This window comes from Hevea brasiliensis, chromosome 11 (genome assembly GCF_030052815.1).
Source record: "Hevea brasiliensis isolate MT/VB/25A 57/8 chromosome 11, ASM3005281v1, whole genome shotgun sequence".
NCBI lineage: Eukaryota > Viridiplantae > Streptophyta > Magnoliopsida > Malpighiales > Euphorbiaceae > Hevea > Hevea brasiliensis.
Genome location: NC_079503.1, coordinates 8,971,818 through 9,043,906, shown reverse-complemented (window position 1 = coordinate 9,043,906; position 72,089 = coordinate 8,971,818). Strand labels below are relative to the sequence as shown.

Below are 72,089 nucleotides of genomic sequence, written 5' to 3'. Positions count from 1 at the left end.
TGTTCTGACCCATATCCATTAAATTGACCTAACGTATACTGTGATGGCCCAATGCTTGATGGTCTGCCAAATGGAGCAAATAAGCCGCCGAATGGTGTTTGCGGCTGTTGACTCTCAGTAAAGTCGAATGTGCTTCTGTTTTGCATTTGAGTTTGATATGACATCCATGGTGCTGATGGGCCAGGCATTGATGGGGTAGCCATCCAACCAGTGTAATGAGCAGGGTCAGATAGTGCAGGAGCCGAGGGAATAGGATCAGAATGATCAGGCGCTGATGTGATGCAGTAAGGGTGGAATGCGACAGGTGGGGGCAAAGCATCATCTGGAGGAGAGGCTGGACGCACTGGATATTGACGGCTTCGAGCAGGACGTGATCGGCGTCGTGCTGCTCTATGTGAGGGCTCAGGCTGGTTGATGGGTTGGTCCTCTTCTAATTCATCATTAAAGGTTGTTGCTTGAGGTGCGGATTGAGGAGGTGGCATTTAGCAAAGCCGACTTTCTTCCTCTAGAGCAATCATCATTTTTCTTAATGTACGTTTAACTTCAGCCACATTTTTTGTTGATGGGTTCTGTAATTTTAGCAAACAATCCTCAATTGCATCCTCCTGTAAAAATATGAAGTCCATGTATTATGTTACGGTTTGTGTTAAACACTGTAATTAAAAATTATTATTACTAAGTATTTAATAATGAAAAAATATGTATTGTAAATGATTACCACACAACCAATGGCAGCTCCACTTATTGAGATCCAACGTCTTGCAACTCGACGATACCACTCCATATATTCAGAATGATGGTGGAGTGGTTGTGTCATTTCTTGCCCTTGAACAATGTAATGTTCTCGCATATTCCAACGATTAATGTACGTCGCATGGTGGTGCGCCCAATTACTCTCACTAAATCAGAGAGTAATCTCATGTAATTCATCTGTTTGCATCGGTCGTCGTGGAATAGGTTGGGCCAAACCAAACTGCCTCATCACTCTATCAGGCTGGTGCCATTCAATAATATGGAAGCAAATTAATGGCACCACTGCCTTCCATATGGGACGACCCTGTATGCACATGTCGGGCAGCTCATCCAACAATTCCTCATTATATGGTTCCCATGTAATCTGCAAGTGAAAATGAGCAAAACATGAAGTACTAAATTTGCAAAACATAAAGTGATTAATATAGGAAAAAAATATAACACTATTTTAAGTCAGATTTTGCGAATTTTGATTTACATCTTCAGGTCGCATTCGATCAAGATTGTATCGAATTTGTTGTAGTACATGGGTTGTAACTTCAATGATTTGTCAAGCTCTACTCCACCTGCTAGTTGATAAGAAAATTTAAAATATAATGCAATAAAAATCAATTTTTTGATTATTTAATGGAAAAAAATATAAATTTAGTTACATACCTAGCACCTAGGGGTGCATCATGAGGTGCCGATGGATCTCTTATTGATGGAGAGATTATTTTAAATCTCTCCCAAGCCTAGATTTGCAATATGAATAGGGGTCTTGAAATCTCCTTTGCTTCAGTAATTGCAACACAACAAAGCTCACGATAAAGGAAGGCTAAGCAAGCTCCACCCCAACTGTATGTCGCAGCTTGCCTCAAGTCTTCTAATAGGGGTAGGAACATCAAGTTCACACGTGAGTTTGTCTTGTCGGGAAATATCGAACCTATGAGTCGTAATATGAATGCTCTTGCATGCCATAACACTGTTAAATCATCAGCTTCATGTGGAATAGCTCCAAACTCATCAGTTAGCCATGATAGTTTTAATTTATGTCCTCGAATCATTTCTGGAGGTGGTCTAGCTCCCAACAAGAGCTCACAAACTTCTGGCCATTCGGCTCGTGACATTCCAGTTACTGCAGAACCATGTATTGGCAATCCGGTGATAATGCCAACATCTTGAAGACTGATTGTGCACTCCCCAATTGGCATCATAAATGTATGAGTTTCCGGTCGCCATCGCTCTACAAAGGCACTAATAAGGTGCCAGTCAAGGGGAAAAAATCCTAATCTAGCAATTCCAATAAATCCAGAATCGTGGAGATGAGGAATAATTCGGTCATCAATGTCAGCATGCAATATGTTCCCCTGCCTTCTACACGTAAGCACCTCATGCTCCATTGTACCAGTCCAAATCCCTTCAGAACGGTGTTGTGACTGGAGTCGTAGAAGCTCTGGATCAATTGGACCTGGCACAATGTAATCTCTTCTTGTTTGTTGATTAGCCATACCTATTCATTATATTAAATATACATTTTCATTTTGTATTTGTGACAGGTAAAACAATACACATATTTTCCTTATACAGTAAATAAAACATGAATGGTAACAAAAATATTTAATACACGTATAAAATGGTATAAATAAAAATTTCTCATTCAATGCATTAATTAATAAGTCTACATTACATAGTCAATGCAAAGATAAAAGTACATTATTGTTTACTACATCAACATTGTTTACTACATCAACTAATTAGGTCAGTCTGACTATTTGATTTACAGGACATGATCTAATTAGCTCGTCATAAATATCTTTCTCCAATGTGTAGTCGATTTTAGGTAAACAGGGCTTTACTAGAGTATGTTTCTTCCTATGACGCATTTTTATACCACTCGCCCGACACATTGTCCTTGTAGCGACCCAATTAGCATATTCTTTGACAAATCCTTTAAGAAGTAGTAAATATGATGGGGTACGGTTAGCTTCTAATTTTCGCCATACACTGTCAAGTATGCCTTTATCATGGACACAACTAAAAGCTGACTTTAAAGCCAAATATCTAGGTTTATCTGTTAATAGCTCTCCTTCCCATATGATTTGTTGAATTAGCCCATTCACCCTTATCATATGCTTAACAATGCATAGTAGGTAATCTCCTGTAGTTGATGGTGTTACTTCCATAGGTAGATTAATCAAATTCCTAATTAAACCATGTACTCTTGCCCGCTGTTGTTGACTGACAATTCTTTTTGGAGTGCGCATTATACGAGCCATTATTTTATCTAAGTCATAAACAAAAGAGAGCATAAATAAATATATACGAAATAAATCATAATGTAGTAATTATATTAAATAATGCAATAATTTAAGATAAAATTGAAAAGTACGTAACCTAACAACGGGGGGGTAATAATACACATAAAATGAAAACATAATAATGAAAACTATGTCCAACAATTTATGATAATAATACAAAGTATTTGAAAATAGTGTCCTTCAATGGATTTTAGACGGATCCCCTCTCTTTTGAATCACCATCCAATCCATTTCATTCATCTTCCTTAAAGAAGTTGGTCTTCTTTTAGACCTTTTCCGATTTGGGTCAGGTACAAGGATTGGATCATTGTCTGTTGGCCAATCATCAGGATGTCCAAGTGCATGAAACTGCCACTCATAGCACTTAAGCGTTCGTTCCAATGTATAATAATTTGAAACGTATTGCTCATAATTAATTGACATTGATTGGCATGTTGCTATGACATGAGAACATGAAATACGTATCTCTTGAAACTTCTCGCATGTGCATGTCCTCTCATAAAGTTTGACGATGTGGTTGTCCCCAGTTCTATCCTTCCAAACTTCAAATTCACCACAATCGCGATTAAATAATCGAACATTAAGTGAGTTTGCTTCATTCAAATTTTAATTCAAAATTTGACGACATGCCGGTGTTAAGTTGAAGCCCAACTGCAATTGTTCGCGGAAGGTCGTGCGGCGTGTGTCAAAATATTGGACACATTGGAAAAATATTTTCTCTACCATTGTAGTTATTGGTAGTGCACGAATCCCCTTAAGCATTCCATTAACTGACTCAACGGTATTGGTTGTCATGGAGCCATACCTTTTTCCTCCATCATGAGAACGTGTCCATTTCTCCAATGGTATATTTCTGGCCCATTCAAATGTATCTGGATGCTCGCTCTTGATTGTGTCCATGGCATCATAAAATTTCTTTTTCTGAAATTGGTGAGCTGTTAAAAAAAAAATTGACATTTTTTGTATTATATAACATTGAAAATGCAATTAATGTTTGCAAAAATAATATTCTTTGGCAAAAACTAACCTGCCTTTCAGAGAGCTTCTTTCATGTCAGGATTTTTAAACTTCGTGTTATAATTGCTCAGTACGTGTCTTAAGCAGTATCGATGATGTCCATTAGGAGGCTGCCACCAATCTTGCTGCATTGCTTTTTTAATGGCAATATGTCTGTCTGATATAACACAAATATCAAAACGATCAGTCACAAACACCCGTAAACAAGACATGAACCAATCCTAGTTCCTTGTATTTTCACAATCAACTATTGCCCATGCAATAGGAAAAATATGGTTATTGCCGTCCAGTCTCGTAGCACAAAATAAACACCCTTTGTACTTTCCATATAAAAATGTGGAGTCTATAAAAATAACTGGCCGACAGTACTTGAAACCTTCAATTTGTTTGAATGCCCAAAACATCCTATCGAAAACCTGATTCTCAGGTTTTAATTTATTATTAACAAACAGAGGGTCATCTTCAATCAAGAACGAAGAATCGGGGTTGTGTTTGCACAACGCAAGCATGAATTGACGCAATCTTGTAAAAGATTCCTCCCAACCACCAAATATCTTAACAACTGCATCGTGTCTAGCCTTCCACATCTTCCGATAACTCGGCATATATCCAACCTTATCTTTGATTTCTGCTTGTAACTCAGATATCTTCACATTTGGCTGTTCTCGTACAATTGCTAGGATGAAATCAGATAAAAATTTGCTATCCAATTGCCTATGATCTTATGAGATTGATGGATTAACACATGTATGGGGTCCGTTATATCGAGTAATTTTCCATATATCAGATCCTTCCCGACGAGACGCACGCATTCTCCACTTACAATTGTTGTTTCCATATTTGCACCTTATAGCATACGTTTTGCTCTTTGTCTCATCATAAGAAAAGTCATGGTGCCTAAGTAAATGATATTCTTTGGCAGCTCTTTGGACAGCCTCTCTAGACGAAAATGTCATTCCAACTTCAAACTCATTCGATGGATCCCACATTGAACTATATTGCGGTTTTGACCATGGATCAACTGTTAGCAATGAAAAATCTAATTCACAGTAAGGTGGAGGATGGACAATAGGCATTATTGGGTTTGCAACATGAGTGTTATAGTATGAAGGAAAGTTGACTACTACCTCATTATCATGCTCAACATCCTGATTGAAGTCTGCCTCATCACTATCAATCCATTGTTCATCAGAATCCTCTTCATCGACACCATTATTGGGGCAATAATGACTATCAGAAAAGTATGATTCGTTTGATTCGTACACCCATCGACGTTCACAAATATCTTCAGATTCATTGATAACCCCCAAAACTTTATCCTCAAACGTATTACTATCAAGTTCAGACGATTGATAGCGAACAACTACCTCATCAGTAGTACCAACATTTGATGGTCCCGCTTCATCAATAACATTTCTAGATGCATCCGGTCGAAAAATATCAATATATAATTCTATCGATGACATACCTCCAATTTCATCAATAAAATTAAACATAATATTTACATCATCATCGTTAGTCAAACCCATACAGTCCCATTTCACTGAACCATCTCCTTCAATGGGTTGTCTGAAAAAGATATTCGATATAAATTCACACCCAGCTTCAAGATCAATTGCACGTACTATTTTCATACCTAAAGTACCAAAATCCATGCGTCTACCAATGGTAATGACTGTTGATGAACCCCCACAATAGTCGCAGCCTTCACCATCAATAATAATTTCTCCATCCCAATATAAGGTAGCAAACGATGGAATTGACATTTTTCTGATTAAATAAGAATCCTAGTTATTTGAATGACACATAAGAAAAATTATAATTAATAGTATTGCCTAACTTTGTAAAAAAAAAAAAAGGAATTCAAATAAATATGCAGTTTGGTTCTTTATTTCGGCCAAACCTATTAAATTTTTAATTCAAATCTAATTTTTTTTAAAAAAAATCAAACCTAATGCTGCTGCGGTTTGATTCGGTTCACCTAAGAATTCTATAAGTACTTGGATAAACTGTCCGGTTCACCTCATATATTCAACTAAATGTGTTGAAAAAAAATAATAAAATGAATCGAACCACTTTGGTTTCTGGTTCGATTCATTTAATTATTTTTTGATTTTTTGAATTCTCATAATCGATTAGGATAACCATAAATATTCAATTATTTTAATTTCTTTTATTTTTTTATTTTTGTTTGAACTATCAACTTAATAATATTCATTTATATTATATATTCTCTACATTATTTATTATAAAATATTATAAACACTATTTGGCTTGAAATTTTTTCTTCTTTCTATAATTTTAACATTAAATATTTCTAATATACATATTCAACTACTATATTTTAAAAAAAATATATATCTTTTATGTTTTAACTAATATAAACTTTATTTCGGCTATTTATGGTATTTATTAATTTTTTTTAATTATATTAAGAATATAATATTATATTATCTCTTTTATTTTATTCTTTAATATAATATATTATAAACTAAATTTCGTATTATTTTTCTCTTTTTTCACTAACTTTTACAATTTTTCAAAGTATATATATATATATATATATATATATATATTCCTTTCGAATCTTAACCTAGTACTAAATTTTTTTTCAATTAAACCACTATTTAGATTAAATTAACTTTTCCTATTATCCTTAAATTTCTAATTTACATTAAATTTATTTTCTTTCATAATTAAACTTTTTATTAAGAATATACTATTATCTTATCTATTTCATTTCATTCTTTTATATAATATATCATAAAAGAATTTTCCTATTCATTTATTCTTTTATATAAAATTTTATATTTTTAATAAATTTCATCATTTATTAAAATATTATACTATTATTGATATATATATATATATATATATATATATATATATATATATATATATATATATATATATATATATATATATATATATATATATATATATTGTTAAAAATATTTCCTTTAATTTTTAAGATTATCTATAAACTAGTTAAAAATTATAAAAATTAAATATATATTATTCAAAAAAATTCATTTCAAAATATTAATAATAAATCACTCATTTTTCTTCTAATATATGACAATATCACCTAACATTTGTAAAATATTACTCAACAACTACGTATAAATGCATACATATTTAAACAAATATAAACACTCAAATATTTAAATAATGCATGCATATTTAAACAAATATAAACACTCAAATATTTAAAAATAATATATATTTATTTCCTTAAAAAACTAAAATACGTACCAGGATGCAAGCACAACAAAATTTCTTGGTCCACCGAGCACCTCCACCACCTGCTTCAACAAGCAGTTCCGCGAGGAGGGAGAAGCAGCTTGAACATGGGAGAAGAAAGGGAGTAAAAGAGAGGGAAGAATGAGAGAGACGAGAGAGGCAGTGGTGCTTAAATCAGTGGGAGCTTGGGACGCTAGTTTGAGAAGCGTCCACTGTGGTTCTGCCTTGACGGGACACAACGGGACGCCATTGGCACGCGATGCAAGAGACGGGGCTGCACGACGGGGTTGCATGACCAACACGCAGGCGACGGGGCTGGTTGATGCAGAGAATCTCAGCTGGACGCTTGTGTTAGTGGCGTCCCGCATGTGGACGCTTGTGTTACTAGCGTTCTGGACATGAATACTGCTGGACGCTTGTGTTCTGGACGTGAATACTGCTGGACTGGAGTGTTCTGGACGTGAATACTGCTGGACTGGAGTGTTCTGCTGGACTGGAGTTGGACGCTTCTGTTGTTAGCGTGCAGGCAGTGGGACGCTTCTGTTGTTAGCGTGCAGGCAGTGGGACGCTTCTTTGACTAGCGTCCGGGCTTGCTGGCTCTCTACACGCTATTGTTGATAGCATCCCACTCTAAAACGCTATCTTGACTAGCGTCTTTATTTTCTCCCCACCCCGTTTCGGTAAAATTTGGATTATCGACCCTTTTTTCATATTTTCGTTCTCATGGTATACTTCTACGGTAATTTTCTCTTAATGTTGCTTGTAATTCTGGAATTGGTGAATGAATTCTAGAAAGTCTACAAATAAGAAGAGATGTTAGGTTAATGACCTGAATGCGATTACTCCAATACTCAAATCAGTAAATGCTAGAGAGCAAAGAACAACAAGCGAAAAAGAGTGAGAGAAATGAATTATATACCTTAAAAAACGTCAAAGGGTGTATTTATAGGGTGAGAAATATTGCTTTTGCACAATTCTCAAAATTTTACTAATTATAAAAGTGATTTGAAATGTTGTCGTTTTGTCACTCGCATTCCTGTACTCGCTACTCTCTCTCGATCTAGTCATAGTCGAAGGATCTAAATGGCACCTTGGCCCTAAACTCTTTTAAAATTATATATAGGAGATTCTTTTAACTATGAATTCTTTGAAATAATTTATATTATTTTATCATTATATATTTAATATGAAATTTTATAATTATTTATTTCTTATTATATATTTAATAAATTTTATAATATTAATATTATAAAAATGTTTTTAGCCATTCATCCTTCAAAATATATAAAAAATAGTATACAATTAATAATTTTTTAATCAATCTTATATATAATGTTGACCCTTTCAAAAATTTTTTAACACCATCCCTAAATATAGATTTCCCATCTTCCTTATCTCTCCTGAATTCATATTCTAAATTCTCACTTCTCTTTATCATTTGGATACGTTTATCATTGTGTTCGAAAAAAAAAATTAAGAAAAATAGGGGAGAATATGACATAAAAAAATAAATTATAGGTTCAAAATATAATTATGTAGGATTTATTTATTTTATGTGTAAATTTTATTATAAATATTGTGTACAAAAATTTGTTTGGAAAGCGGTGAAAGGGTGGAAAAAGAAATGACGCCCTCATCACAAGTGAAGAAGTAGGATTTTGAAACCGAAGATAAAATTTATGGGCCAAAAGTTAATTTCCATATAAATTATAATTAAACTCTTTACCGTGACCACTAGTCTCTATCTCTAGATAGTCTCCAATTTTATAAGGGCAAAAATTTTGAATTGACTCATACCTACTTAATTATTTGTCTCGTGTCTGTACCAAAATTGACATTATATTTGCGGGACCAAAATAATTCGCAATATTCAAAAAAAAAAAAAAAAAAAAAAAAAAAAAATATATATATATATATATATATATATATATATATATATATATATATATATATATATATATTGTTGCAGGAATTTGGTAAATTATGCAGTGATGTATTATGTATATTAGAAATTTAAAATGCAATTTGATGGACTTTCTATCAGTTTAAAAATACAATGTGAATCATTGATTCTTTATTATTGGAGGCTTTGGATATTCAAGTGTGAGTAAATGATTTTTTTATTAATAGAGCCTACAGGTAGTGCAACTACAGAGATAAAATTCCTGAAAGAACACTATTGCAGAAGGTTTCATTTATTATCCAAAATGAAAATGTATTAGTTACTACCTGAAATATTATTTTCCTCTACCCGAATCATTTTTTAAAAAAGTTTCAATTGTTTATATTTATTTATTTTTTCCTTATGGGAAGATTATGATTATGATGTACTTATAATTGTGATACTAATTAAAGAATTGTCAATTTTCTTTTTTAAATCTAACTTGAATATTTAAATATTCCATCGAGTCGATTCAAACTTTAAAAATTTTAATTTGATTGAGTGAAGTCAAATTTTGACTTTAAGAATTGAGTTTGAATTTAAATTTTGCATTGTAATAACTAGACTTGATTACACCTTTAATAGTACTTGGTTGTTTTGATTATAAATTAAGTGTATTAAAATTATTTTTAAAATATTAATTAATTTTAATTTAATAATATTTAAAAAAAATTAAAAGTATAAAATTTTAAAATTGAATCCATAAAATTTTGAATATGAATTCAAGTTGGTGTCAAATCAATTTAAATGAGAGGTTTTGATAACAGTTATATCAAGTGCACATTTTGCTTGGCCAATTTTAGATTGTGTCAAATGTTTCCAAAATGATAAAATTTATATTTAAATTCGTAACTTTAGTCATAAACAAAGCTTTAATTTTATTAAATTATATATAATTGACCCTAAGAAGTCTTCAGAAGGAAGAGAAATGAAGAAAAGAAAAAAGGTTCTTTTTTTATGTTATAATTAAATCATGTGCAAGGCAGGAAACCTGCCAAAATAAAGAAAGGAAGAAATGTTGAATTAACCATTATCCTCTTGTATAAAGACAAAAAAAAAATTATTTTTTAGTACATCGATGCACCTGATAATTTGACCTGTAAGTCAGGGTGATTATCCTTTGGTATATAGGCTTTGTTTCGTGCATTACTTGTATTAATCAACTTGTATATTTTGAGGAGACAAAAAGTCATTAATTTTTAGTTTTATAGGACTTTCTACAAAATTAGAAAGTTGATTGGTCAAGAATTGGATTGACGAGGACATCATTTAACCATAGGTTATATATATATATATAAACTAATTTAACCATTGGTTAATTGAAACGTCATCATCAGCCAAAGTTTCGCTAGTTGTACGCTTGTAGTTGTTTAATTCTTAACCTTTTCCCAATGTATTAACCATCTTCATTTCCATATATGTTTAGCTATCTAACAGTAAACATTGGTATCTTGTTCCCAACCACTTACACAACAGATTTCTCAAAGCAATCAATCAAAAGCAAGGATCTAAATTAAGTAAATCAGACTACATTGCAACACAAATCATATTCAATTTTCTTAGGTCTTAATTAGACTTGCAATCTCCTCCAGAGGAATGAGAGGTTCTATTCCAGCAAATGAAGGGGATGTGTTTCCTTTGGGCTGTTAGTGTGATGATTCAATGATAGAATGAAGATCCAAACTGCTCTTGGTGTATTGCATTAGCATATATTCAATATAATTTCTATATTACTTAATAATATAATATTATTATAAATAAATTCACTTCTCAATTCTATTTTAATTTTTATTCTTAAGCTAACTTATAATATAGTTTCCACTCCTATTCCAATTCCTATTATGTATTATAATTTTTAAATTTTAACTATAATTGTTTTTAATCTTTACTGATTAAATGTGTTGAATTTACAATTAACCCTTGTGCACAAACCATAGGCACAGTTTCACTAATAAATTGTTTTTCTTAATTCAATTAAATTCCCAATTCTATATATATATATATATATATATATATATATATATATATATATATATATATATATATATATATATGCACACACACACTTAACAAAAAAAAATTATTAATGACATCTAACCCTAAACCTAATTAATTTATTTCTCTATATATTTATATTATTACAATTATTTTACATTTATATTGTTATTATAGAGTTAAGTATTAGATCATCTATCAAATATTGTCCATTTTAATAATAAAAGGTGAATTTTAATATACTAATTAATTAAATGGATACAATAATAATAATAATAATAATAATATAATTATTAATCATATATTTAAATAAAATAATTTAAGTTACTAGTTATTTAATTATGTACTTCAAAAAGATTGTCTGGTATTGTGTTTTGAGAGTTAAAACGCACTTTTAAGAAAAAGCATCAATTTAGATAATACACGCTATCACATTTTGTTGCATTTTTCATCGATGCGAGAGTTGGTATATCTGTTGCTAAGAGACGATTTGGTTCTTGAAAGAGGACGACATGCCTGGAACAGGAGCACAGTACTCTTTTCATTTTATGTTCCTTGGCATTTCTTGCGTCAAGGTTGGTTGTTGGAGCCGTAAAGAGTGAGGCCAAGCCCACACCCAGCAAGCTTTTCCAGCCTTTCAGGAATCTGTCGTCTGTTGGTGGATTGCTCAAGCTTCTCCTACAGCGAGAGCAGGTCGTCGCATGCCTGTCGGGGGACGGGCTAGGAACAGTCCCTCCGAAAGTCTTCCTCAAGCGTTAAACAGTCACTCAGAACTGATATAGAGAAAAGAAATCAAATAGTTTAATTAAAATAAAGCATTGCAATTGAAAATAATAATTTGAAAAAAAATATTTTATTATTTTAATATTTTTATAATTAAAATTTTTTAAATTTAAGTTAATTTTGAATATTTTATAATTAATATATTTTAAAAAAATACTTTTCTAATCAGCAGATCTAACAAGACTCTTTAAACTTCTCATCCAAAAGTTTGACCTAGTTTGGTTTAGAATTCTGGACTAATTAATGATGTTCGAAATTAACAAATGACTGGGCCAGGAATTCTTTGAATCACAATTAATAATAATAATAATAATAATAATAATAATAATAATTAACGATTAAATGAACAAAGGTAGACTTTTTTTTTGTTTGAAATATATTTTCATTATTTGGAGGAGAAATACAGAGGTGAGCTAAGGTGAGAATCAAGCCCAACAACTTAAAAAAGAAACAACTAGAGCCCCGCCCACTAGGGGGAAGGCTCCAATATGGTAGAATGGCTGTTTGTTTACGCTAAATAAAATAATATTAATTAATTAATTAATTAATTAAATACAGTAATAAATTTATTTATTTCAATAATTAATATAATTTTATTTTTTAATTTTAAATATCTTTTATACTCATATTACATTTAAAAGTGAAATTACTTTTAACGTAACCAGTTTTCATTTAAAAATAAAATTATATTTAATATAATCAGTTTTCATAATTATTTAATTTAAAAATTAAAAAACATAATTTCATAATTAATACACTTAATATCTAACACTCCTACATTCAAACTATTTGCCAACCAAATTATTTTTTCAGCAAATACTGTTTTATCTGACGCCCAGTTTTACTGTCCATCGCAAAATGAATTCAAAATTAAGGTTTTTTTTTTTTTTTTTAATCCTTACAACGGGCCAAGATTACCTGCGATGTCTTAGTTGGGACAGCAAGAGCTGGATCAGGGTAGTACTGTAGTGTACTATACCATATGGGCCAAGCATTCAAGAAAATCATAGGCCCAAACTCTTGAACTGGGCACTTTTTTTTTTTTTTTTTGTCAGAAGTGCTCACTAATCTCAGTCTGCTATTAAATGCATTACAAATCGCTGATCCTTTGTTTACATCCCTAATTGTGAAAGAAAAAGAAAGGAGAAATTAAATAAAAAAATATAAAGGAAAGAAATTTAATTTATTTTGTGCTGTTTAGAAAAATTATTAAAATAGAAGAGAATAATTTCTCATCAATCCATTAAAAATAGCTGACCCTTTGTTTACCTCCTTAATTGTGAAAAAAAAAAAGAAATTAAATAAAAAAAAGAAAAAAATTAATTTATTTTGTGTTGTTTAGAAAAATTATTAAAAAAATAGAGTTTCTCACTTAAAAAGAAAAGAAATGAATAATTGTTATAATTTCTCGTCAATGCATTACCCTCAATCCAAAAAAAGGTTGAGATTATTGAAGACCTATATGCCAGCGATTGCTGTGGAAGAATGGCACTATCAAGCTTTTCAATTAACTTCTTTCTGGAGTATGGAAGTGGTGGCACATTGATTCTACACTCCCAATGCCATGTTGCTGAGCATATTTGAGATTCGATTGTGGCAAATAATGAGTATCTGTAACCGTCACTGCTGTTTTTCCAAAAAGGACGCAAGCTTTCATCAATGTTAAAGAATCAAGTGCCTTTCCACCTTTCTTTTTTTCCCCGAATGAATAATTTTACTTGATCTTCTTCTTGCTATCATCATAGTATACTATCAATTGGCAACAAGCCATATCAGAACTACTTTAATGGATGAGTGTTCATTGAAACTTTTCTCTGCAGTTCAATCTATAAAGAAGCAACCAAGAGTCCAAGAAATTCAGCAAGAATTTTGAGCCACAAACCGCAAGACCTGAGTTTTTGTGGGTGGAAGTAATCCTAAGCTAACAATGTTTATAGTAAAGATGATTGAGAAAGAAAATTAATTGTAATAGATAAAAATAAAACTTAAACTAAAGATGAAGGTTACTCAAGAAAAATTTTCTAAGAAAATAATGTTAAATTGATAAAATGTTTCTTAAAATAGGTATTTCCTATCACTTCACTAGATTTTCCATTGATTTTCCTTGATTCTCTTGAAAACACATGAATGTTCTTTTCTTGAATTTGACCAAGAATTCCTACAGTCATCTACATGAATTCTTGGCTCCATAATGGTCGACCTTTCGCTTCAAACCCAAACAAAACAACGATCTATACGAGTTCAAAGTCACTGATAGCCCAAAAACAAAAAAATAAAAAAATAAAAACATTCATATCGAGCAAAAACTAACAAGCTTGAAATCAAATGACTAGAAGAAAGAAATTCAATACCATTTGCCTCTAAAACTCATCTAAAATTTCCAATTTCCTCATCACTATCAATACTTCGATCCTCTTCACCCTTCTCGTCATAATAATCTTCATGGTTTTCTTTCTCTTGTTCATGGCTTCCTCGCTCTACTTTCTCGTTAATAATGCCACCAAATTCCAATCTGGAAGATCCCATATCTGCAATTATCACGTTCCCACTAGAAGGATTTATTGAGGTTGCAATGTCTTTCCCTGCAATGAAGGCTTCTAGAAGCTCTGAATGACCTTGCTTTTCTACCTCAATCTCGTTACTAGAGGAATTGTTGAAAGGAGAGTTAATAAAAGTTCTTGAATAAAGCTGATCCAATTGGTCAAAATAAGAGCACGTTTTGGACTGCTGAGACCTCTTCTTTGTACTTTCTTTGGCTTTTCTAAAGTACTTGTTGATGTTCTCCCACTTCTCTTTGCACCTCTTGGCACTTCTTTGATAACCCATGGAAGCCATTAAAGAGCTTACCTCTTCCCATAGAGGACCCTTTAAGCCAGGTTCCTGAAACTTTGTCTCTACGCTGCTCCTAACTTGGATCAATGCCTCAACTTCAGCTTCAGGCCATCTGCTATGGTTGTCAGTTATTATAGGCGTCAATCGTTTGGTGGGTTCTTCTGGAATTTCTGGTTGCAGCAACAATGGAGTCTTTCTGGCGGGAAGATCGATGCTTTGTCCTGTGATTTTTTCTACGTATGAAACAATTTGAGCCTCTCTTCTTGAAGCTAGAGCCTGCTCGTGTGCTCTAGAAACGGCTTCTCTATTGTACTTTTCAGCTTCTTGGCACCGCCATGCTTCTTCTCTCTTTGTTCTCTCTTTATCCATCCGTTCGATTACTTCCAAGAAATTCCTGTGCAAAATCTCTTGGTGATCCATCACCTGCTTCACCAAGTTCTCAAAGAATTCAGCCATGGTACTCAGTTTCTTTTTCATTTTCCTCTTTCTTATCCTCTTTTGGCTCTTTCTCAAGGCAGCTTCCTCTCCAATAGAGTTCTCTGAACCGTGATCAATTCCATTCCCAGCGTTACCAGCACCAACATTTTGGCCGTGAACAGCATTAAATGGCACTGAAAGACCGGCATTTGTTGGAGAGGTTTCTCCGGTGAGAGCGGACCCAGAACCTGTTTGATTTGCTTCACCGACTTTCGCGAGGCTGTAGATAGCCTCGAGCTCGCCAAAGAGCCTGTATTTGTTCTCCAAATCCTTGCACCTTTCATTTCTTTCATCAATTTGCTGTGTATCCAAGAACTTACAGCGCTCATTTTTTTTTCTCTGAACTTCTTGCTCGCCATTTTCATCCTGCTGCTTATTTTTACTTCTACTGAGCGGTTTCCTGTAACATTTATCATTCCCACTTAAAGAACAACAAAAACAAAATAAATAAATAAATAACCATTTTTTTCTTTTTTTATAGCATTAAATTACCAAAAAGGTTCTTTGATGGACGTAGAATCTTCCTGGGGATGCCAACAATGAGGCATTACTGGGGGCACATGTGGAGGATTATGCTCATTTCCATTAAGAAAATCAGTAGCTTCTCGCTGATTTAAAGCGCACTCTTTGTTGCCACCATTTTGGTCGAGTCCCAACTTGAATTTCACAGAGAAAAAGGGAGGATGTGGTGGTTGGGCTTGGACCTGCTGATGTTGATGCCGTATTTGTGAGTATAATCTCTCTTCCTGTGATTGAAATTGCCTAAAATCTTGCTGTTGGGGTTGATGCTGATGCTGGAACAATTGATGGAGAATGGGAATGGAATTCTGCTGCTGTTGCAAAAATATATATTCTGGTTGTTTTTGTTGTGGTAGGTGGGGTTGATAGGGATGATTTAAATTTTGAGATGGATTGGAAATGGGTAAGACTGATGAGCAACAATCATCATTTTCAATGAACTGCTGGAGGTGGTGGTGGTTTTGTTGCTGACGATGGATGTCCGGTACACCATAACTAGGCTGCATATCTTGAAAGGGGGGTGACTATGTCTATGGCAAGCAGAAAAGGTTCACAAAAAAATTTCAAAGGAAGAAGAGAAGAGCATTGTATTCTCTAGTAAGAGGAGAGGTGGGGCAGAGACAATGCAGGGAAAAGAGCAAGACACGTGTGTGTGAGCTTTTAAGCGTCTGCTGCAATGGCAGACATGAGAGACATCCTTTTGGAAGGATACAATTGAGATGCACGTGAATCCCAGTACAGTACCTTGTCCTCTTGTCTCCGACATTAAATTCTGTGTCTCCTTTCGGATCTCGAGGTTCATCAACGGTTCATTTTATATTTGCTTCCATCACCCTCACTTTATATATCAATCCTACCACCAACCAATACAAGAAAATTAAAAATAAATTTGTCAACTTTTAATTATTTTCTTTATTCACTTAGAGTATCTTTCCTTTCTAAATTTATTGCCTAATTAGTCAAACAATATACATGTTAGGATTTGGGAAAACACCTTCAATGACCTCTCCATCCGAGTTTTACTAGATTCAGATCAGATCGGCAGGTCGATTCAGAGAATCGGTGAACTGAAGGTAAAATTGATTTGGTTCTGCATTTGAACTAACCGATCAAATTACCCTTAACCCGCGTGAATAATTTTTTGCTGCCATTGTTGTCCTTTTCTTTTTTCATCCATCATCATCTGTTGATGCTTCATTGCGGAAGCCATAACCAGAAGTAATCTGCATTTTTGCTGTTCCCTCGATTTGATTCCTTCACAAAAGCAAAGGCTGTCTACTCCGCTATTCCACTGACTATTGAGTTAACAACATCTCCATCTTGCTTGCTCTTTATGTGTTTATCTACTCATATGTGGCCCTTTATTTATCAATATAATTAGGGTTGACAATTTTTGACATAACCCCTTTATATGATACGACACGTAGTTATACAGGTTTGAGTTCGGTATCAATGATTCGGATCGTAAACAGACTAACCTGTTTATAACACGCTAAAATTGTAGGTTTAATTGGGTTGGTCATCTAACCCGATTAAACACATAATGATCCGATTAACATGTTAATATGTATTACTTTAACTTATTTAAACTTGCAATGACTTATTTTATTTTTATAACTAAACTATGTCATTTTATTTTTATATTGTAAAGTGCTAAAGTTAAATCTAAAAATATATTGTGATTGTGTAATTTTAATTAACTTTGTCATTTGAATAATGTTTGGATATTTGGTTGATGTTTGAATATTTTGATGATTTTTAGTTCATTTTTGAATAATCGGATGTTTGGATATTTCAATTTTTTTAAATATTTAGGTGATGCATTTTGATAATGTTTTTTTTTTAATGTGTTTTAGTATATTAAATAGGTTAAATGTGTCAAATGAATTAAACGTGTAGTGTAATGTAAGATTTATAATTACCCATTTATTGAAATATGGTAAACAAATCTTATCGTGTTGTATGACATGTTAATAACCCATTTATTTAAATGAGTTACACAAGTTGTGTCGTATAACCTGTGTCATAAACATATCCGTATTAGGGTTGAGCATTTTGACACAATTAGTTAAATGGGTCTTGTTCCAATTAGCCATTTTCGTGTTATATGTGTAGATTGACACAACCCATTTATTTAATCGGATTAACAGGCTATGTAGCACGGAAATGAAAATCGGGACACTGAAAAACTCAAAAACGGACACTGAAAAATGACATTTCAAAAATATAAAAAATGAAAACGTGGGGAAATGCATAAATATAAAAAAATATAAGAATATATTTATAAATATATATATATATATATATATATATATATATATTATATTCTTTTAATGTTATACGAATAATCTTTCTAAGCAACTGTAAAGTGGATTCAGCTAGATAACCTGTTATTTTATGTATACTTTTATTTTGGATTATGTTTATAAATCTTTAATTAAATTGCAAATTATGTATAGTTGTTTTACATTAATAATATTTATTTAAAATATATTTAATTAATATTTTTATAACTCACCGATTAAATTATTAATCTGCCAATTGAATCAATGACTCACCCATCCGATTCTTTTCCTAATCAATGTCTGAGCGCAGCGTAATAACACTGCTCCATCCTTTCACTGCTTTATTATTATTATTATTATTATTATTATTATTATTATTATTATTATTATTAATTCAACGGGGCCTATGATAGTATGTGTAACTCTTTTCCTTTACACTGTTTAGAAAATTTTTTTAGAAGGAAAAAAATAAAGTGTGAAAAATATAAAATATTTTTATATATATTATTTTTTTCCACTTATTTGGATGAAAGTAAACTAAAAAATAAATTAATGAAAATATTTATTTTTCTTTGTATAAAAGAAAGAGAGAATAAAAAAATTATAATAAATTTATAATTTTATTTTATATATTTTATAAATAACTTAAATGAAAAGGATAATTTTGTAATTTTCTTATAAAAAATAATCTTTCTTCACAATTTTTTTTTATTTTCTTTCTAAATTTGAGAAAAAATAAAAAAAAATTATTATTTTTCATCTTCTCTTTATTTTTCACTACTCTTTTACTAAACGATGAAAAAATACCAATCATCTCTTATATTTTTTTCTCAAATTATTTTTCTTTTCCTCTATTTTTCGAGTAGTTTTATAGTGAACCTGTTATTTCATATAAGCATATTATATGGAATGACAACCTAATTAAAAAATAAAATTAAGTTAAAAAAACTAATTATTTTTAAAGGAAAAACTGTTTTTAACATAGGTACACAACTGCATTTTGTGAAACCCATTATCACTCATTCGGCATCTTATAACTAGTTCGCTATTTCACATATAAAAACCTACATAAAATTACGGGGTTAGGATATAATTTCTCCTATTTTCCATACATCCAAACAGATTGTTAATATAATTTTTATTATTAGGGTTATTAGATTTACTTCTTACAATTATAAAAATAAAATAAAGAGGTCAAATTATTGAATTAATGGGCACTTTTATTAATGGAGAGTTTAGTTCCCTTTAAAAGTTTATTGTGGACTATTTATATAATAGAGAGCTTGTTCAGTTGTTCATGCGACGATAGGCATTATTTTATATGCAACTACGATGTTAGAGGTTAAAGGCATATAATATGGGGCTTTTAATAATTTTTAGATGGTAATTTAAGACACTTTGTTGGGTTTCTCCTTCGCGATTAAAATGCAATTGCTTTCAAATATTATATATAGCATCTCTTATTTAAAAATCTTACATAAAAAAAAAAAAAAATCTGAAGTAGTCTTAGAAATAAAGAGTATATGTGGTTGTATAACTTGGCAGGAAAGGATACCAAACGTCTGTGTGCTAACTTGGAACACACAACCTTTCATTATTTCTGTGGTGGATCACATTGAGTTTGGGCAAATATGGAATAATGGGGTCCTATGTGTTTACCTAATTTTTTTTTTTTACATGTATAATTCTTTTTCTTCGATGGAGATATTTTCTCTGGGAAAATCTTAAGTGGCATTTTGGTTCACTATTAAAAACAACTTTTTTTACATTTTTTTTTTTAAGAAAAAGGAAAGACACGAGTAGAAGAGAAGCAGATTAAACAATACAGGACTTAGGAAAAGTCACACCAATAAGATCTTGGAAAAGCAAGCTCCCCAATCCGTTTGGAGGATTGTCAAAATAATGCACCCCAAGAGGCAGCGAGCAACCCAGATGAGCTAACCTATCAGCTGACAAATTTCTCTCCCTGTAAATATGCATAATAGGAACATTCAAGTCCCTACTTAGTAATTCTCTAATGCTACTCTCCAAATTAAAATTCATGACAGCAGAACTTTTAGCCAAACAATTAACCACGTCCTTGCTATCCGTATCAAACCATAACCTTCCTGAATCCATTATCCCAAGCCATCTGCAATCCCATAAACACACCCCACATCTCACCAGTAAAGATAGAACAACTCCCCAAATTAGCTGCAAAACCACTAGCCCCATTACCAGAATGGAGCCTTATCAAACCCCCAGTAGCTGCCAAATTACCATTTCCACTAAAAGCACCATCAGTGTTGATTGTACACCACCCCTCTGGAGGCGGATTTCAACGAATTAGATAGGTCTCACGACGCCTTTGAGAGATAGAAGAAACATCCAAAACACTAGAAGCATTGACAAATTCCAGGACGAAAGAAAACACAACCTGCTTCCCATCCTTAGGTCTCACAAAATCCGGATAAAAAATAACATCATTACGCCATTTCCACAGATACCAACACACTGTCCCAAAGACAACATTCCAACCCAAGTCAGCATGAATGGTCTCTTCTCTATACAAATTACTCGAAAGCCAAAGCTCTACATCAGAAAAAAAAAAAAAAAAGCCCATAAACCAAGGAGAAATAATTTGAACTAAGGGGTTAGCATTCAGCTAACTAAATCGAACGAAACTAAAATTTTAATTAACAATCGAATTGAAATTGATTAAAAATCGAAATTAACCTTAACCGAAATTGAAATAATTACGTTAGTCATCGGTTATAATCAAAATATATATATAATTATTTAATAAAATATTAATAAAAATATATTTATATTTTTTATTTATAAAAAATAATAAATTTGATTTAATATTAATAAGATAATAATTATAAATTAAATATTATTATAAAATTATAAAAATAATAATTATTATAAATAATATAATATTAATAAAATTATAATTAATGAATAAATTAATTAAAATTTTAATTATTTTGATTAGTGCAGTTATCAAATCAAAAGTGATCGAATGGATAATCAAAATCAAATGTTTTTATTATTACTAATCGAAAATCAAACTAAATAAAATAAAATTTATCCTTATCAAAATAATCAAATTTCATCAGGTAGATTTGATTATTCGGTTAAAACTAATGCACGCCCTATGTGAAACCACAAAGTTCTAGCGATAACGCAATCCCTTAAAACATAAAGAAGAGTCTCCGATGTGGTAAAACAACAGGGGCAACTCACATCACCAGTTAGATGCCTCCGATTCCACTCCACATCGTCAGTGAATAGCCTCTGATGAAAAGCAGGCCACGAGAAAGTGCGAATTCGCTCTGGTCCAGGCCATCTCCAGACTATTTTCTATCTTCTTTCAGTCATTGACCACAAGTGATTAGAAAGAGCAAAGTAAGCTCACTTAATAGAGAAAGAGCCAGGCTGACCCCAAAAACTATTGTCACACATATGACTCAAAGGGGTTTTCATAGCAGCAATTTTCAACACCACAAAATTCGGTCGACAATGACCAAACTGCATCAATCCCAATTCCCATCACGAGTAACAAATTCCGTCTATTTTGAGTGGGTGTTTGACTAATTATAAATTGGTCAAACTTCTTTGTAATTAACAAAGTCTACTTAATGAGTCATAATTTATAAATAAAGTAAATTTTTTTAATTTTTTATAAGCATAATTAAGATAATTTTATTTATAACTTATTTGATTATTTTAAAATTATTCTTTGACTAAATAAAAAAATATATTATCCTAATAAGAAGTGTTTGTTTTGCATAAAATATTTTCTTAAAAATATTTTTTTTTCACATTTTTTTAGTATTTAGACTACTTGAAAAAATAGATTAATTGAAAATATTTTTCTAATTAAAGAAAAAAATAATATATTTTTTTAAAAAATTACTTTATCTTTTAAAAAAAAAATAGAAAGTTGACTTCTAAATTTTGATAATTTTATTAAACAGTTTCTATAGAAAAGATTTTTTATATATAAATTATTTTTCATGAAACAAATAAAATCTTCTAGATTTTGATAATTTTATTAAAGCATTGAAAATATTTTCTTAGAAAATAATTTCTATAAAAAATATTTTTTATATAAAAATTATTTTTCATAAAATAAATAAAATCATCATTTTTAAAAATATTAATATTATTCTCATTTTAACTACTATAACACTCAATTATAAATTCTTTTAATTATTTTAATAAATAAAGTTATTTTGATAAATCTTTTAATCAAATATATAAACTACTTAAAAATATATTTTTAAATAATTTTATTAAATAATTAATTAGTTATTTTTAAATTAATTTATAAATTAAAAATATATTTTAAATTAAAAATAAAAAATAAGAAATAAAAAGATTATTTTATAAGAAGAAAAAGAACATAAAGAAGATCCAACCTGATTAACCTTAGTTGCCCCCATGGCCCCTCAAACGCCATCATTACCATTATCATTGTGATTATCGCTTCTGGTACCACGCCACCTCTAACCCTGTACAAAAACAGAATGATAATGTGGATCCCATTATCACTATATATTCTCATATTCTGTTTATGTAATAAAGGGGTAGAAAATTTTTGGCAAAATGTCCAAACATTTGGCTCTTATCCAGCCCAAAAGAAGGTCATGACTCATAAATACATAAATATTTATATAAATATAATAATGTTGATTTCTAAAATAAATCTACTTAAAAGTAACAAGGGATTTTTTTTTTCAGTTTTATAATTTATCTCTGTCACGATTTAATATGTAATTTTTTAATTTTTATTACTTAACATAAAAATTTAAATAAAATTAATATATATATTTATATTATAAATTGTAATTATAAAAAAGTATTTTTTTCATTATTAATAATTAACATGTATGTATTAAACAAAATTTATTAGTCTGATTAATATATAACCTTTTAGGAAAATAAGTTTTTAATTCTCATGTTAACGTGTGAGTCATTTATCATTAGGGATGGTAAGAGATAGGGTACTTCTGAAAATTAACCTATCCAAATTAGAACTAAATTTAATTAATAATATCAAATCTGAATCCGTTTCAAATTCAATTATATATTATTTAAATTCATCCTATTAGGGTTCGGTGGAGTCGGCATCTACAAAAACCTAATCGATATATATATATAATTCATTATTTGTGACTTTCTAGTTTCTCAATACTTAACATAAAAAAATTTAAATAAAATGAATATACATCTATATTTATTAATAAAAATAATTTTACTAAATTTTAATAGCAAAAATTATAAGCCTATATAAATTTAACATCATTATAAATCTGTATTATCAGATTTTAAAACTTATAATGATAAAAAAAAAAAAAGTATGTGAAGGGGATGAACAAGAGTTGCCATAAATATTTACAAGGCATATTCTTGAAATTTAATTTTGCATAGTTTTAATATTTTTTTAAAATTAGATATTATATTTTTATTATCTATTCTATTAATAATTTTATACTACGCGCGATAAATGTCTAATTTATCTCATAAGATAAAGCGTTCGAGGTTCAAATCCTAACCATCCATCTTAGTAAAGTTGAATTAATGCTTTAATTGGAATTTTGGTACCAACTGCATTTGATGACTTGAATTTCTAAGTCTACAAAGATTAATAACATTCCCTCTCGGATACTTATTTTTATGAGATCTTTATTTTATTAATATTTTTTTAATAATAAAATATATGGAATATATTAAAATTTTAATGCAAAATTTAAATGAGATAAATTATATATTTTTTGGCATTTCAGGATTTTTTTTATTTATTTTAATAATTAAAAAAATAATATAAAAATTATACATTCTTTATTGATTATCTGTGTTTTATTTATTCCTATGAAATACTAGACAAAAAGAGATAATATTAAAATATATAAATTTAAGACGTAAATATATGAATTGCATTTATTTTATATGAAAATTTTATTATATATTTTATTTATTAATAAATTAAATATAGATAATATATCGAACGTGAATTTTTTACCATTAAAGTTTATGCCACAATTTCAATATAACTGCAAATTTTATTCAAGGTTTGAATTTTTTTAACAAATTTAAACTTTCCAACATCAAATTAAAGAAGAGAGTTTACCAAATGTGACCCATCCAGTAAAATTGACCGCAGTTGAAATAATTTATGCTTTGGGTTATGTTTATTTTATGGAAAATATTTTTTAAAAAAATATTTTTAAGTGTAATTGATTAATAGAAAATATTTTTTTAATTAAAAGAAAAATTAAATCATTTTTAAAAAAAATGTTTTATTTAAAAAAAAAGTCATTTTTTATTTTTTAAATTTTGATAATTTTATTAAAATATAAAAATACTTATATATACATAAAGTAAATATATACTATTAATCTAATATTGTAAAAAAAAATGAAAAATATTTTTATATACAAATTATTTTCTTTGAAACAAATGGACCTTAATTGGAAATTTGATATATACCAATGGCATTGGATGACTTGAATTTCTAAGTCTATGGAGATGAATATTTCATTGTCTATAACTTACCTCAAGCTACACTCCCAAGCCTTATGTTAGTCTATGGAGGGTTGGAAGGGATATATTCGAATTAATATATTCTCAAGTAGACCATTCTGGTGATTTTTTTTCTGTCGACATTCTTAGTGAAGAAGTTGCTAAGAAAGTTTATGCCGTGGTGTGGCAATTTGATTATGATGGCACATTACCTTCAAATTTCAATATACTTACACAAAATTGAAGGGCTGAGTATATAATTAAAAAAAATTAAAACAATTCAGTTTAATTCAACCTCAAAGAATTATTGAAAGTTTTCTACATCGAATTAAGGAAGAGAGTTTAATTATTAAAAAAAAAAAAATCATTCATGTGTCTTTTCTAAAAGAGATATCTATCTTTGTTTCATTGAAAGAAGAGGCTCCTCCATTACGTCATGTAGAATTAATGCTTTAGCTGGAATTGAAATAATAGTTAATTATTTTAATAATAATAATAAGTATTTATATTTATATAAATATAATAAAATTAATTTTTAAAATAATTTCACTTAAAAATGATAAATGACATTTTTTTATATTTTTTTGTATTTGTAAAAAAAAAAAACGAAGAATCAAAATTGTGAAAACACAAATAGGAACAGAAAAAGATCTTATAAATTCATCACCCCGTGGGTCTCATTTCCTCCAACAAGCTCAATTACAGTTTGTAGCAAAGGAAATATGGAGGCCTATATTTTCCAAACGATGTTCTTCTCTTTTGCATTATTAACTCTTAATGCTCTAATAAAAGTAGCCTATGTTTTTTGGTTGAAGCTAAAAAGCATAGAGAAGCATTTGAGGAGGCAAGGGATCAGAGGCACCTCTTACCAGCTTATCCATGGTGTAACATGACCAAACCCCTCTCTCTAAATGACCCAATTATTCCACGTGTATTCCCATTCTATTGATGCAATGGTGAAGAATTATGGTATGCAACTAAGATAACCTATACGAAATGGATGTTAAAATTGGGATTCTCAATCTTGGAATAAATATATTGGACTTACTGGGTTCTGTTTTAGTTAATTTCCTGTTGCTGGCTAATGATATGATATTGTGGAAAAAGGGAAGGTCTCCATGAGTTGGTTTGGAACAAGACCAAGGCTGATGCTGGCTGAGCCAGAGCTGATCAGGTGGGTGTTAACAGATAAGTGTGGTCACTTTGTAAGCCACCGTTGAACCCCCTTGTAGATCTTTCACAACTAGGAGTCTCAGCCTTGGAAGGGAGAAAATGGGCCAAACGCAGAAAACTGATAGCACCTGCTCTCCCATCTTGAGAAACCAAAGGTACAGCCAATACTAGCGCACACTTTTTTAGCATTGGAAAATGATTTGTACATTTAGACACTGATAAACTGGGTATGATCCCTGCATTTTCAAGGAGTTGCTGTGTTCTTACTCATCCGTGGAACCAGTAAACGAGTGCTTAAGGATGGTGTGAATTGGATGTTAAACCAGAATTTCATTTTCTTGCTGGTGATTGCCTTTGGAAGCAGCTACAAAGAGGGAAAGAAAATTTTTCAACTCCAAGAAGAGCAAGTTCTTTTGGTCCACGAAGGTTATGAGTCCATTTAGTTTCCAGGTTTAAGGTGAATTGAATTCTTTATCTTTCCATTCGAGTATAATCACCAATTTTCTTTTAAAAATTTAATCAATTTTGTGATGCTCAGTATAGGTTATACCAATTAAAAAGAACAAGAGGAGATATGCTATAGAAAAGGATGTTAGGAAATTTGGGCAAATTTTTGAGGAAAAAAAAATCACACTCTAAATAAATTTTTATTAATTTTAACAAGATAATAGCAAAAATATGACATATATATATATTTTTTATGTATAAGATCCATCAATGTGGCAAGTACAGAGCATACTTTGAATCATACCTATGTCTTGAGTATAACACTCTCAAACTCTACTATTTTTTCTACTCTCACTTGGATGGGAATTCTAGCTCTCATTTCACTTGACTTCCCATTCCCAAAGTCTTGAAGAAGCTTGCCTATTTATAGGCACATAAACGTCCCATTGCATTTAATGAAAATCCAAGAAAGTCTAAGAAAATTCTAATTCAAAGATATTGGAAGATTTCAATCATGTGATGAAATCTTGAAATTAAATTAGTGTTGACTTTAACACTCCCCCTTAACACTAATTATTTCTTTCCTTGAAACCATGCCAAGTAGCTTTTGAAACTTTTCTGTCTTCACACCATTGAGACCTTTAGTAAAAATGTCTGCTGCTTGGCCTTCTATCTTTATTGGCATCATTTGAATCTGGTCTTGTAAAACTCTCTTCCTTAAATAGTGATAATGCACCTCCACATACTTTGTTCTAGCATGAAATACTGGATTCTCAGCTAAATGTATTGCTGATAGATTATCACAGTGTAATTGTAATGTATAATATACTAGTTGGCACAAATCCTTCAACAACTGTGTCAACCAAGTGCATTCCTATGCTGCCATAGCTGCTGCTCTATATTCTGCTTTTGTGTATAATCTAGGAGTTGAGATAGGCATGCAATCAAGCAACCCAAACTTTTGCAGCAAATTCTTCGCATACTTATGCTCACAAAAGAATACTCCATCTCTTGATCGTTCCACTTCGGGACCAAGAAAATGCTTCAACTCTCCAAGTTTCTTCATTTGAAACTGCACACCCAAATTCCTCCTAACTTGCTAGATTTCTTCCAAGTCATCTCTAATGACAATAAGATCATCTACATATACAAGCACAATTGCCATTTATCCATTTTTAGCTTTTATGAACAAGTTTGAATATGCTAGAGATATAGTATACCCTTTGCATACTAGAAATTAAGCAATCTTGCCATACCATGCGAGGGGTGCTTACTTTACCCTGTATAGAGCCTTGTTGAGTTTTTTTTTTTATCTAGTTTACCATGTAAGAATACATTTTTAACATCCATCTGCCAAAGCCTCCAAGCTTTGCTTATTGTAAGTGATAGCAACACACAAACTATAGTGATCTTTGCTACTAGACTGAATATTTCATCATAGTCTAGCCCATATTGTTGTGAGAATCCACGAGCTACAGGCCTTGCTTTATACCTTTCAATTGATCCATTTGATCGAGTTTTCACTTTGTACGCCCATTTACAAGATATGGGTTACACATTTTTGGGTTTTGGCACAAGTTCCCAAGTTTCATTTTTTTCTCTAGACCTTGAATTTGTTCTTCCATGGCTAATCTTCACTAATTTTTCCTAGATGCCTCTTCATAAGTGGATGGTTCCACTGCTCTAACATCTTCTACTAAGGCTGCATTGGCATATTTGGGATTCAGCTTCCTTTGTCTAGTTGACCTTTGTAAAGGTCTTTGAGAGATTTCCTCCATTTGATAATCTTTCATCTAACTTGGCTGTTCTTATTCTTTTTAATGCACTCTTGTTTGCCATGGACTCTTCATCTTTGATGAAGGACTTTCTCCATTGCCATCAATTTTAGATTCAACAATATCTTTATCTCGTTGAACATTTTCATCTATTGTTTGCTCTCTTAGTCTTTCTTGCAATTTTTCTTCATTCTCCTTACTATTTGGCAATAAGATTACTCGTGATGATCACAAAGATGATGTTTCATCAAACACTACAATTTTGGACATGAAGCACCATCTGATTGTTGATCACAACATCTCCAACTTTTACATTGATCATCATATCCAACAAATATGTATCAAATCACCTTTTTATCAAACTTTCCACGTAGATGATCTAGTATGAAAACATAATATATGCAACAAAAAATGCGAAAGTGGCTAACAACTGACTTCTTTTTCCTTAGCTTCTCAAATGGAGATTCAAACCCTAATATAGCTTGAGGTAGTTTGTTGATGACATGGATTATTGTTTTCATACATTTTCCCTAAAAGCAATGTGGCATATTTTTGGCATGCAACATGCTCCTACATATCTCTGCTAAATGTCTATTCTTTCTTTCAGTAACTCCATTCTATTATGGTGTGCTTGGACAAGTTAGCTGTCGCTTTATCTTGCCTTATTGCAAGAATTGCACAAACTCTGTTGATGTGTATTCTTCATTGCCTGTACGTTAACATCTATGTTCTGATCCAGTTATTTTTCAACTTTCTCTTTAAACTCTTTGAATTAGCTTAAAGCTTCTGACTTTTGTTTGAGAAAATCTACCTAGATATATCTTGAGAAATCATCAATAAAGGTTATCAAGTACCGAAAACCACTTACTGATGATTGTTTAATTAGATCAAACACATCTAAGTGAACTAGCTCTAATGGCACCTTGGCTATGAATTTGGACTCTTCATATGGTAGTTGGTGTGCCTTACCATGCTGATATCCAACGCACACAATGTCCTCTCGAACTTCTAGTTGAGGAAGTCCTTTCAGCATCGACTTATTCATTATTGCCTTTAGTTTCTAATAATTGACATGTCCTAGCTAAGCATGCCACAAATCAACTATCTCATTCTTTCTTGTCTTATCAACATATGTAGTCTGAGTAGTCATCCCATAGACTGACTCAAGTTATTTGCCTTCCATGAATGGCTCACTTGTAGCTTTCAAATTTCTATTCACCTTGACATCATCTAATTCAAACACCACAAAATTGCCGAAGGCAGTCAACTGTGATACTGATGACAGATTCTTCTTCATACCAAGCACATGATAAATATTTTGTAGTCATACTTGGTGTGAGTTGAACTGAGGTACAACTACGGTATTGCAGATGTGAGTAATTAGTAACTTTGAATCATCAGTAGTCACTATAACTTTACTTCCTTTACACTCTATCATATCTGAAAGTTTACCGGTGTTACCAGTCATATGATTGGAACACCCGAAATCAATAATTTAATCATCTTTGTAGTTTACTGCTTCATTACAAGCAGTTACAAGAGCCACTTCCTCTTTAGCTTCTACAGGTTAACATGTCTACTTCTTCTTCAACTGCAATAGAAGCCTGTAGGTCCCATTCTACTTCATTACCATTTGAAGTTGATACAGTAACATTGCCTTCTTCCTTGTGCCAACAATCTTGAGCAAAATGACCTTTCTTGCCATAATTGTAGCATTCTTCATTCTTTCTGTAGTTCCTTTTGTCTTTTCATTCATTATTATTGTGAGTGCCCATTTTTCTCCCCTTTGTTAAGAGCTTCAATTTTGGCAACCTTTCTGCTACTGTCCTTGCTTTCTCTCTTGCTTTCCTTCTCCATTCTTGAATTATAACACCCACATTTTCCCGACATCAAAATTTCTATTGTAGATGAAATATTCTGGTAAATTTTAAGATTTCGCGAATAAAGGGAATGGTGATAAAGGGTGTACATGTTTATATATATGGGTGTTTGAGGTATTCAAAATGTATTTAAAAATGGAAATGTTTTAAAGATTTTCTTTCCTAAATGTTTTTAAATGTGTGTTTTGGGCAGAAGGAACTTTAGCAACTGAATGATGGACTTTCAGCAGCTAAAGTCCCTTTCCCAGTTCAAATTCTTTTTTTAACCAGAATAGACTCTGACAGCCAAAAGCTGGACTTTCGGCTACCGAAAGTCTCTTAACTAACAAGGGTATAAAAAGATCAAAGCTTGTATTTCTGCCAAAACACTTGGGTTTTTCTCTTATTCTCTCTCTCTCAACTGCTGGGGCATAAAAGAAGGGTTTTGAGGAGATTTCCTTGACATTTTTCAAAGTTTGAAGGTGGATTCTTCTATTTAGAAGTTTGGGAGAGCAGATTCAAGCTTTAGGTCTTTAGTTCTCTCACCTCCAAGCTCTAAGAAAAGAGATAACATTCTTTTCTTTTTGATCTAATGGGTAGATCTAAGTAGGTTGTCGAGAAATTAGATTTCTATAACTTCAATTTCATGTAAAGTTGTTTTAAGATAAGTTTTGGAAAGTTTATGCACTTAGGGTTAGGGTTTTGTGACTTATGTTGAAATTGCATGTTTATTGTTAGTTTACTTATGTTTAAGTGTTATGAACCTTAAATGGCTAGTTTCCCTTGATGGATTTAAGGAAATCCTTGAATATGTTATGTTGGGTTTGGGGAAAACATAGGATTTGAGTTTTTGGTTAATGTATATGGGAATTAAGTATGATTTCAAGTTGTTTTAGGCCTTAGAAACTTGTTTATATGTTTTGTTTGAATTTTGGAACTTTGGAGTGAGTTTGGGTGTTGATGGGAGAAGGATTCTGAAGGTTTTTGACTTAGACATTCTGGAACTTTCTAGGTTCAACTGTCGAAAACCATAGTTTCGGCAGTTGAAACATATAACTTCTCAAAAAATCTGGAAAATTTCTAGGTTCGGCAGTTAAAGTCCAAGACTTTGATAGCTAGAGTCGGTATTGGACAAAAAGGGCCATCCAAAGCCTAATACTACGGTACCCAAAGTCTAGGATCTTGGCACTCGAAGTCTAGGACTTCGGCACTCAAAGTAAGTGCTAGCTGACTTTTTCTCCCTTCTTTTCTAAGGTTCCAAAACATAGTTTTATAGTTCCTAAGGGCATAGAATAAGATGTTTATTATGTGTATAGAGTTTTAGAACCTTGTATAACTCTCTATAATGAGATTTTATAGGATCAAGCTTGAAGGACTCAGAAGGTTAAGGATTTGAGGATAGATACCGTTCGAGATAGAAGGTTGATAGGCTACAAGAGGTGCATAACTCTAACCTTAATCATAAGAAAACTATTTAAATTTAATTTATGATCATCCTCATGCATCATGTCATATTTATTTTAGGATGTCTATATCTAGAACACAAATATATTGCATATTTGCATAATTATTGTTGGTGCATTTAATGGATGATGGATGACCGACTAACATCCCCCATGTTATGACTATGTTATGTTATGTATGTTATGGATCTATAAAATCTAAGGGGGAGATCTTTATGATGCCCCTGGTGCAAGACACAGGTCATGTTTTAAGTGAAAGTCTTAAGGAGCCTCTGTATGAGCCAGACACATTGGATATATATTTTAAGCAAAAGTCCTGAGGAGCCTCTATATGAGCTTTTCGACACCATATTTTGGTTGATCCCCAAAATCAATAAAACTTCGAAACCGATCCCCAGTACTAAGTCTCTCTGTGACAGCTAATCACATTTCTGATCCCTCTTTGATAGACAGTCACATTTCCGATCTCTCCTCACAAAGAATTGAATCAATGCTAAGTCCTCACATCAGTCAAAGCCTTACCAGTCTATTAAATCGCTCACCGATCTCTCAAACCCATTGTCGAATCTCCGGACCAGTCAAGTATATTCCTGATCTCTGTTGACAAACGAAATGAACTGACACTAGATCTTTTCTTACCAGTTTTATTGCCGATCTCCCTTTCAAAAGTTTAAGAGCTAAGGTTTTGGTCCGGTTTAATGAGGATTCCGATCTTAAGTGTTCAAGTCAAATTTCCAATTTTAATCAAGTCCCGTTCAGCGTTTCTTCCCTACCGATCTCATGCTTATTGTGCTTTCCGATCTCTTACGCTTAGATTAATAATTGCATTTAGTTCTTGTTTTGCTATGCTCAGACAATCAAATACTTAGGCAATTCAGAGATTTTCCAATCACATCCAATCATTGAACAAAGAGCGATTTCATTTCATACCAACATTTGTACAAGTCATTCGTGAGGTGATCCCCACTGATCTACATTTTGCTCATTTTCTCTCTCACCCTCGGCCTCCTCTTCGCTTTCCTCCTGCGCCTCAGGGGCAGTCGGCCATCCAAGAGAAGTCCTCCTGCAGGTAGCAGCAGGCTCGGCCAAGAGATCCTTGTGGCGTTCACATAAGCACCGGCTATTCTGTCACCATCTCTTCATCTTTTGCCTTAAGCTCCTCGATGGGTGAGCGACACGAGTAACCGTTGGCGAGTGCTTGGACTTCTCCAAGAGCATGATCCCTTTCGGCGGAACATGAGTGCATTCGGCGGCTTATCCTCATAGTACTTCATCGCCCCTCAATTTGAGATATGTAATCTGAGCGGATGAGAGTTGGGATCGGAGGATGCCACTTCTTGGCTCTTCTTCTCGACCTCCTTACCCGAGCGGTGAGCCTTTTCGGACTACGTCTTTGGTTCACGGGCACTCTACATTCGAACTCATGGATCGGGTTAGGATGTCGTCAAGATTGTCCGGAGACGATCTGTCCCGATCCTCCGGCGGATAGAAGACCCCAAGACTTTGGCAAAAGCGGTTCTCCCGACAGTCCGGTTATTCTCCGAGAAGCGATCGGCGCTTGGCGCCACGAGAAGGGGCCTCGCGGAAGGTCGAAGGACCCCTTACGTGGAGCAACTAGAGGAGGTCGAGGCGGCTCTTCTCGTCGAGGAGAGATCGGACGGTCTGCGATCGCGGTCCCGAGTCGGGCGGGCCTCCTTGTGTCTCCCGTTCATGGCCAGGGTGTTTGAAGCGATTCGACGCTTCATCTCTTTCACCTTCCGAAATCTCTCTTTCTTTCTTAGCTTCTTGGAACCCTCACCACCCGCCATACACGCACAAAGAAGAGGTCGGTGAGATCGCTAAGGTCACGAGATCGAGATGTAGAAAATACCAATCTTGAGTCGAGAGCGGAAGTTCGCGATCTTGGCGATGATCACCGTATGGTCCAATGGTGCGGCTCGGCGATCCACCGCATCTAAGCAGAGAACTTCGAGTGGCGCTGATTCTTGATTCCATCACTATTAGGCTTTCCTCCTTGTTTAGGGTATACGCCGGAATCAAGGACCCACTGGTGCCACGACTACGGGGAAGTCCTCAAAGCGGTCGGATTTTGCTCCTCGAGAATGAAGCGGTTCTTCCAATTCTTAAGGGAGGAGGCGGTCGGTAAAGAGCCCACAATGAGGCTTCGCAGAAAAAACCAATGCTCATCGTCCTTTCGGTGAGTTAGCTTGCATGATTCGGCGAACACCTTAGCCGTGGGTGATTCCCTTAGCTCGGCCACGAGGCCTCAGAAGGCTACTAAGATCTGCCACGAGTTAGGGTGAACTTGAGCAATGCACACTCGGTGATATTTTAGGACCTCCTTGAAGAAGTCATCTAGAGGGAACCGAAGACCGGCCTTTAACTGTTCCTCGTATACCATAACCATGTCATTCTCTTCAAAGAAGTGATCGGCTCAGTGATCGCCGTGACACCGGATAAGTTCTTACGAATCAGGAAGAATATTGTACTCCTGGCTAAACGATTGCAGATCGGATTCTTGCAAGATCGATGGCAGCTCGTCCATAGGAAGATTCTCCCTCCCTGAAGAAGGTACAAGCCTCGATGGTGCGTTTCGCCCCCGAGCTGGAACGGAGACCCTAGGAGGTTCTGGTCGTGCGCTTGGCCTGACCACCTCTTCTTCATCGACGACCACGAGGCCCGAATGGAAGGAGGGCTCGTCGCTCTCGACCCTCGGCGTCGCTCATTTTCAAAAGAAATAAAGAATTTAAACTAAAAGAAAGATCAAAGCCCTTACGGAATCGATGGCGTCGGAAGAACTTGAGAAAGCGAGAGGATTTTGGGTTTGTTCGCGGCGAAAATGGAATAAGAGAGCAAGCGGCTAACCCGCCCCTATTTATACTCATCAGAGCATTTAATGCTCACGATGTTCGAACCTTTGCATCGGTTAGCGGGACTCGCCGGTTACGACACGTCTCACGCATATTCCCAAGATTCCATAAAGAGATCGGTTAATTATAGAGCGAGATCCGGTGTTTGAATTACGGATCGGATAAGTGTCATTCGGTAAAGAATCAGATCGGATAATCATATTAGAGCTCGGAAAATAATTAATAAGATAATAATTGACAAAATAAAATCTTTATTTCCAAAAGATCGATTACATCATTTGGCGATCTCAAGAGATCGAATACATTTCAAAAGTCGATTACATAATTTGGGCGATCTAAAGATCGGAATACATTAGAATCTGATTACATCAAAAGGCCGATCTCTAAAAGATCGTGGAACATCCTATCTAAAGAGGCTGTGTCAATAGTCAACATTGTGGTGATCCAAAGGGTGTCACCGAGCGAGCCGGGAACACCCAATGCGGAGGAAGCCAGCCGGAACACCCAATGTGGTGAGAAGTCAAATAAACTTGGAAGAGCAATCGTCAAGGTCGTGAGAACATCAACAATTTGCTCGGTCAAAATCGGTTCGCCGATTATGCGATTGAACGACTCGAGATCGATACAATCGAGTCGCAATCGGTCGGTTAATTGATTTAGTTCTCTCACCATCATCGATAAGGTCATCACGATTATTCGATCACCGGGGTCATGAGTTTTGATGGGAATAAAAGGTCCATCGAAAAGATCAAAAACCACAATCTGCGGAACAACGTAGGAGCGACTAGGAATAACTAGAATAGGAAAGTAAAAAGAAGAAAGAGGAAAATCGGATGGAGAAAGTTTTGGGTCGGGGTATATATAGGGGAAATCAAGCATTTATTCTTTGGCGAGCAGCGGGCCTTGAGGAATTGAAGGAATTAATGCTTTGGCCCAGTTAAGGAAGTATTGGAATAATAGAGATCGGAAGAGGGAAGATCGGCATGAAAGATCGGAGAAGGACCATGTTAAGAAGATCGGAAAGGAAGAGAGAACAGAAAACGAAAGGGCGCCTACTGCCGTCACCATAATCAGAGCCGAGTTAGTTAAAGTATTGCCAGGTAAAATCTCAACTGCACGCCCCATAATCGCCCACATTTCTGACATGCACTGTACATCCTAATCTCCACCGTTGATCCAACTTGTAAGGACGAGCTCAGAGCCCTTGGATCAAAGAAGAAGACGACAAAACCAGCGCCTTTCACTCCTAGCCCTCAGATCCCCCCGGACAAGAGAATTTGGGACCGTCAGATTAGAAGAAGAAAATGACAAATTTTCTAAAGAGGATCTCAGCCGTCCGTTCTGATCCTTTTTAATTCCTGAGCCTCAGATCATGTCCTTCGAAATCCTGACCCTCCATCTCCCTCAAAATAGATCCTGACCCTTCATGGGGAGCATCCGGTTCCTATAAATACCTGTATGAAAACTGTTCAAAGGGGACTAAAAATAGAAAAAAGGCAGTGACCATAGTGGAAGAACTCTGAAACTTAATTCAGTTCGTTACTCTGCTATTGTAGCTTTCATAAGAAAAACTTTGGAAACCAGTTTTCTGAAGTGTTTTCTTGCAAAGGGATTTTTGAATACTGAAATTCTTCATTTTCAGTCCGTTCATTATCCTGTGACACTCTCACCTTTTGTCTTTGTTATCTTCTATTTCCAATTCATATTGTCCAAGCTCAACTCCATTCAAGATTGGTTATTTTGACCTGTTTACATTTTAACAAAGAATCCTTCATCTCGAGGCGAACCTTGGTCCTCCAGCTATCAACCTGCAGTCCTGTTACATTTTGTGATTCCATATTTAGTTTAGTAGATTCGACTCTCAACAGGTGAGTGCTATATCGTTATTTTATCAAATGTTCTTCTTTATTCACGTATTTCATTTATTCTTTTTCTATTTGTAATTTTCACCAAGTTTATACTATATTTTTAACACAGAGGTAGTCATTCTCGAGTTTACTTCTTTGATAATCAGTTTATTCTTTGATTTATCTTTATTACTTCTTAGCACAGGAGTTCTGGTCCCAAATAGCGCATAAGTAACTAAACAAAATGTAGGTAACGGCAACTTAAAAGTCCTTTTATAATGATAAAGGTCTAAATAATAAGACAGGAAAATGGTGAAGCCAAATCACAAGGAAAATTCAATAGGTCATTAGGCGAGACGTCATAAGACAAAATGAAACCAAACCTTGGATAACTAAATAGAATAGATCGGGCATTAATAGGTATTGGTAAGGTGACCACATGGGAGGTCGGTACATTCAGTCTAGTATCCCCCGTCTAGTCACAAGGTAACAATTAGCTAGAAGAAGCCTTAGCCCCAACACCTTTGAATGCCAGAATCCTTAGCTTTGAGACATGTAGCTGAAATTAAGATTCGGGAGATCGGAAAAGTCCCTTTCAGGCCCCTGTTAATTTAATAGAGATCGGAGGAGAGTTCTTATCCGATTCTCAACTTAAAATTCCAATAGACACTTAAAAGAGATTGGAGGAGAGTTCTTATCCGATTCTCATTTCAAGATTTTTAATAAGTACTTAAAAGAGATCGGAGGAGAGTTCTTATCCGTTTCTCAACTCAAAATTCCAATAAACATTTAAAAGGAGATCGGAGGAGAGTTCTTATCCGATCTTCGAGCTAAAATTTTAATAAATACTTAAAGGAGATCGGAGAAGAGTTCTTATCCGATTCTCAATCCTAAAACTTTAAATACTTCAAAAGAGATCGGAGGAGGGTTCTTATCCGATCTCCAATCAGAATTTTAATAAATATTTAAAAGAGATCGGAGGAGAGTTCTTATCCGATTCTCACACCAAATTTTAACCTGTGTGCAAAAATAATCCCAAAACCAAAAATGATATGCGACGTCAATTCACTGAGGTTGTCTCATTTACTTATGTATCTAGGTAATCCAAATTTAGTGAAAAATCAAATATTCCTTTGGTCAAAAGGATTAACATTCCCATTCAAGCCCTCCTAACTAATGCAAAGTTAAATCTACTTACCCTTATTAAGGGACGAGGCGGGGTGCCTAACACCTTCCCCACCCGTTTACGGACCCCGAACCTAGAATCTCTGCCTTGAAGTGGTTTCATTTCAATTTATCTTCATAAACGGTCTTCTTTAATTTCCCTCAAAATTAAAGTGGCGACTCCTCACTCTTTCCCACTTCGGTGAGGGTTCGTTCAGGCGACCGCAAAACTCCTTACGACAGAGCTGGGCACATTGGATTTGGGGAGTCACTGGTGATATGTCCATCCTACGTTAAGTGTTTATGATTAAAAACTCATTTGATGGTGCATTGCATATGCATAAAATGAATGATATAATTAATGTTGGTTAGTTTACTCACTGAGCTTGTATAAGCTTACACTTTTCCCCTAACCCTTGATGTAGGAGTGCAAGAATAAAAGAGTCCTTTAGAGCTTGAGTAGCATGAGTGGCTGTAGAGTTTTTATATATATGGGGTTGATTAGTGGACATGTAATATATAAAGGAATAGTTAATGCGTTGGTAATCAAGTATTAATAGATGTTTTATCTTAAACATAAGTGATGTTATTAAATATGTCTGAAATCTAAGGTAGCTCCTCATATGAATATATATGTATGAGCTAACTACACTTTAGTGATTTTCTATGTATGTAAAGGTTCAAATTCTGAGCTAATTTTATGTTATGAATTTTTATGTACGAATGAAAAGACTAATATATAATGGTTTGGAGTATGCTTGGATTGTGAGCTACGGGAACATGTGGACGTTTAATAGGTTTTTATATGCTTGGATTTTGAGCTATGGGAACATGTGTATGTTTAACAGGTTTTTAGACTTGCTATGGTTTTTAATAGCCTTAAGCTGACTTGATTCCTAACACTGATAACGGCCCTTGGCTTAGGTCATTACAAAGTTGGTATCAAAGCTCTAGGTTAGATGAGCGGACCTAGATGCTAGTAAAAGTATAGAATAGAGGTGAAAGGAAGTATCTTGACTAGCACAGTTAGGGAAATTCATGTCTATTAGGGTTGAGTCCCTGTATGATTACATGTTGTACATTATATGTATGCTATGTTTGATGATATGTTATGTGTTCATGTGACTCCATATGAACTCTTTATATGCTCAACGCTTCTTGTTTACTTTTAGAAATGTGAGGTTTAAGACAGTTCACTAGGTTGATCGGCGCTCTACCCGAGAATGAGGGTATTGAAACACTACCTATCAACATTATTGTTAAGGAGAGAGCAAGTAGAAGTGGAAGGGGAGAATCTTCAAGAGGTCCTAAAAGGTCCTTTGAAGTCAGTAGGGAGATTGCAAATGCAGCCAGAATGTCTGTAGATGCACAAAGGAGTTCTCATGGCTTCTCCCTACAGTAAGAGAATCCTAAGTCTACAGGCATGAGAAGAGTGAGAGAAGATAATTTTATAGAGGGAGGAGATGAGTCAGATTTTGTATCTTCTCCACAGCTAGGACTAGAGTATGGGTTTGGGTACCAGTATCCTCAACAGGGAAGTTTTGAAAACCTTAGGTTTACGGGCTCTCTCCAATATTCTCCTTTCATGCCCTACCCACCTTACTTCCTACTATTCAACCCATATCCCATGTAGCTTCCATAACAGCACCCCAAAGTTCTTCAACCACCATGGGAACTCACACTCCCATGGAGGGAGTTACAAGAGAGCAAGTACCACCACCACCCCCTGCAGTCGTGATAATTCCTACATAAGAGATCGGGATAAATAGTAGAGGTAAAGCAAAGATGACAGATTACTTAAAGCTAGATGCACCTAAGTACAAAAAAGGAAATGATCCTTTCGAGTATGTTAAGGCAGTCAAAATGATAGTTAATGAATTAGACGCTAGTAATAGTAGGGCTATTCAAATGGCTAGCTTTACCTTAAAATGTAAGAAGGCATAGGATTGGTACAAGTCCTATGTTATTGACAGGGTCCACAATATGACCTCATCTCAGTTTGTGGTAGAGTTAACCAATTAAGCTTTCCCAGAAAGCTTTAATGAATTAAAGGTGGTGGAGTTTAAGTAGTTGAGACAGACCATTGATATGAGTGTTGACAAGTATACAAATAAGTTTGTTGATCTTCTACAGTATGTAGGGTAGGAGTATGATACTGATAAAAAGAAAGTGAAGAGGTACACTTAGAGGCTGCACTCTAGATACTCCTAATTGATTTTGGTTACAAAAACCTACAGTTTCCATTTGATAGTAGATGCTACAAGAAAGATGGAAGCAGGGGCCATCATCGAAGGGAGTCTAGAGCTGAAAAGTACAAGGGCTGAATAGTTTGCAATTCCTAAGGCTACAAATGCAGGGAGTTTTAGTCATTTGACTAATACTATTTCTTCATTTGAAACTAAGAAGGATAAAGGAGGGAAGTTTTACAAGAAGTAAAAGAAGAATAAGTTCTGGAGCAGAATCAAGTTAGGTGTTGGGGTGGGAAATGGATCTAGTTTAGGGTTAGATACCTCTAGTTGTGTTGGATGTGGCAAAACTCATTAAGGACCTTGTAGGTTTGGAACCTTCCAGTGTTACAGGTGTGGATAAGAGAGGCACATGTCTAGGAAGTGTCTCAATATATAAAGAGTGGTTTCATTGTAACATACAGGGTTAGGTAGTGTGGCTCAACTGGCAACAGGACAAACTCCTATGGTTTCCTCTTCAAGGAGGGGACAAGGCAGAGGACGAGGGTCTTCTTCCTCTATGGCAAGCTCGTAAGGAAAGGGTTCAACAGTACTATCTCAGATCTTAACCATGACACAACAGGAAGCCAATACCTCCAATATTGTAGTGTTAAATAACCTTTGCATTGGAAGTTTCAATGTGCATGTTTTGATTGATTTTGGTCCATCTTATACTTTTGTTAAACACGAAGTAATCCTAAGGTTGTGATTAGTAGTTTTGATTTTGCAATGTCCGTTGCTTGTTAGTGTCACGCCTCACCCCTCTGTAAGGCATAACATGATCCTGTAGTATACCTAATGAATTACCGACTCCGTCTACCGATAATCCATTAAATACATTATAAGGAATTTTAAAACAATTTTCTTACTTTTTGAAAGTGGTGAGCTTTTCTAGCAGGTATTAAAAGCATTTACTTGAAGTTTAAAGATTTGATAAAATTTTTGTCCATTTTTATTCTTCCGTAAATTTTGGAGAAATTTCGGTAGAGTACCGGCTGTATTTGAGAAAACTGAAAATTTTACCTGTAGAAAACACTTTCAATATAACACTTCATCAATTCACAACCACCATTATAACTCAAATCAGCACAATTTCCTCCAAACTCCACAATTCAATCAATATTTCACAACTCAAAATTTCAATTCAATTATTTCCAAAAATAGTAATAATTAATTTCATACACATTGCATTAAAGAAAAATTAATTTACATTTATCAGTCCAAAATTTACATCAGAAAATCCAAAATAATATTATTACAAAATCTGTACAACTGCTCATGACCACTTTACAAATGTACATGTAGTCAATTACATCAAAATAAACATATACAATCAGGGTATAAAATTATACTCGACAAAAGGTCCAAAAGTAGCTCTGAAATCCTCAGCAGCTCACTCCGCTACTCTACTAGTCTCTCTATCTGCGACAGCAATAAACAGCTATTGCCGAGTACTATGACTCAGTGGTGCACAACATACTAAAATAAAATCTTATGCATAAATCAAATCACGTTTATCCCAATATGGTACTGAAAATGAAAACAAATACAAAACATAATTTATAATTTTAGTCAAAACAGTCTCATTTTGGAAGCCCCAAAACAAATTTCATAAAAACACATAGTTATATCATGCTATCAGTACAATGTTCATCTCAGTAGCCGGAGGCTTATGAGGAATCTCAAGGCTAGCTAGCTCAAACTATGGATACCCATTCAGTTTCTTCCTCTACTAGCACACACCTCAACACTTCAGCCAGAGAGGGAATTCAAAATTCAAAACTAATTCCTTCCACTAGGCATACTAGTGAGGCATTCAGATATATGGTTATGACACTGCGGTTTCAAAACTATCTTAACATTTTACTAAATATTGATAATTCAAACACATACAATTAAATTTCCAACAATTTAAGTCAAAAGCATAATATTCATTTCATTCATAAATTTGCAATCAAAATAAATCACAATTTATTCATCAAAACAAATTGTCAAGAGAATTTACATAAGAATTTTATGTTGTGCACAAACCTTGTGCGAGTCGCCTCTAGGCCTTGACTCGATGTCTCAGGTTCTTTCTCGATATTCTTTTCAACTGAAACACACAATTTTACAGTGTTTCAGTATCATAACGTATAATAAATTCAATAATAAATTCACAATTACTTATGTCTAGCTCTAATATGCTTAATTTAACGTTCTTTGAATTTTGCATTTCGGGTTTACTATTTACGACGCTATTTAAGTTAAATTGTTGACTTTCTTATGCTTAATAGATATGAGAATTTCAATTTCACCAACATACCACATTTTGATTGCTTAATTTGTTGATTTTAGTTGCCCCTTCAAGTTTTAGGTCTCCTAGGCACAATTTCAAAATTTCAGTTTTGATGTCATGTTTTGCACTATTTCATTGGTCATGTTGCTGTGGGAATTTGGCCAAGTGTTCTTCATAGAAGTTGTTCCTTACTGTCTTAGCTTTATTCACCTTTTTGAATCACTTCATTCGGAGTTTTGTAGCCCAAGATATGGTTAATTGAACATAGCTGGCCGGATTGGTTCAACCCAGATTTTCTGGGCACCTAATTGGTTCTGGCTATTTTGGATCTCTAACTTTAGGTGGCAAAATGACTTAGTTATGGGAAGAATTTGGGTTAGTGTTCTTCATGAAAGTTATAGTGCTATGTTAGACCTTTCTAATGCCATAAAAATCAGGTCATTTGTACTTATATAGCCCAAGTTATGGCCAAATGAACAGAACACTGTTCATATGGTCATTTTGGTACAATGGCAGTACACTACACTCGGGTTTGACCTAATTGTTCACTATGTTGCTGTCATTTTCTGGGCATGGTTCCTGAATGAAAAATGTGTCATTATGTGTCTATTTTCATTCTCAATTGGCCTCACACCATTTGGATTGGTAAATTTTCAGTTTTAGTCCCTGAAAGAGACCTGGGTAAAGCTGCCAAAATAGTGACCCTAACCAATCTGAATTGCACTTGGTTTCTACCAATTCAAACATGCCACAAATGGTCCCAATTGACCATTTCTCACTTCAATTAGGGTCAATTGCATCAATTGACAATTTTCTCCAATTTTTCTCCTAATTTCTAAATTCAAGAACCCTAAATTTTTTACTTGTGTAATTTAATGCAATTAAATTGTATATTCTTGATCTATCTACTTAATTCACCTCAATTAATCCTTCAATTCCATCAAATTCAAGAATTTTCAATCCTCCTTAATGCTGGCTGAATTTCCTATCTAGTCCCCCATAATTGTTTTCTTTTGATTTTAAGTTAATTTCTAGGTTAAGTGAACTAAAAGCACAAGTATTAAACTAGAATTTCAAATTAAACTACTAACCTCAACTTTGATGTTCCACTTCCTTAATTCCTTCAATTTCTCCTTTCTTCTTCTTCTTAAATCTTCTTGTCTAGTTGAGATAATAAGGTTTTTGGGGGACATTTTGAGAATTTAGAGTTAATTTATGGAGATGAAGAGCTTGGATCAAGCTTTAATGGAGAAATTTTTAATGGAGGTGGGGTCGAGTGTTTCGGCCAAGGTTGATAAGGAAGAAGAAATAGTTTTGCTTTTTAATTTTTTTATGTTCTTATGTGTTTAATAATTGTATTTGACTTAGTCAAAAAATGTGAGAGAATTAAAATTAATTTTAACATCATATGTGATGTCATCATCATGATGTAATAAGTCTCATTTTTATTCTTTTTCTTTTTCTTTAATTTTTCAATAGTTATTTAATTTAATTCTTGATTCTGAAATTTTCATTTCTCTAATTTTATTGGACAGTTAGCTCAGGAGTAAGTTCTAGGGGTGAATTGACCAAATTGTCCCTCGCCGGTCTGATTCGGCTTGCAAGTAATTTAATATTTCTTCCAGATTCCTGACCTAATTATTTGACCTGCTTAACAGTTCTTTTCTGTGATTTTCTCTTTTTCACTGTGTTTGCAATAGTCCTAAGGACCGTGGCGTCATATTTTCCTGTCCAAAATTTGGGTTAAAATTGACCTCGCAGTCACTTCCCGGGAAGGTCACCCATCGCTGTGACTCCCGGCTCATTTAACCTTTTATGTTCTGTTTTTCTTATTTATACTTAACTATCTAGCAATCACTAATTATTTGCATTCAGGGCTTATCTAGGTGTCTTAGATGTGGTTCTAATCCCCTTAATGATCCAGACCGACATCGGTTACCGGAACAGTAAAATATATCAAGCTATGCAAATAGGGGTGTTACAGTTAGTGAGCCAAGTGTGATCCTTCAGTGATGGAGATGATCTGTTATACTTGTCCAATGATGGTGGAGGATAAATGCTTTTTCAGATGTGTTTCCAGAGGAATTACCTGGGTTGCCACCTGAGAGGGAGGTAGATTTTAAAATTGATCTAGTGCCTGGTAGTAGATTCATCTGTATTCCTCCTTACATGATGGCTCCTACATAGTTAAAAGAGTTAAAGGAACAGCTATAAGAATTAGTGGTAAGGGATTCATTCGATCGAATACCTCTCCTTGGGGTGCTCTAGTACTATTTATAAAAAAGAAGGATAGATCTTCGAGGTTGTGCATTGATTATAGACAGTTGAATAAGGTCACTACAAAGAACAAGTACCCTTTACCCCATTTGAGGTCCGGATATCACCAGCTAAGGATTAAAGAGTTAGACATTCTAAAAACTACCCTTTAGACTAGATATGAGCATTATGAGTTTCTTATGATGCCGTTTGGCTTAACCAATGCCCCAACTGCATTCATAGATCTCATAAACAGGGTGTTTAGGCCTTATCTAGGTCACTGTGATCATCTTTATTGATGACATACTAGTGTACTCCAGAAGTCCTGAAGAACATGCACAGCATCTAAGAATGGTTCTTCAAACGTTGAAAGAGCATCAATTATATGCCAAGTTCTTTTCTAAGTGTGAGTTCTGGCCAAAGAGTATATCTTTCTTGAGACATATAGTGTCAAAGAATGGAACTGAAGTGGATTTTAAAAAGGTTGAAGTAGTGGCAGATTGGCTAAGGCCAACTACAGTGATTGAGATTAAGAGTTTCCTAGGTTTGGCTGGCTATTATAGGAGATCTCTACCTGATTTCTCCAAGATAGCTGCTCTAATGACTAGTTTAACTCAGAAGAATAAGAAGTTTGAATGGAGTGATGAATGTGAGGAGAGCTTTCAAAAGCTTAAGAAGTGTTTGATTTCAGCATCAGTATTAGTTTTACCTGCTAGCAATAAAGATTTGACTATTTACTGTGATGCCTCCAGAATGGGTTTGAAATGTGTTCTTATGTAGAATGATAGAATAATAGCTTATGCTTAGAGGCAATTTAAGAAGCATGAAGCTAATTATCCCACTAATAACTTAGAAATGGCAGCCGTAGTCTTTGCCCGAAAGATGTGGAGACATTATCTTTATGGGGCTAAATGTGAAATCTTCACCAACCACAAGAGTCTCAAGTACATCTTCAAGCAGAAAGAGCCGAATCTCAGACATAAGAGATAGGTAAAACTACTTAGTGATTATGATTGTATAATCTAATACCATCCAAGAAAGGCAAATATGGTTGCAGATGCCCTTAGCCAGAAATCATTTGGAGCTCATATATCTGTAGAAAGGTAGCCTATCTTGAAGGAGTTGATCAGCTGATTGGAGAAGGGTTACAGCTAAAGTTATTTGCCAAGGGTATCTAGATAGCTCAGATGAAGGTAACACCAGTGTACCTAAGGCAAATAGCAAAGAAACTTGTAAAGATAGTAGAAGCAGTACAGAGAGATAAGATCAATGAGTTTCGTTTCGATAGGAAAGGTGTGTTGAGATATGGCAATAGGTTGTGTGTACTAAATGACATCGAACATAAAAGAGACATTATGAGAGAAGCTCATGCTGTCACACCTTACCCCTCTGTAAGGTATAACATGATCCCGTAGAATACTTAATGAACTACCGAACTTCACCTACCGATAACTCATTAAGTACCCTACAAGGGAGTTTAAAACAATTTTCTTACATTTTGGAAGTGGTGAGCATTTTGGTAGGAATTAAAAACCATTTATTCAAAGTTTAAATACTAGTAAAAATTTTTGTCCATTTTAATTTTGCCACAAATTTTATAAAAATTTTGACAGAGTTCCGTTTGTAATTAGAGAAAACAGTTCTTCAAATACTTGAGAAAACACTTCCAAAAAATTTTCACAATTCCCAACCTCCAATAAATCTCAATCAACTCAATTCAAATCACTTCAAAGTAATTCCATAATACAAATCAAAATTCATCATCTCAAAATATTTAATACTTCATTCACAAGGCATAAAACATGAATTTTACATGTACAAATATTAAATTTACAGAAGAAAATCCAAAATAATATTATTACAATTTATTTACAACTGCTCAACTTACATTGATACATACAACATTTCTATATTTACATCAAAATTATCTACATGGGTATAAAATAATACCCGTACAAAATGATCGATGTGGTCCACAATTCGATAGCAGCTCACTCTGCTGCTTTCTCCTTGCTCTTATCTGCGACAGCAAAATAAGCTATCACTGAGTATAAATATACTCAGTGGTGCACAATAAAAATTTAAAATGCAATACATAAATCATTCATTGATGAAACACAATTTGAATACTTCTTAATCACGTTTCACAAATATCAAAGCTTATAACAACTCCATTTAGTAAAATAATTTATTAAACACAGTGTTGCCAAAATCATACACAACTTAAGCCATGACACAAAATTTCCGATCAATGCCGTGTTTTACACCACGACAAAGCAATCTACAACCCCATTAATCGAGATCAATGAGGGAGGTGGCTAGCTAGCTAATGAGTACTCATCCGATCTCAACCTCAACTGGCAAGCTAGAGAGGGAGGAAAATGGAGGAGGAATAATGTGATACTATCATGCTAAGTGTGAACACAAAATCAATTCAAAACAATTTATTTAAATAATTTATTGGAGATCTGATAAATTTTCAAAGTCATATTCACAATCATAAATGGCAACACAATTCGTAATTAACTCAAGAAAAATTAAATTTTCAAGAATCATATATTTAAACAACAATTACTGTGCACAGACCTGACGTGAGTCGCCTCTAGGCCTTGACTCAGTCTCTCAGAGCTTCCAAGTCTTTTTCAGCTGAAACACACAATTTCACAGTGTTTCAGTACCATAACTGTCACACCTTACCCCTTTGTAAGGCATAACATGATCCCGTAGAATACCTAATGAACTACCGCACTTTGCCTACCGATAACTCATTAAGTACCCTACAAGGGATTTTAAAACAATTTTCTTATTTTTGATAAGTGGTGAGCATTTTCTAATAAGTATTTAAAACATTTAGTTAATATTAAAACTAGTAAATATTTTTGGTCCATTTTAGTTATCCGCAAATTTTATAAAAATTTTGACAGAGTTTCCTCTGTATTTTGAGAAAACCGTTCTTCGAATACCTGTAAAAAGCACTTCTAAAAAAATTTTTCTCAACAGCTGCTTCAATTTAATACTCAATCTCAATCAATTTCTCAAATTCACAAGTTCAATAATTCCTTCAAAATACTGTCCATCAATATCATTTCTTCATATTCCATTCAAGATAAACAATTTATATATTCATCATACTAAAATTTACATTCAGAAAGTCCAAACTAAAATTTATTATAACTTTTATACAAACTTTGTACAAGCTGCTCAAGACCCATGTACATGTCCATACATTTATGTGCAATATATACATCAAAAGAAATATTTACAGTTAGGGTATAAATTATACCCGAAGACTTTAAGCTGGTAGCTTCTCACACCTCAGCAGCTCAGTCTGCTGCTCCTCTAGTCTCTCAGATCTGACAAAGAATAAAGCTATCGCTGAGTACTAGGACTCGGTGGTGCACAATATACTAAAATAATCTTTATGCAAAACTTAAAGCACATTCATTCAAAAATTTGGCTAAACATGAAAATTAAATACAATCATGCATTGTGAGATTTTACATGTAAACCAAGTTCATTTCAAAGTATCAAAACACATTTCACAAAATCCACAGTTAGATCATGCCATTCGAAACAAATAGAATCTCAATAGCCAGAGGCTAAAGAGAAATCACATGAATCTCGATAGCCAGAGGCTAAAGAGAAATCATATCACAAGGCTAGCTAGCTCAAATATATGGATATCCATTCACATCCTCTTCTACTGGCACACCTCAACACTTCTCCAGAGAAGGAATCAAAATTCGAAACTAATTACCCCCACCAGTCATGCTAGTGAGGTGTTCAAATATATGGTCATGACACTGTGGTTTCAAAACTTATCTTAACAATTTGCTAAAAATTGTCATTTCAAATATATACAATAACTTTCACAATTTAAATCAAACACCATAAGAATGCTATAATCCAATATTTCACATTATTCAAAACAATATGCAAAAGATGATTATAAAAGTATATGTTGTGCACAAACCTCAAACGAGTCGCCTGTTGGCCTTGACTCGACTCTTCGGGTTCTGTCCCGGTATTCTTTTCCACTGAAACACGAATTTTTCCAATGTTTCAGTACTAAAACTTAAAATAATTCCAAAAAAAACTTAACTTCACATTTACCTAGCTCTAACGTGTTAAATTCGATGTTCTCGAAATTTTGTGTTTCGGGTTACTATTCACTGCACTATTCAAGTCAAATTATTGACTTTCTAAGGCTTAATAGGTATGAGAACTCCAACTTCACCCACATACCACATTTTGGTCACCAAACTTGTTGGTTTTGGTTATTTGTTTAAAGCTTAGGTCATTTTGGTGAAATTGCCAATTTTCGGTTTTGGTTCTCCGAAGTTGCACTATTCCATTGGTCGATCTACTGTTAGAATTTAATAAAACTTCCTTCATAGAAAATGTTCCTTATTGTCTTAAGTGTATTCTCATTTTTGGATCACCTCAATCGGAGTTTTGTAGCTCAAGTTATAGTCAAAATAAGTTTACTGTTCACGTGCACTGTTCATGCTGCACTTTTGGGTTCTGGCATATTTTGGTCCAACTTTGGTCAATAATTTGATCAAGTTAAGTTCATAATTTGGTCTCACTTTCTTCATATGAAATGTTGTACTATGTCTTAGGTTTCCATCGGTTCAAGAATCGTCTAAATCCGAGTTTTCTAGAGGGAGTTATAGCCATCCAAATATTGCTGCTCAATGAAAATTCTGCAGAGTTGCAGGTTTGGTAACCTAACTTTGCTCAATAATCTGAATGGGTTAATGGCATAATTTGGGGTGATGTTCTTTATGAAAGTTTTAGATCTATATGCCCTCTAACCCCTGGCCAAATTTCAGGTCAATTTGACCTGTCTAACTCGTGCTATGACCAAATGAACAGTTACTGTTCATTTGGTCAGTTTAGTGCAGTGGCAGCCTGCTATCAACTCACTTTGGTCAATTGTTTCACCAAGTTTTGGTCAGTTTTTGGCCATGGTTCCTTAATGAAAATTGTGCTCTTTTATGTCTATTTTCATTCCCAATTGGTGGCATATCAATTAGACTTGTAAAATTTGAGTTTTGGTCCTTCAAAGTGGGTTTGGTCATGCTGCCAGCAGCATGACCATTGACCTACGAATTTGATTTTTATTCCAACAATTCCCACACAACTTATTTGGTCATAATTGACCATTATTTCATTTCACAATAGGTTAAACATGCTATTTATGCATTTCTCCAATTTTTGGTTCATAAACCCTAGCATTGAAACCCTAATCTCACTAATTCATTATATTTAACTACTTTCAAAGCCTTAAACCATAATAACTCAACTACTTAAGGTTCATATATTCATTTAAGTCAATCAAACCATGAAACAATACCTTCATACCATGCTGGCTGAAATCTTTATAATCCCTTATCTTAACATTTTGTTTTAACTTTTATCAAATTCCAACTTAATACAAATAGTTAATCATTAATATAAAGAAAAATTTAAGAGATAAACACTAACCTTGCTTGGTGGGTTTCTAGGTTTTACTTCCTTCAAGTCTTTCTTTTTCTTTTTACTCTCTAATGCTTCTTCAACATGTAAAGAGAATTTTTAATGTTGGGACTTTGTGAATTTATGGAAGTAAGTAAGGAAATTCAAGCTTTCTAATTCTTAAAAATGGTGGAACAAGTGAGTGAGAATGAAAGGGAGAGATGGGGTGGCACTTGATGGAAGAAGAAGAAGACAATCCTAATTTTTTTCCTTTTGTTTTCCTTTACACGTTTTTTGCTTATGGAAGACCCCTAAATCCAAATTAATTAATTCAATTTATTAATTTAGTTATGACATCATGCATGATGTCATAACTTTTGACTTTTCCAAACTCTTTCCTTTTCTCTTTTTTTTTTTTTATTTTTCTATTAGTTCTTTAATTTAATTCTCGATTCCGAAATTTTCTTTTCTCCGATTTTATTTGACAGTTAGGTCAGGAGTCAGCTCTCGGGGTCAATTGACCAAATTGCCCCTCGCCGGTTCATCCCGGTTTGCAAATAATCCAATATTTCTTCTGGCTCCCTGACCTAATTATTTGACTGACTTAACAGTTCTTTTTCATGATTTTCTCTTTTCCACTGTGTTCATAAGGATCCTAAGGACCGCAGCGTCACTTTTTACGGTTCGAAATTTGAGTTTAAAACGACTTCACAGTCGTTCCCGAGGAGGTCACTCATCGCTGTGACTCTCGGCTCGTTTAACCTCTTATGTTCTGTTTTTCTTATTTGTAGTTAACTAATTAAACATTACTAATTATTTATGTTCATGGCTTCTCAAGTTGTCTTAGGTGTGGCCCTAATCCCATTAATTGTCCGGACCGACACTGGACACCGAAACAGTGAAATGTACCAGGCTATACAACGGGGGTGTTACAATAACTTAACATAAATCCAAAAATAAATTTCACTTCATTTTTACCTAACTTTAATGTGCTAATTTCGACGTTCTCAAAGTTTTTGTGTTTCGGATTACTATTCACTACACTATTCAAGTCAAATTATTGACTTTTTAAGGCGTAATAGGTATGGGAACTCCAACTTCACCCACATACCACATTTTGGTCATTAAATTTGTTGGTTTTGGTCATTTTCTCAAAGCTTAAGTCCTTTTGGCCAAATTGTCACATTTTCAGTTTTGGTGCTCCAAGTTGCACTGTTCCATTGGTAATTTTACTATTGGAATTTCGTAAAACTTCCTTCATAGAAAATATTCCTTACTGTCTTAAGTTTATTCTCATTTTTGAATCACCCCAATTGGAGTTTTGTAGCTCAAGTTATGGCCATTTGAACTAGGGCTGCCGGATTGGACACAACCCAGATTTTCTGGGCAAATTTTGGTGCTGGCATATTTGAGTCACCAACTTGGGGTGGCCAAATGGCTTGGTTGCTGGCAGAATTTGGACTTGTGTTCTTCATGAAAGTTTTAGGTCTATATCTCATCTAACTTCTGGTAAAATTTCAGGTCATTTTGACTTGCCTAGCTCGAGTTATGACCAAATGAACAAATACTATTCATTTGGTCAGTTTGTACAGTGGCAGACTGCTCTTACTCAACTTTGGTCAATTTGTTCACTAGGTTTTGGTCACTTTTTGGGCATGGTTCCTAAATGAAAATTGTGTCATTTTATGTCTATTTTCATCCCCAATTGGTACCATATCAATTGGACTTGTAAAATTTCAGTTTTGGTCCTTCAAAGTTGACTTGGTCATGATGCCAGCAGCATGACCATACAACCTCCGAATTTAACTTGATTTCCAACCATTCCCACACAACTCATTTGGTCATAATTGACCATTTTTCACTTCACAATAGGTCAAAGATATCATTTACTCATTTCTAACATTTTTGGTTCACAAACCCTAATATTCAAAACCCTAACTCATCCATCTCATGCATTTAATCACAATTAGTGCTCTTAATCCTAACCATTCAACTAAATAAGGTTTTTACACTCATTCAAATCCATCAAACCATACAAAATCATACTCCCCTTCAACAGGCCGAAATTTCAGTTTGGTCCTCCCCCATATTTTTATTTCATTTTATTAGTTTCTAAGCTCATTTCAACAACTAATTATGCATTTAAAATGGAAAATAACAAATTAACATACTAACCTCTCTTAAAACTTCAAATCTCTATCTTTTGCCCTTCTTTCTTCTTGTAATCTTCTTCTTAAGTTGCAATAACAAGCTCTAGTAAGGTTTTTAGGGGAGTTATGAAGATTGAGTGAAGGAATTTAAGCTTAAGTGTAAGCTTAAATGAAGAGTTTTCATGGAGGAAATTGGGAGTGAGTGAGGCGGCAAAGAGAGGAAGAAGAAAGAGCTTTCTAATTTTTTTTTTCTTTTCTTTTATGAATTTTGGCTTATGGAAGACCATAAAAAATCTAATTTAATAATTCAATTAATTAATTTTTTTATGGCATCATGCATGAGGTCATGCATGATGTCATCACCTTTTTACTTTTTCATTTTCCTTTTTCTTTTTTTTTATTAGTTCTTTAATTTAATTCTCGATTCCGAAATTTTTTTTTCTCTGATTTTATTTGACATTTAGGTCAGGAGTTAGCTCTCGGGGTCAATTGACCAAATTGCCCCTCGCCGGTTCATCCCGATTTGCAAATAATTCCATATTTCTTCCGGCTCCCTGACCTAATTATTTGACTGGCTTAACAGTTCTTTTTCGTGATTTCTCTTTTCCACTATGTTCATAAGGGTCCTAAGGACCGCAGCGTCATATTTTACGTTTCGAAATTTGAGTTTAAAATGACTTCGCAGTCGTGCTCGAGGAGGTCACCCATCGCTGTGACTCTCGGCTCGTTTAACTTCTTATGTTCTGTTTTTCTTATTTATACTTAACTAATTGAACATTACTAATTATTTGTGTTTATGGTTTCTCTAGTTGTCTTAAGTATGGTTCTAATCCCCTTAATTGTCCGGACCGACACCGGTCACCGGAACAGTGAAATATACCAGGCTATACAAATAGGGGTGTTACACATGCTAGGTAAAGGGTGCACCCTAGAGCCACCAAAATGTATCAAGATTTAAAAGTGTATTGGTGGCCTTCCATAAAGAAGTAGATTACACAGTTTGTGTCTGCTTGTAAGGTTTGTCAGGGAGTGAAGATAGAGCATCAAAAGCCAGTAAGAATGCTCAACCCACTACCCATTCCAAAGTGGAAATGGGAAAATGTGACCATAGACTTTGTTGTGGGGTTACTGATAGCCTTCAATAGACATGACTCGATATCAATTATAGTAGATCACTTGACCAAGACCACTCACTTCATTTCTATTAAAGCCAAGTATTTTGTAAAGAAGTTAGCTCAGGTGTATATGGCAGAGATAATAAGGTTGCATGAAGCTTCAATGACTATAGTCTTTGACAGAGGACTGCAGTTCACATCAAGGTTTTGGCACTATCTTTAAAATGAGTTAGGCACTAGGTTAGACTTCAATATAGCTTTCCATCCTTAGACAGATGGACAGTCAGAAAGGACCATATAGACTTTGGAGGATATGCTAAGGATGTGTGTACTTGACTTTAGAGGATCATGGAAAAAGTACCTTCCTTTAGTTGAGTTCACATACAACAACAGCTATCACTCTAGCATCAGAATGGCATCGTATGAAGCTATGTATGAAAGGAAGTGTAGGTCTCCTGTGTATTGAGAAGAAATAGATGAAAGAGCCTTAGTGAGAATGGAGTTGGTGGAAATCAGCAATTAAGCCATGCCTTTAATTCGGGCAAGGTTGAACATAGTAGCCAATAGACAGAAGAGCTATGCAGATTTCATAGGAGAGTAGTAGTTCTCCAAGAAGGGGACATGGTACTCCTAAAGGTATCTCTGATGAAGGGTGTCATCCAGTTTGGGAAGAGAGGCAAACTAGCTCCGAGATATATTGGACCATATGAAGTACTGCAAAGGGTTGGAAATGTATCGTATAAGTTAGCTTTGCCACCAGAAATGGAGAGATCCATCTGGTGTTCCATGTTTTTATATTGCGGAAGTATGTGTTAAATCTGAACAAGGTTCTAAGTGAACCAGACATGGAAATATTGAAAGATCTTTCTTATGTTAAACAACCTACTAGTTTTTAGGCTTATTACGGGTTTTGATAGCCTAAAGCTGACCCAATCCCTAACATCGATAATGGTCTCTGGCTTAGGTTGTCACATTTTTCTTTAAAATTCGTCTTCTTATTGCTAAAAAGGGCTTTCTCCTTATCTTTGATTTTAACTCCAAACATATGCTTGTTTAAAGCCTCTTGATTGGTTAACAAATTCTCCAACTCTGTCAAAGTTGGTTCTTTGGCCCATCATCAAGTGGCAGTAACCACAGCATCATATTCTGGTCTTAGACCATTAATGATAATTCTTCTTATTCTTTAGTCACTGATCTTGTTCTCTGAATCAAGCTTCATAATATCAGTGAAAAGGAATTCACTTTGGTAAAGTATTGGCTAATTACCATATTAGCCTGTGAAACTGACTTGAGTTCATTCTCAAGTCGTAATAATTTTCCTTCATTTGTTCGTATGAACAATTCTACCAAAATGTCCCATGCTTCTTTTGGTACTTTGGCATCATTAATGTGATGCAATAACTCATCCTCCACTATGACTGAGAATGTGTACATAGCTTTCCCAGCTTTAATTCTCCACTTTCTAGCATCCCCGTTATCAATTGGTGGTGTAATATCAGTTTCCCCAACGATACTCCATAAATCTTGCCCTAACAAATAGTATTGTATGCGAAAACTCCATTTACTATAGTTGTTGTGGTTGAGCTTCTCAATCAAACTAGATGAACTAACTAAATCTACCACAGTGACTTGGTAATGTTGGAAAATAGTATATGAACAATTGTACCAAAAATTACACAAGGAAAATTCCCAGAAAAGATTGGAGGGTTACAATGGTCCACTAAAATTCCAATATCCTTAGATAGAATTTTCCTAGACATGCAATTAATAACACAATATATCATATAAACTATACCCAACAAACCCAACAAGTTTTGTCCCTAACAACAACTTCATAGTCCTGAACTGTGCACTTTCTTTTGGCATATACTGGTCCCTGACCTCCTGCTCTAATACCACTTGTTAGGAAATTTGGGCAAATTTTTTAGGAAAAAAAAAACACTCTAAATAAACTTTTATTTATTTTAACAAGATAATACCAAAAATATGATCATTTTTTATGTACAAGATCCATCAATGTGGCAAGTATAGAGCATACTTTGAATCATACCAATGCCTTAAGTACACCACTCTCATACTCTACTATTTTTTCTACTTTCACTTGGGTGGGAATTCTAGCTCTCATCTCACTTCACTTCCCATGCCCAAAGTCTTAAAGAAGCTTGCCTATTTATAGGCGCATAAGGGTCCTATTGCATTTAATGAAAATCCAAGAAAGTCTAAGAAAAATCTAATTCAAAGATATTGGAAGATTTCAACCATCTGATAAAATCTTGAAATTAAATTAGTGCTAACTTTAACAGAGGAGATCAAAACAACATCATGGGATATGATCCACAGGAAAGAGTAGGCTAAGTCCAACAACGTAGACTTCTAGACTTGTTATTACAGTGTAAAGAGCAGTCTAAACATGACATAACCACTGAGGAATGCAAGCTGCTTTACTTTGCTGGTCAAGAGACCATGGCAAATTGGCTCACATGGACATTGATCATTTTATCAATGAATCCAAACTGGTAAGAAAAGGCAAGAGGTTTTATAGGTTTGTGGCAAGATAACACCAAAAATCAATGATCTAAAACGCTTCAAAATCATGAGTACTTGTTTCTGAAAACCTAATTTCCCATGTTTTATTAGTTGATTTCCATTTACCTTATGAAATCCATATGCAGGTTTCAATGATACTGTTAAGAAAACAATAACTCACAATTTAAAGAACACAAATTTAAAGTGGTTCGGCGTAAGCCTACTCTATGAATATATATTCTATTATAAGAAAAATAATTACAAACACTAAATATTTTTCTCACACTAAATATTTTTCTCTCACACAAATCACTCAAACCCAATTACACCCAAAACATCACAAGAAAAATTCTCTCTAATTTTTCTCTCTCAAAATTGGGCTACATTACACCATCAAGAACTAGGTTATGCTGCAAAATGAAGTATCAACTCTTATTTATAGCAAAAATTTTTGCTCAAAGTTGGCAACTGTGCCAACTCAAGGACAGCTTGGATAATATATATATATATATGTATATATATATATATATATATATATATATATATATATATATATATATATATATAGATTATTCTTTCCAAAGATCAAGATTTGCATGAGCTTTTCACATTCTTCAAGGTTAGAATTCTTAATAGTTAAGAATTCAAGACACCCATTTAACAATCTCCACCTTGACTTGAATTCTCTTACACTGATTTTTTCAACCTCTGCATTTTCAAATCATATACAATTAACTTTACAATTTCTGTAAAAGTTAATTTTCACTTGAATAATTCTTTCCATTCCTTTTTGTCGATATTACCCCTCGCCTTAACTTGCAGATTTCCAACTAGTATGCTACCTTCCAATTCGTAGAGATTCCTCATGCCAAACTTCTCGCCCTTCATGATCACAAGAGCATCTCGGCTATCTCTCATGACTCTACCTTGAATGGAACACCCATAACCCAAGGAATCCAATTTTCTCAAGGAAATCAAGTTCCTTTTAGACTTAGGTACATATCTCACTTCATCAAATATTTTCATATGATCACCCAGTAACTTGATATTCACTCTTCTAACACCTTCAACTTCCATCTTCTTACCATTAACTAGCTTCACTTTCTCTCATTTCTTTACTTTAATTTTATCAAACCACTCCTTCTTTAAGCATATATAAAAAGGACAACCAGAATCCATTAACCGCTCATCTTGTAACGGATCATTTGTCTTTTTCTTACAATCATCTACACTTAAAATATCATATTCAATTTCATTAGTTGCAATTGCAGCAATCCCTTTTTTTTTGTGACTCTTTTTGAATTCATTGAACTCTGCAAGATCTTCTTTCATTTTCTTACAATTATATTGAATGTGGCCTTTTTTATGACAGTAGCAACACTCCTTATCTATAATGTCTACTCATGGTCTCGAGCTTGATCGACTATTTCTTCTTGAATTGCTTCCATGTGTATTGAACTCGCTACAAAAGCTCCACCATCATTGCTAATACTTGTATTCTTGAATTTCTCATCATCTAAGATAACTGCAGTAACCTCCTCCATTTTCAGTGCTTCCTTCCTAATTATTAAAGCCGTCACCAAGCTTTTATAAGATTGTGGGAGAGAGGTTAAAAGCAAAAAGGCTTTATCTTCTTCATTTATTTTCACACCAATACTAGCCAATTGAGTACTTAAATTGTTGAAGTAGTTGAGATGATCTCTAGCATCATGGTACAATTCCTTTTTCAAATACAAGCAATTTGTGAGTGATTTGGACATGTACAGGCTTTTCAGCTTCTTCTGCAAAATAACTGGCAAAGTCTCCTCCAAGACATTGTACTTCACATTAAAGGCTAACGTCAACTAATCGTACTCACCACCCTTTGTTGAAGTTCCTCCCAATCATCAACTTTGATAGTCTCTAGTTGCTTCTCGTTCAAAGCCTTAATTACTTCTTATTGTACAAAGACATCTTTCACAGTGCTTTGCCACAAACTAATATTATTTTTCTCATCCAATGGTTCCACCTCAAATTTTGTGCTTGTCATTTTTTAATCTCACAAACCTCAGCTTTAATACTAATTTGTTAAGAAAATAATAACTCAAAATTTAAAGAACACAAAATTTAAAGTGGTTCAGCATAACCTACTCCACGAATAAATATTCTATTATCAGAAAAATAATTACAAATACTAAATATTTTTCTCCCTCATAAATCACTCAAACTCTCAAATCCAATTACACCCAAAATCTCACAAGAAAATTTCTCTCTAAATTTTCTCTCCCAAAATTGGGCTACACTACACTATCAAAAACTGGGTTACGCTACAAATAGAGTATCAACTCCTATTTATTGCCAAAAATTTGGATCAAAATTCTAAACCAAAGTCAGCAAATATATATATAGACACACACACACACTTTATTCTTTCCAAAGATCAAGATTTGCACCAGCTTTTTACATCCTTCAAGGTTAGATTTCTTAATAGTTAAAAATTCAAGACACCAATTTAACCAATACTAAATGAGGTGTTCAGGTTACATCCACCAGTGACTGTTCTGTTGCGGCACACTCTCCAGGAAACCAACATAAAGGGAATGTCCATTCCAGTAAGCGTAGAGCTTTTGTTGCCCGTAGTTTCTGTTCATCATGATCCTGATTGCTGGGGAGACAATGTGGAAGAATTCGGACTAGAGAGATTCGCTGAAGGGGTTTCAAATGCATTAAAGGATCAAATGGCATTCTATCCACTTGGTTGGGGACCTAGAATTTGCTACAATAGAAGCAAAGATGGCTTTAGCTATGGTTCTAAAACTTTTCTGGTTCGAGCTCTCCCCATCTTACTCTCATACTCCTTGTATTGGCGTAACACTTACCCACCACATGGAGCTCAACTTATCCTGCACCAACTATGTGTTTCACAGCTGATGGCTATTAGGTTAATTATTATATTATACCATAAGATTGGATTGTAACTTGAATTTTAAGAGAAAATCTAGTTTGTTTTTTGCTTTTGAGTGTTAAATTTTAGGCTGCCAGCTTATTGTAATATCAGAAAATGTGAATTTTGCAAATGACTGTTCAAAATAAAAAGCTAATGAAAATTAGAAAGAAAAAAAAAATCAAAATGTGAAAGGTTGAACCAAATGCTAACTTAGTAGATGAGCTTTAAATTAAAGCTTCGATTGTCCCTTTTTGGGAAAACTTTAGTTTAGCCTATATAAGAAAAACAGATAAATAAAACAATTTTACTAACTTTGATTTAAATGCCATTAAATTTTCAATAATAACGTAAAATCTATTTTTGCCTCTCTAATTTTTTTTTTAATCACTAAATTGACGTTTACTTTACTGTTCATCTACATTATACTTTTATTGAAACTAGCTTTTTCTACAAGCATGTTATGTATTTATTAGATAGATTCGTGATTTAATTTTTTATTAATTTTTTATATATTATATAATATTACTATAGTATTATAAATATTATATTTAATTATTAAAATTAAAATATTAAATTTAATTAATTATATAAATAAAATATTCATTAATTTAAGAATTATTTTTTTATTGATAATATTTCTATAAAAGCCTATAATATTAACTTAATTATAAACGTAAACGTAAATGTAATGTATAGAATATAGAAAAGATATAATTGATAACAAGTTTCAAAAATATAAATGGGCTAAGATGTTTAAAAATTAAAATAAATAGATAATAAATGCAAGTTAGCTCATTGAATTAAATTCATTCAAAAGATGTCATTTTACTTTTCTTTTTTTTATTGATTTGCCTTTTTTTTTCATATTTATAATAATGTTAACTAGCATAATGAAATTGCATAACTAAATTAACATGAAAGAAAATTATTTATAAAAATAAAATAAATGATAACTTTTAAATTTTATTTTATAGTATAGTGCATTATCATTGTAAAATTTTTCATTTTCATTGCATTAATATCTTGATATATTGTCATATTATTTAATATAAATAATTTTAAATTAAACCTATTTAATATATTTATTGAGTATTTTTTTTAAATTATAAATTATATTATATATGTTATAAATACATTGTAAATAAAAATATAAATATAAATTTAATTATGTATGTATTTTTAATTATTTCATAATAATTATATAATTAATACAATCAAGTAGAAATTTTTTTTCTCCTTTTCCTTTTTTTTTTTTTATCTTTCTCTCATTTTTATTATTTTAAAAATTTAAAATATAACAACTTAAAATTAATATGGGGAGGAGAATAATTTCCCATATAAATATATGCAAAATTACAATTAGTTTTTTTTTATATAACTTTATGGTCAAAATCAATAACCTAATTAAGATTGACTAATAATTAAAAAATAAAAGAATATGTTCATGCACTTAATGATAGTAACAAATTATAATTAAATGATATTAATCATCCTAAATATTATTGGATGCCTCAATATTAAACATGAAAGAAATAGGAAAATCAATCTATCTTAGTCTATATATATAAATATTATTGAATTTACAAAGATATCATTTAATATTGGCAATATTAACCAAATCTTAGAGATCACATTTATGTGTAACTAATTTCATAAAAATGATACATGTGATGTAGAAAAAACTCAAAAAATACTTACAAATATTTTTTTTTCTTTGAAAAAAAAAGACACACAAAAATAGTGAAAAAAGGAAAAAAAAATCACATTATATATCAAAGTTAATTAAGCTTGACCAATGAGATTTAACTCAATGATACTGGAGTGGCCTCTAGGGCTGCGAAGTCTCGAGTTTGGTCCCAGTCGGACCCAATTATACCAAAAAAAAGTTAAGTTTGAGTCCTAGTACATAAAAATAGGGTGTTTAAATATAAATTATATCCGTTACTAATATTTAAAAAAAAATGCTATAAATTTGAAATAAATAAAACATTTATCATTGAATAGGATTAAAGTTTCATATTTATTGATATAAATTAAAATTTTATTTAATTAAATAGTTAATTTTTAATAATCTTTTTATAATTATGTTAATTAAATACTTAATTTTTTAATAATAACTTTATAATTTAATATTATAAATTTGTAAATATTTAGAATAATCTAAAAAATAAATTAGTATAAATAAGATTCAGTATTTAAAATTATTTATTTATTTTATTAGAATAAATTAAATAATTTTAATAAATTAATAATACTTATAGAATTAAGAATATATAATTATAATATGATTTTTAATATAACTAGAATTATTATTAAATAAATTTAAAAGTATAATATATATATATATATTATAATAATATTAGCAATTGAAATATTTATAGATTTAGCACAAGATAAATGGTACTAAAAATTATTAGAGATGAATTTGTATAAAATGATTTTTCTTTGCTGGAATTATTAATAATTGATATATCATTGCTAAAATTATTAGTAATAAATTTTTAAAGTATAATTTCTCATTGCTAAAAGTATTAACGGTGAATATATAATCACTAAAAGTGATTAGTCTTTTTTTAATTACTATTTATGTGATTAGCAATAAATAATATATTTATCGATATAAATATAATTTTTATTGATATTTTCGTGAATAATATAAATCCTAAAGTGTATTTTAGGATATATATATGAAAATTTCTGGATCATTGTTAACTGAGGAGCTAGTTTCAAATTAAATTAATTTATTCAAATAACTGGTGAAGGGAAGTTATGACAATGTTCCTTCCCATCATGTAAGCAAATTTTAGATGATTTTTACGTTTTTCACCCACCAGCAATGTGATTTCTCCCTTGAAAATGAATGGGGAGTTGGAAATGACTTAGATTGAAGGGGGATGCAATAACTGCGCCTTGAAACTCGACAACAAAGTAAGGTTTTCGAAGTTGCTGCAAACTCTAGTATTTATGCACTAATTGGAGGTGACGAGAAAAACTTAAGAGACTTTTGATGGATAATCGAAAATTGGGCCTTCAATGTACACTATTAAAAAAAAAATAGTAGTCGATCAAATCAGCAGTAATCTATTAAAATCGATTATTAATTAATTTAATAATTAATTTAATAATTAATTTAATTAATGATAATAAATTTAATTAAAAATAATAATTAATAATTAAATAAATTATAAATAGTAATAAATCAAATCGATTGTTAAATTAATTAAATTTAAAAAAAAAATTTTGATAAAAATTATGAGTTGCTGGTAATAATAAATTTAGTAATTAAAATATAATTAATTATAAAAAAATTAGTGTATTTAATTTTATAAATTTGTAATCATTTTGTAAATCGATTTTTATTTGTTATTAATTTAATAATCGAAAAATCAGTTATAAATTTTAAAAAATTAGAAAAAAATTAAATTTTCAAATAAAAAAATAAAAAAATCAAATAAATAAATTTTTCAAAAATTATTAAAATAATAAATTATTAATGAAAATTAGTACTAAAAATATTATAAAAAATTACTAATAATAACTATTATAAAAAAATATTAACAAAAATTTAAAAATAAAAACATATTTATAAGACAAATGACTTAAAAAAAATCCCCCCCACACACACATATATATATATATTATAACAAAAAATTACTAAAAATAATTTATTAACAAAAAAATATATTTGTACAAAAATTTTTATTTTATGCAAAAGAAAAATAAATTAAATAAAAAATATGAGAAAGAAAAGAAGATGAAGAAGAAAAAAGATGAGAAAAAAATGATGATAAAGAAAATATGTGAGAAAGAAAAAGATGATGAAGAAGAAAATATATGATAAATAAAAAATGTGAAGAAAATATGTTAGAAAAGAAAAGATGATAAATAAAAAAAAGATGAGAATAAAAATAAAGATGATGAAAATAAAAGAAAAAGGGAAAAAAGAGGGAAAAAATGAGTAGTGGGAAAAAAAATGAATAATGAGAAAAGAAAATGAGTAATAGTTTATATATATGAATTAGCAACTGATAATTTCTTTTAAAAATTGGGCATGAATTTTTGGGAGAAAAATTTAACAACTAATTCGTAATTGATTGCAAAATCAATTACTAATAGCAATTGATTCTAATCGATTATAGAAATCGATTGCAAATCAAAATAAAAATAAAAAATGGGTGGAAATTTTTTGTGAGAAAAAATCAATTACAAAATCGGTTGTTAATTTTAATCGTCTTCAAAAATCGATTGCAAAAGAAAAAAAAAACAAAAAATTAGGTGAGAATTTTTAGAGAAAAAATCGGTTGTAAAATCGGTTGCTAATAGCAACCGATTTTAATTAGTTGCAAATAAAAAAAATAAAAAAATAAGGCGAGAATTTTTAAGAGAAAGAATCGGTTGTAAATCGAAAAAAGAAAAAAAAATTTGGGCAAAAATTTTTGAAAGAAAAAATTTAGCAATCGATTTATAATTGATTGTAAAAATTAGTTGTTATTAGCAATCGACAATGAATCGGTTGCAAATAACAACCAGTGTAATCGGTTGCTAACTCTGGAGTCAATTAAAATAATTTTTTAATTTAGTAATTGATTCTATAAATCAGTTATTGTTAGCAATTAATTTTAAATTTAGTTGCTATTAGCAACAGATTTTAGTAACTAATTTCTTAATCGGTTGCTAATAGCAACCGATTTTAAATTAATTATTAATTATATTTTTTAAGTTTTTTAATATTAATTAGCAATCGATTTTAAATTAATTATTAATTATATATTTAAAGTTTTATAATATTGATTAGCAACCAATTTGGTAACTAATTATAAATTGATTGTTAATAATAATTGATTAGTAACTGACTCTTAAATCTGTTGCTAAATTTTTTTAAAATTAATTATTTTATTAAAAAAATTAAATCACAAATCAATTATAAAATTAATTACTAATAACAATCGATTTCAATTAATTATAATAATCAATTGTAAAACTGATTTTGACAATCAGAAAATAATTATTAAAATCTTATATCATCTTCTAAAATTTAGGACTCAAAATTTCTGTTTAATGATATCCTAAATCAAGAAGCTGCTATGAACCTTTCTTTTATAAGAAATAAGAATCAAAGCTGAGATTTCAATACGCCGACAAAACAATATGTCCAAGAAATCACGGTAACATATTTCCAACAAATCAAAAAATATGTTACCATCCATAGCAATAAGAGGTAAACATATTCACAGAAATTCTAAGTAAAACATAGTACGGTCGGTAACCTTACCTCTCCACATGGCTAATTACTTATACTTTAATTGGCTATTGTTGTAGCAGTTTTGCTAATCACTTGCACTAAATTCAATTAGTCTTGGCTTTTATTGTATCGGCCAAAACCAATGATATTTTTAATTTGTATAGTAAGACAAAATTTACATAGCATCCTATCAGGAAAAGAACTGATATAGATAATTAAAACTTAATTATGTAAAAGTTAAATACGAGTAGCATTGAGAATATTAAATTTATTTTAATATTAAAATTAATTTAAATAATAAAAATATAATTATAACTAACTTAAAAAATACGGTCAATTTTGACAAAGCAATTGTTTCCCTTTCCACATTTATATATAATATATTATAGATGATTAGAGTTTTATTATAATTAATATACTATATATTAAGAGATTTTTTTAAATAAAAATTATGTAAAAATAATATATAATTGTTCTTGATGTTATTATTATGAAATAAATTTAGAATTTTTATCTAAAATTATTTTAAAATTTTATAATATCTAATATTTTAAAATACTATAGTTTTAGGAATATTCATATTTAATGGACTCTTTATTTGTTAGTGAGAGGGGCAGAGAATAATGGGATGGACAAAGAATTTTTTTTTGATAGAATAGAAAAGGTATTTCATTAATAGGAAATTAGAGAATAAAAGTGAAATACAATCAATACATTATATCGTTACATAAATAAAATTAATTATTTATATAAAAAATAATATAAAAAATTTAAAAAATTCAATAGTATTGAAATAGGCAGATTACGTGCTTTACATTTTTATTTATGATATTTTCACTAGTCTCGTCATATAATTTTCAAATATAGATATATTACTGAAGAAAGGATGTGCAACTAACAGAATACTCTTTTCGAAAAAAAAAAAAAACTCACAAAAAAAATACATAAGAACTCTATTAAAGGAGAAAATACAATAAATCCATATGTTCAAGAATTATAAAAAAGACAGATCCAAAAGTTTCTTCACTTAGTCTCTATTAATAATAATAGATACAAAGAGGTATGACCAAAATTTATTCCAAAGAAATATAAATTTGAGAGCTTTTAGAAAAAAAAGTAAAAAAAAAAATTAAGAGGATGGATCGTCACCTGTGAAAATGCTTACCTATGGCACCTAAAGAGTAGGTAAAAAGAAATAAAGAAAACAAAAAAGAGAAATAATAATAAAGGTGGAGAAAAAGAGGAGCTTTTAAGGAGAAGACAAAACCTCAGTATTCATAGTAATTTGGTAATATATCAATAAAGATTTAGATTTATATTTAATTAGATATTGAAAATCAATATATTTTAAGAAAAATAAAAATATTTAAAAATTAAAAAAAATCTTAATAATATGTGCATTGGAAACATAACCTTTTTCAGTTATATGGTTGCTATTTTTTTTTTCCTCTCTTCAATTTTAGTGCCTTATTGAAAAAAAAAATGCATATGATCAATCTACTTGTGCTATATGTATATATATGATTGCATTATTTGATGGAACATCATGCCATCCAAATTACTTCTAATTAAGCACTTTAACTTAAATTTGAGTGAACGAGAGAATTTGATCAATACAGCATATTATGCTATATGAGTCTTGAGCAAATTTGCATGAAAAGTGAGAGATTTTGAGTTTTTAATACCTTAATTATAGTCATGTGATGGTAGTTTTTTTTTCTTAAAAAAAAAAAAATACACCACTCCTAGCTATTCTTTTACCCTTTGTCTGAATTGAGGTGTTATAGTGGAATGAGAAAGTAAAGGATAATTTTAAAAAAATTTTTATTTGTTTATGATAGAGAGTTAAGGGATAGGGAGGATTTTGGGGGGTTATTTCGGGGGTTGAAAACCCTCCTAAAACCTTCAAATTTCTAACTCACCAATTTGGTAGATCGGGGAGAGTTAAAAATGTTTTTATGTTTTGATTTCCTATATTACCGATATCAATTTTAAAAAATCTCTAAAATATTACTTCTTATTATAAAATAATAAATTTTATAAAAAAGATAGTTTTGTAATTTTTATATTTAATCATACCTTCTAATAACATCTAACTAAATAAAATAAAGTTATAAAACCTTCATTTACGTTACTTTTCTCCCAAATATAAATAAAATTATTATTTTACCTTATAATATCATATATTCATTTATCTTATCTTACTTTATTTTACTAAACCTCTTTTCATCATCCAAGCAAACTCTTAGTTGAACTTTTGCATGGATGAATAAAAATGGCAGCTAATTGAGTATTTTTTAATATTTAATTTAATTAAGTTTTATTTAAATTTAAATGATATATAATTAAATTTAGATTTAAATTTATAAAATAATATTCATACTAAATTCTAGTAGATGTGTTAGAGTTATACATATTAAATATTTATTATTTAAATTTGTTTATATAAATAAATAATAAATATAAAAATATATTTTTATAATAATATTTAAATATTTTTATATTTTATTTAAATATAAAATTTAAATATTTTATAAAATTTCGATTTTAAAAAATAAATATATCATATATATTTTATTAATTAAAATATATAAAGAAAACGGAATCGTATCGGCTATATTCACCAACAATCCCTGGTCCCCAATCATCCTAATTGGTCAAGATGTTTCCAATATAGTGATTGAGTGGTAAGAGATTTTCTGCAATTAACATTTTTCAAAACAAGAAATCAAAATTGTTAAAACTCGAACTGACAAAACCCTATGAATCCATCACCTCTTGGGTTTCATTTCCTCCAACAAGCTCAGTTAGCAGTTTGTAGCAAAGGAAAAATGGAGGTTTCTATTTTCCAAACTATGCTCTTCTCTTTTGTATTATTAACTCTCTATTGCTCTAATAGAAGTAGCCTATGTTATTTGGTTGAAGCCAAAAAGCATAGAGAAGCATTTAAGGGGGCAAGGGATCAGAGGCACTTCTTACAAGCCTATACATGGTGACAGGAAAGAAATTATAAGGTGTGACATGGAAGCAGTGACCAAACCCATCTCTCTAAATGACCCAATTATTCCACGTGTATTCCCATTCTTTGATGCAATGGTGAAGAATTATGGTATGCAACTAAGATAACCTATACAAAATGGTTGTTTATTTATTTATCTACGCCAAATTTGCGGTTATCTAAAATTGGGATTCTCAATCTTGGAATAAATATTTTGGACTTATTGGGTTGTGTTTTAGTTAATTTCCAGTTGCTGGCTAATGATATGATATTGTGGAAACAGGGAAGGTCTCCATGAGTTGGTTTGGAACAAGACCAAGGCTGATGCTGGCAGAGCCAGAGCTGATCAAGTGGGTGTTAACAGAAAAGAGTGGTCACTTTGTAAGGCCACCAGTGAACCCCCTTGTGGATCTTTTAGAACGAGGAGTCTCAAGCTTGGAAGGAGAGAAATGGGCCAAACGCAGAAAACTGATAACACCAGCTTTCCATCTCGAGAAACTAAAGGTACAGTCAATACCAATCTGTGCACACTTCTTTAAAATTGGAAAGTGATTTGACCATTTAGACATTGATCACTGATCAGTCCTTATAAACAGGGTATGATCCCAGCATTTACAAGGAGTTGTTGTGATCTGATTCATCGGTGGAACGAGTTAACGAGTGCTCAAGGATGGTGTGAATTGGATGTTAAAACAGAATCTCATATTCTTGCCGGTGATGTAATCGCTCAAACTGCCTTTGGAAGCAACTACAAAGAGGGAAAGAAAATATTTCAACTTCAAGAAGAGCAAGTTCTTTTGGTCCTCGAAGCTCATCACTCCATTACTTTCCTGGTGTAAGGTGAATTGAATTCCTTATCCTGCAATCCAAGTTTAACTACCAATTTTCCTTTGGAAATCTAATCAATTTTGTTCTGCTCCATATAGATTTATACCCACTAAAAAGAACAAGAGGAGATATGCTATAGACGAGGAGATCAAAACAACATTACGGGATATGATCCACAGGAAAGAGCAGGCCAAGTCCAGCAATGTAGACTTGTTAGACTTGCTGCTGCAGTGCAAAAAGCAGTCTGAAAATGACATAACAACTGAGGATATAATAGAGGAATGCAAGCTACTCTACTTTGCTGGTCAAGAGACCACGGCAAATTGGCTCACATGGACATTGATCGTTTTATCTATGAATCCAAACTGGCAAGAAAAGGCAAGAGTGGAGGTTTTACAGGTTTGTGGCAAGAGAACACCAGATGTCAATGATCAAAAACGGCTCAAAATCGTGAGTACTTGTTTCTGAAAACCCAATTTCCCATGTTTTATCAGTTCATTTTCATTTAACTTATGAAGTCCATTTGCAGGTTTCAATGATACTAAATGAGGTGTTGAGGTTATATCCACTAGTGACTGTTCTGTTTCGACACACTCTCCGGGAAACCAACATAAAAGGAATGTCCATTCCAGCAGGCGTTGAGATTTTGTTGCCCATATTGTTTGTTCATCATGATCCTCATTACTGGGGAGACAATGTGGAAGAATTCAGACCAGAGAGATTCGCTGAAGGGGTTTCAAATGCGTCAAAGGATCAAATGGCATTCTATCCATTTGGTTGGGGGCCTATAATTTGCCTAGGCCAAAATTTTGCTACTATAGAAGAAAAGATGGCTCTAGCTATGATTCTACAACATTTCTGGTTCGAGCTTTCCCCCTCTTACTCTCATGCTCCTTGTCGTCACATAACTCTTTACCCACAACATGGAGCTCAACTCATCCTGCACCCAATATAATGTGTTTAAGCTATTAGCCTATTATATTGTACAATAAGGTTGGACACTATTGTCACTTGAATTTGCTTTTGAGTGTTAAATTTTGGGTTGCAAGCTTATTGCATATTAGAAAATTTGATTTTGTAATAATTGTTCGTGATTTAGGTATGGTAGTGGGTGCTTATTGATACCTAGCTACGAGCCTTAATTTCTCCGGTTAATTTGCCTTTCATGGTCTCTTTTGGATTTTATTACCAAGACTTGTTTTGTGAATATTAGGCGTCCAAGAACAAACTTGCCAAGTTTCTTATCAGATCCAATCATCTGAAATAGCGAAACTCCAGCTTTATTTTCCATTTACATATGAATATGTTTTTTTTGTTTACAATTTCTTGTTAATTGGATTGTGTTATGCTGTCACATTATTTAATACGGAAAAGGATCGACATTTGATCAAACTTTTGAAAATAATCAATATTTAATCCAAGATATTAAGAAATACAAGACTTAATCTAAAATAAAGCAAACTGCCTTTTTGAAGAAGCAAATCGCATTGAATAATTTTGAAAAACTTACTTAATGAGAATAGAAGGGACATTTATAGATTTGAAAATTCTAACCTAAGTAACAATAAATTAAAAAGTTCTAAGTTGAATAGAAATAATATTGTAGAGTCTTAAATAAACGAAGAAATATGAATAAAATCTCTCTAGGAAAATAAAGAATCCAAATAAAAATAGAAATTCTTGTCTAAGTGGGCTTCACGTAATTCTCTTTACTTAGCACCACATCATTCACTCATACTTCAAAAAGAAAACTCGGCCTCAAGTTAATTTCTGGCCCTAATAATAATCAAACAACTATTTCCAACATCATTTTCCTCCACTTGAGATAAACTCTGCCTCGAACTTTAAAGTGTCGAAGAATTAAAATCTCAATTAGAAAATCATATCATATCTTTTTCTTGAATGGTATCAATAAGATTAACTTGAACAAAATTGATTTGAGCAATTTTGCATCTTCCTTGATACCCTTAAAATTACGTAGACAAACAAAATCAACAAAAACACTATAGAAATCATTAGAGAAAATTTCAATCTTTATTGGAACCTACATTGCTTTATTTTTTTCCCTGTAACACTTTCTTTAAACTTTTCATCATCCACCATAATAAAAGACCTTTCAAAAGTGTCAAATTCAAAATAATCCCTTTGTTCTACAAAGTCTTTTGATGGCTTTTCTTCAATCATTTGTGTCACGACCCAGCCAAAGGGTAATAACTAGCATTAGTGAATAGGTCAGCTTGAGGTTGTCGGAACCCCTAGCAAGCCTAAGACTGTAGACTTTAACTTTCTAAGGGCCCACATAACTACTTTGAAATTTTTCTTAAAGTCTAAAGGAGGTTCTTACCTCCCTAAGACTCTAAAGGAGGTTCTTACCTCCCTAAGACTCAGACTTAATAGAAAGAGTTTAAAACTTTAAGTGCATTATGTGAAATTTTTTTTATTTTTTTATTTTTCATTATCATTATTATTGTACTAAACTTCATTTATACAAAATTAACCTCTTTCATTTATACAAAATTTAGCTCTTTCTCTAACCTTTGCATGACAGCTATAAATTAAATAACTTTCTTTGAATTGTTTCCTTAGGAAGAGCATTCTAAGGACCTTTACTTTCTTACCTCTGTTATGGCTATTCAACATTATCATGCATAAACTAGGAAATGTTCCTTTAAGGAACTTTTTTCACTTGGTCAAAAAAAATTTCTACTTATTTACATCCTATTAATCACACTAACTTTACTTTTTTGTGAACATTAAGTCTATCCTTGGTATTAAATACCTAAGAGGGTCTTTGATTACCGCAGTAGACTTTCATTAAATTACTCAAGTTTAATGTAACTATTAGGACACCACTTTATTCTTCCATTATTACATAGTTTATGTAACATTTCATATTCATTATGCTCTTCCAGATTAATATAATGGAAACCAGTCACTACATATGCATATAAACAACCTACTAGCAACGACATTTTCATTCTACATACACTACTTACACATGCCCACACAAAGACATATAACCGTTAGATTACTATATGTTTTAACATTACATAACCATACATCATAATCAAATTACATACTTGAACTAAAACTTATACATAATACACAACTTAGATAAATCTACACTATTACATAATTATTCTTTTACAGTCTAAGCCTTCTTAGGTTCTTGTGCATTTGCTACTTGCAAAAATTGTTTTGGTTGGGAGGGTGAGCTGAGAGGCTCAGTAAGCATAAAATACTTAAAACTTTTACATCATTCATTGTATTACATATATATGAGTATCAAACACATGAATGCATCATTTCATCAAACATATGCAAACATGGTAGTCATGTTACTAGCGACTCACCTTTAATTCGATATGCCCAACTCATATAGAGGTTCCTTAGGACTTTCACTTAATATATCTAATGTGCCCGGCCCATACAAAGGCTTCTCAGTATTTTTGCTTAAAACATATCATGTGACATATATCAAGCACCTCGTAGGGACCTCACCTAGATTTTTGGATCCATAACATACATAACATAATATTATATACCATTTGGGAGTCAGTGGGTCATCCACAATGTACCTCACATCATAAACATTTATGCAATTACATCAAGTATGGTTATAATGCATTACACCCTAATATCAATGCATTTCATGATACATGTTTACGCTTAAAGTAGCAACTAAAGTAATTAAAAGGCATTTGAAATTAATTTAAGCAGTTTATACTTACCTCTTATAGAATTTATCCATTTACTCTTACTCTCCTAGATCTGGCAGGTAGACTTGACTTCATGTGTGCTTCCTAGGATGTTTTGACATTAAAGTGACTCAGGGCTCGACTTCTTTGAACCTTGATCAACAACTCTGATCAAGTGGAAAAACAACAAACATATCAATTCTATATCCTAAACTCCCTAAAAACATGTGAAGGACCTTTAATATAAATCATCTAGGTACTTTTGGATCATAAAATAGGCTTTGGAGCCTTAAGATAAAAGGAGAAATAAGACTAGCAGAACCAATTTCGACCCCTTTTAGTCTAATAACAACTATGGCTGCTAAAGTATTGGACTTTGGTTATCGAACCTAAAAATTTCCAATTTCTCTCGAGAAACTGCATCATTTCTGTCGACACCATATTTTGGCCAATCACCAAAGTCAATGAACTTTGAAAATCGACCCCAACTGACATTCTTCGATTATAAGTAACTTGATTAGGAAATAAACCGATCCCGCTTCTAGTCAAATGCTTTCCGATCTCTCAGCAAAGGAGATCACACCAATATCAGGTCCCCATGCCATCCAGTCCTATTTCTGATCTCTCCTTTATAAATATTGTGTAAAATCATTTAATAAAGTTAAGGTTTCAGTCCGACTTAATGATGTTTCCGATCTTAAGTGTTCAAATTAAGTTTCCAATTTTAATGATCTAAAGTTCTATCCGGTGTTTGGTCACGGCTTAGGTCGATCTCATGGTCATAATGTTCTTCCAACCTCTTATACTTAGATTAATAATCGCTGTTAAGTTTGATACGTTCAAATAATCAAGCACTCATATGATTTGGATACTTTCTGATCTAGTCAAGAAACTGAACAAAAGGGATTTCATTTCATATCAAAATAAAGGTTACAAGTCATTCGGCTGGAAGGTCACCCCCAGCCAGTTCTCCAGGTACATTGACATTTCACTCAATCTCTCTCTGTCTCCTCCTCGCTCTCCTCTTCGTCTTGAGGAGCCAGATCCACTATCCACGAAAAGTCTTCCTCGGGGTAACGCCTCTTAAGCTCAGCCAGAAGATCGCTGTGGGCATTCACATAGGCACTAGCTTC

At 32.4% G+C, this 72,089-nt stretch overlaps 1 protein-coding gene and 2 pseudogenes across 1 annotated transcript; 2 read left to right on the top strand and 1 right to left on the bottom strand.

The window, feature by feature from the left end:
* Positions 1-14,120: 14,120 nt before the first annotated feature.
* LOC110659084 (trihelix transcription factor DF1) lies at positions 14,121-16,636 on the bottom strand. Its single transcript, XM_021816923.2, has 2 exons — positions 15,835-16,636; positions 14,121-15,742 (listed from the first exon to the last, which is right to left on the bottom strand). Exons 1-2 carry the CDS (start codon positions 16,365-16,367, stop codon positions 14,401-14,403), a joined length of 1,875 nt encoding a protein of 624 aa, XP_021672615.2. The 5' UTR covers positions 16,368-16,636; the 3' UTR covers positions 14,121-14,400.
* An 8,742-nt stretch (positions 16,637-25,378) lies between these two features.
* LOC110659050 (cytochrome P450 CYP72A616-like) lies at positions 25,379-58,221 on the top strand (annotated as a pseudogene).
* Positions 58,222-66,248: 8,027 nt separating this feature from the next.
* LOC110662233 (cytochrome P450 CYP72A616-like) lies at positions 66,249-68,311 on the top strand (annotated as a pseudogene).
* Positions 68,312-72,089: the final 3,778 nt, after the last annotated feature.

Coding starts and splice junctions, on each gene's coding strand:
- LOC110659084 (XM_021816923.2), bottom strand. CDS start 16,367: ATGCAGCCTAGTTATGGTGTACCGGACATCCATCGTCAGCAACAAAAC. Junction 15,743..15,834: donor TCCATCAAAGAACCTTTTTG/GTAATTTAATGC, acceptor TAAATGTTACAG/GAAACCGCTCAGTAGAAGTA.